Source organism: Haliotis rubra, unplaced genomic scaffold (assembly GCF_003918875.1).
Source record: "Haliotis rubra isolate DU_JTF1 unplaced genomic scaffold, ASM391887v1 Scf96, whole genome shotgun sequence".
Taxonomy (NCBI): Eukaryota; Metazoa; Mollusca; class Gastropoda; order Lepetellida; family Haliotidae; genus Haliotis; species Haliotis rubra.
In genome coordinates, this window is record NW_025767701.1 from 2167391 (window position 1) to 2239479 (window position 72089).

Here is a 72089-nt window from a genome sequence, read left to right on the forward strand (position 1 = left end):
ATCACGGCGGGGGGAAACCAGAAGTTGGGATAAGATGAGCATGACCGTGTCAACCAAGTGAGCGATATGTGTCAACCAAGTGAGCGAGCCTGACCACCCGATCCCGTTAGTCGCCTCTTACGACAAGCATGGATTGCTGATGACCAATTCTTACCCGGATCTTCACGGGTCAGTGCTGTGGGGTGTGGAATACCAGGAATAATGAAGCAAGTAAAAATGCAGAAATCATGGTAGGAAACATGATTTATATTCCCAACATTCAGCAACAAATGGAATTTTTGGTCAGAATACCATTCATTCTTCCACCTTCAGTATGACTTGATAAGATGGTCACATCCTATCACAGGAAGGGTCTCTCGCAGATGAAGCCGTAAGCGCTGGTGGCGGTGCCGGTGGCCCACATCCAGTCGGTGTAGGCTGCGTTACTGGCGGGGTTGACCATGCAGATGCGGTACTGGTAGGTGCTGCTGGTAGGCTCTTTCGGACCCCATCTCGTGTACTGGACACGCGCCATGTCCAGCCACGCCCACTCCTTCGTTGCCATGATGTAGTAGCCCCCCAGCCAGTAATAACTGGGATGAGTCGCCGCTGTCATAGTAACATACACGTCAGTACCTGATACGACAGGCTGTACAACATGGGCTGGTCAGTAGCTATACTTCATGGTACAGGGTTGTATCAACACAACAAGGCATAATACAGATATGTTCTACCTGTATTCCTTTGCACTCACTTAGTACAAGGTGTACCTCCTGTATTTCTTTAAACTCACCAGGTACAGAAGTGTACCAACTGTTTCCTGAAGCTCACCTGGCACAGGGGTGTATACGCGCTACCTGTGTGTCTTGGGACTTACGCTCTACATAGGTATATTACCTGTATATCTAGAAGCTCATCTGCTACAGAGGTCTAGCTGTATGTCATGACTCTCATCTGCTACAGAGGTTTAGCTGTATGTTTTGACGCTCAATTGCTACAGAGGTGTACTACCTGTATGTTGTGACGCTCATCTGAGATGGCGGTGTACTACCTGTATTCGTTGAATTTCACCCGTCACAGAGGTATTCGCCCAGTATTTGTTAAAGCCGATATAGTACAGTAGCTCTATGTCAACCTGGTAAAAGGGCGTACTCCACTGTATTCTTGAAGCTCACCTGCTACAGAGTTGAAGAGTCCCACAAGGAAGAAGTCCTCGGCCTGGTCGTCGACAGACGCGAGGTCAGCGCCACGTCGCTGGCAGTCCAGTCTGGCATTGTCCCAGGTCAGAGTCCAGTTGGCCATATAGAAACACGAGCGTGGTCCGACCACGAAAGTCGGGGGACACTCTTATAAATACAGAATAAAGAGGAACTGTTGTTAGAGACGCATAAGACCGTGATGGAAGATATCTATACAAGGATAATATTATTGGTATGTGACGTACACTGAAACTCACTACTTGTGGTGTGTGCTATATAGAGAATACCTCACGAAGTGTCATTACATACGAATTATACGAAACGAGTGTCCTGAGTTTCGTATAATTCGTATGTTATGAGACCGAGTGTGGTATTTTATTTATTACCCACTTACATGCTTTGAATTGACAAAATAGCGTATTTTTGGTATTGTTATGGTTTCAAACCGAAACCGGTTTCATAAAGAGGTTGTGGAAGAATGTTGTTCTGTAGTACACTTTTTGCATGACGTCACACTGTAATGACGTCACTACGCCTTGCTCGTCTGCCCTTTGGTAACCGACGTCACGATGCATGTCAGTTGTCATCGCCTCGTACAGCCTCCTACATTAAACTACTCCGTAGCACCCTGTTTTTTAGTTTGCAGTTGCTTCACTCGGCTAACATCACTGGTGGAATCTTTGCGTTTATGTTTTTCGACGCATATAATGTCTCAGTTCGACTCACAATTAAACAGCGACACGGCAACGTTCGCAATGTTTACATTCCCACAATGCATAAAAGTTGTAGAATGAATGAATTCACGTTTTTGTTATGAATGAAAAAGTAGTTCCGTCACAACGTGACCTCATTGAGAGGTCATCGGTTATCCAATCAAATCGTTAGAATCTCAGGTCAAGTCGTTACGACACAGGTCAACGCGATACGACAATCGTGTAACGTACGAGATTAGAATGCAACTACCCATACGTTGACCACGTGGGTAATAAACACTGATACTCACTGCCTGTGGTATGTGATATACACTGACACTCACTGCCTGTGGTATGTGATATACACTGATACTCACTGCCTGTGGTATGTGATATACACTGACACTCACTGCCTGTGGTATGTGATATACACTGATCTGGGTTGGAGTCACTAGACCAATCATGCTTGCATAATAACCAATGATACTCACTGCCTGTGGTATGTGATATACACTGACACACACTGCCTGTGGTATGTGATATACACTGACACTCACTGCCTGTGGTATGTGATATACACTGATACTCACTGCCTGTGGTATGTCATATACACCGATACTCACTGCCTGTGGTATATCCCACCGGGGTGACTGGCGTTGTTCAGGACAGAGACCCCAGGCACAGATGGGCGTTGCAGTCGTCGGCTCACAGCACTGTGGTATGTGATATACACTCACAAGGAATCAATTAGACGAGAAGTGATTCATGGAAGCTTGCGATGTTGTGGTACTCACTGCCTGTGGTATGTGATATACTGTTCACACACCAAGAGATGGTACTGACTGAGTGGGATTATATAGATGTCCCTACTACTCACTGCCTGTGGTATGTGATATAAAGGTGCGCAAACTAGTGGATTATATAGGTGTCCCAACTAGTGGATTATATAGGTGTCCCAACTAGTGGAGTATATAGGTGTCCCAACTAGTGGATTATATAGGTGTCCCAACTAGTGGAGTATATAGGTGTCCCAACTAGTGGATTATATAGGTGTCCCAACTACTAGTGGAGTATATAGGGATTATATAGGTGTCCCAACTAGTGGATTATATAGGTGTCCCAACTAGTGGATTATATAGGTGTCCCAACTAGTGGAGTATATAGGTGTCCCAACTAGTGGATTATATAGGTGTCCCAACCCATGAGATTATATAGGTGTTCCAACTAGAGGATTATAAAGGTGCGCCAACTAGTGAAGTATATAGGTGTCCCAACTATTGGATTATATTGGTCTCCCAACTAGTGGAGTATATAGGTGTCCCAACTAGTGGAGTATATAGGTGTCCCAACTAGTGAAGCATAAGGTTTTCCAACTAGTGGATCATATAGGTGTCCCAACCCATGAGATTATATAGATGTTCCAACTAGAGGATTATAAAGGTGCGCCAACTAGTGAAGTATATATGTGTCCCAACTAGTGGATTATAAAGGTGCGCCAACTAGTGGATTATATAGGTGCCCCAACCCATGGGATTATATAGGTGTCCCAACCCATGAGATGATATAGGTGTTCCAACTAGTGGATTATAAAGGTGCACCAACTAGTGGAGTATATATGTGTCCCAACCACTGGATTATATAGGTGTCCCAACTAGTGAAGAATATATGTGTCCCAACCCATGAGATTATATAGGTGCGCCAACTAGTGGATTATATAGGTGCCCCAACCCATGGGATTATATAGGTGTCCCAACTAGTGGATTATATAGGTGTCTCAACGCATGAGATTATATAGGTGTCCCAACAAGTGGATTATTTTGGTGTCCCAACTAGTGGATTATATTGGTGTCCAAAGCCATTGGATTATGTAGGTGTCCGAACTATTGGATTATATAGTAGTTCCAACCGATAAGATTATAAAGGTGTCCCAACTATTGGAGTATAAAGGGGACCCAACCACCTGCTTATATAGGTGTCCCAAATAGTGAAGTATATAGGTGTCCCAACTAGTGGATTATATAGGTGTCCCAACTAGTGGATTATATAGGTGTCCCAACTACTGGATTATATAGGTGTCCCAACTACTGGATTATATAGGTGTCCCAACCCATGAGATGATATAAGTGTTCCATCTAGTGGATTGTAAAGGTGTCTGAACCCATGGGACTGTATAGGTGTCCCAACTGATTATATTGGTGTCCCAACCCATTGGATAATGTATGTGTCCCAACTATTGGATTATATAGGTGTCCGAACTAGTTGATTATATAGGTGTCTCAACCCATGGGATTGTATAGGTGTCCCAACTACTGTATTATATAGGTGTTCCAAACCAATGGGTGATGTTGACGCCAAGAGGATGATATGATGTTACCGCCCAGATTATGGATGATACTGATGTTACCGCCCAGTGGATGATACTGATGTTACCGCCTGAGTGGGTGATACTGATGTTACTGCCCAGTATAGATGATGATACTGATGATTTACCGCCCCAATGGGTAATACTGATGTTACCGCCCAGTGGATGATACTGATGTTACCGCCCAGTGGGTGTCCCAACTGATGTTACCGCCCAGTGGGTGTTATGATGTTACCGCCCAGTGGGTGATACTGATGTTACCGCCCAATGGGTAATACTGATGTTACCGCCCAGTGGATGATACTGATGTTACCGCCCAGTGGGTGTTACTGATGTTACAACCATGATGTTACTAGTGGATTATATAGGTGTCTCAACCCATGGGAGTATATAGGTGTCCCAACTAGTGGATTATTTTGGTGTCCCAACTAGTGGATTATATAGGTGTCCCAACTACTGGATTATATAGGTGTCCCAACCCATGAGATGATATAAGTGTTCCAACTAGTGGATTGTAAAGGTGTCTGAACCCATGGGACTGTATAGGTGTCCCAACTGGTTGATTATATTGGTGTCCCAACCCATTGGATAATGTATGTGTCCCAACTATTGGATTATATAGGTGTCCCAACTAGTTGATTATATAGGTGTCTCAACCCATGGGATTGTATAGGTGTCCCAACTACTGTATTATATAGGTGTTCCAAACCAATGGGTAATACTGATGTTGACGCCAAGAGGATGATACTGATGTTACCGCCCAGTGGGTGATACTGATGTTACCGCCCAGTGGATGATACTGATGTTACCGCCCAGTGGGTGATACTGATGTTACTGCCCAGTAGATGATACTGATGTTACCGCCCAATGGGTAATACTGATGTAACCGCCCAGTGGATGATACTGATGTTACCGCCCAGTGGGTGATACTGCTGTTACCGCCCAGTGGGTGATACTGATGTTACCGCCCAGTGGGTGATACTGATGGTACCGTCCAGTGGGTGATACTGATGTTAGCGCCAAGTGGGTGATACTGATGTTACCGCCCAGTGGGTGATACTGATGTTACCGCCCGGAGGGTGTTACTGATGTTACCGCCAAATGGGTGATACTGATGTTACCGCCCAGTGGGTGATACTGATGGTACCGTCCAGTGGGTGATACTGATGTTAGCGCCAAGTGGGTGATACTGATGTTACCGCCCAGTGGGTGATACTGATGTTACCGCCCGGAGGGTGTTGCTGATGTTACCGTCATGATGTTACTAGTGGATTATATAGGTTTCTCAACTGTTGGATAATATAGTAGTTCCAACCGATAGGATTATATAGGTGTCCCAACTACTGGATTATATAGGTGTCCCAACCCATGAGATGATATAAGTGTTCCATCTAGTGGATTGTAAAGGTGTCTGAACCCATGGGACTGTATAGGTGTCCCAACTGATTATATTGGTGTCCCAACCCATTGGATAATGTATGTGTCCCAACTATTGGATTATATAGGTGTCCCAACTAGTTGATTATATAGGTGTCTCAACCCATGGGATTGTATAGGTGTCCCAACTACTGTATTATATAGGTGTTCCAAACCAATGGGTAATACTGATGTTGACGCCAAGAGGATGATACTGAGGTTACCGCCCAGTGGGTGATACTGATGTTACCGCCCAGTGGGTGATACTGATGTTACCGCCAAGTGGGTGATACTGATGTTACTGCCCAGTAGATGATACTGATGTTACCGCCCAATGGGTAATACCGATGTTACCGCCCAGTGGATGATACTGATGTTACCGCCCAGTGGGTGATACTGATGTTACCGCCCAGTGGGTGTTACTGATGTTACCGCCAAATGGGTGATTCTGATGTTACCGCCCAGTGGGTGATACTGATGGTACCGTCCAGTGGGTGATACTGATGTTAGCGCCAAGTGGGTGATACTGATGTTACCGCCCAGTGGGTGATACTGATGTTACCGCCCGGAGGGTGTTACTGATGTGACCACCATGATGTTACTAGTGGATTATATAGGTGTCTCAACCCATGGGAGTATATAGGTGTCCCAACAAGTGGATTATATAGGTGTCCCAACTAGTGGATTATATAGGTGTCCCAACTACTGGATTATATAGGTGTCCCAACTACTGTATTATATAGGTGTCCCAACCCATGAGATGATATAAGTGTTCCAACTAGTGGATTGTAAAGGTGTCTGAACCCATGGGACTGTATAGGTGTCCCAACTGATTATATTGGTGTCTCAACCCATTAGATAATGTATGTGTCCCAACTATTGGATTATATAGGTGTCCCAACTAGTTGATTATATAGGTGTCTCAACCCATGGGATTGTATAGGTGTCCCAACTACTGTATTATATAGGTGTTCCAAACCAATGGGTAATACTGATGTTGACGCAAAGAGGATGATACTGATGTTACCGCCCAGTGGGTGATACTGATGTTACCGCCCAGTGGATGATACTGATGTTACCGCCAAGTGGGTGATACTGATGTTACTGCCCAGTAGATGATACTGATGTTACCGCCCAATGGGTAATACTGATGTTACCGCCCAGTGGATGATACTGATGTTACCGCCCAGTGGGTGATACTGATGTTACCGCCCAGTGGGTGTTACTGATGTTACCGCCAAATGGGTGATACTGATGTTACCGCCCAGTGGGTGATACTGATGGTACCGTCCAGTGGGTGATACTGATGTTAGCGCCAAGTGGGTGATACTGATGTTACCGCCCAGTGGGTGATACTGATGTTACCGCCCGGAGGGTGTTACTGATGTTACCACCATGATGTTACTAGTGGATTATATAGGTTTCTCAACTATTGGATAATATAGTAGTTCCAACCGATAGGATTATATAAGTGTCCCAACTATTGGAGTATATCGGTGTCCCAACTACTGGATTATATAGGTGTCCCAACTACTGGATTATATAGGTGTCCCAACTACTGGATTATATAGATGTCCCAACCCATGAGATGATATAAGTGTTCCAACTAGTGGATTGTAAAGGTGTCTGAACCCATGGGACTGTATAGGTGTCCCAACTAGTTGATTATATTGGTGTCCCAACCCATTGGATTATGTATGTGTCCCAACTATTGGATTATATAGGTGTCCCAACTAGTGGATTGTAAAGGTGTCTGAACCCATGGGATTGTATAAGTGTCCCAACTAGTGGATTATATTGGTGTCCCAACCCATTGGATTATGTATGTGTCCCAACTATTGGATTATATAGGTGTCCCAACTAGTGCATTATATTGGTGTCCCAACCCACTTGATTATGTATGTGTCCCAACTAGTTGAGCATATAGGTGTCCCAACTAGTTGATTATATAGGTGTCTCAACCCATGGGATTGTATAGGTGTCCCAACTACTGTATTATATAGGTGTTCCAAACCAATGGGTAATACTGATGTTGAAGCAAAGAGGATGATACTGATGTTACCGCCCAGTGGGTGATACTGATGTTACCGCCCAGTGGATGATACTGATGTTACCGCCAAGTGGGTGATACTGATGTTACTGCCCAGTAGATGATACTGATGTTACCGCCCAAAGGGTAATACTGATGTTACCGCCCAGTGGGTGATACTGATGTTACCGCCCAGTGGGTGATACTGATGTTACCGCCCAGTGGGTGTTACTGATGTTACCGGCAAATGGGTGACACTGATGTTACCGCCCAGTGGGTGATACTGATGGTACCGCCCAGTGGATGATACTGATGTTACCGCCAAGTGGGTGATACTGATGTTACTGCCCAGTAGATGATACTGATGTTACCGCCCAATGGGTAATACTGATGTTACCGCCCAGTGGGTGATACTGATGTTACCGCCCAGTGGGTGATACTGATGTTACCGCCCAGTGGGTGTTACTGATGTTACCGGCAAATGGGTGACACTGATGTTACCGCCCAGTGGGTGATACTGATGGTACCGTCCAGTGGGTGATACTGATGTTAGCGCCAAGTGGGTGATACTGATGTTACCGCCCAGTGGGTGATACTGATGTTACCGCCCGGAGGGTGCTACTGATGTTACCGCCATGATGTTACTAGTGGATTATATAGGTGTCTCAACTATTGGATAATATAGTAGTTCCAACCGATAGGATTATATAGGTGTCCCAACTATTGGAGTATATCGGTGTCCCAACTACTGGATTATATAGGTGTCCCAACTACTGGATTATATAGGTGTCCCAACTACTGGATTATATAGATGTCCCAACCCATGAGATGATATAAGTGTTCCAACTAGTGGATTGTAAAGGTGTCTGAACCCATGGGACTGTATAGGTGTCCCAACTAGTTGATTATATTGGTGTCCCAACCCATTGGATTATGTATGTGTCCCAACTATTGGATTATATAGGTGTCCCAACTAGTGGATTGTAAAGGTGTCTGAACCCATGGGACTGTATAGGTGTCCCAACTAGTTGATTATATTGGTGTCCCAACCCATTGGATTATGTATGTGTCCCAACTATTGGATTATATAGGTGTCCCAACTAGTGGATTGTAAAGGTGTCTGAACCCATGGGACTGTATAGGTGTCCCAACTAGTTGATTATATTGGTGTCCCAACCCATTGGATTATGTATGTGTCCCAACTAGTGGATTATATTGGTGTCCCAACTAGTGCATTATATTGGTGTCCCAACCCACTTGATTATGTAGGTGACCTAACTATTGGATTATATAGGAGTACCAACTAGTGGAGTATATAGGTGTCCCAACTAGTGGAGTATATAGGTGTCCCAACTAGTGGAGTATATAGGTGTCCCAACTAGTGGATTATATAGGTGTCCCAACCCATGAGATTATATAGGTTTTCCAACTAGAGTATTATAAATGTTTGCCAACTAGTGAAGTATACAGGTGTCCCAACTATTGGATAATATAGGTGTCCCAACTGGGTGTTACTGATGTAAGTGGAAGAGATTGATAATCCCATATGCACTTTACGCTCCTACCTCACCGTTTCCACATTTGGCCAGTGTCAGACATTGGAACGGCGCGTCTGTCTCGTGGCATTCGAAGCATCGCCTGTCTGAAGAACAGGAATAATTCCAGCAATGACACATATCTCCATGGTTTCATTCAGTGCGCGTTTAATCACCTCGACCCGAGTCCAGGGTAAGTTGTGCGCCATCACGGTATTAACAGCGGAGAGTGATGGTATATTACAAGGCTGATAGGACAGAGATGAAATCTACCACAGGACAGAGATGAGATTCTTCACAGGGCTTACTGGACAGAGATGAGATCTATCACAGGACTGATAAAGCAGAGATGAAATCTATCACATGGTTGACAGGGCAGAGATGAGATCTATCACAGGGCTTCTTAAGGCAGAGATGAGATCACATCACAGGATAAAGCAGAGTTTACAGGGCAGACAGATCTGAGATCTATCACAGGACTTATCACAGGGATTTACATAGGGCAGACAGGTGAGATCTATCACAGGGTTTACAGGGAGACAGGTGAGATCTATCACAGGGTTTACAGGGGACACAGGTGAGATCTATCACAGGGTTTACAGGGACAGGTGAGATCTAGGCTTTACAGGGCAGACAGGTGAGATCTATCACAGGACAGGGCAGACAGGTGAGATCTATCACAGACAGGGAGTGAGATCTATCACAGGGACTTTACAGGGCAGACAGGTGAGATCTATCACAGGGTTTACAGGGCAGACAGGTGAGATCTATCACAGGGTTTACAGGGCAGACAGGTGAGATCTATCACAGGGCTTACAGGGCAGACAGGTGAGATCTATCACAGGGCTTTTAGGCAGAGATGAGATCTATCACAGGGACAGGATGAGATCTATCACAGGGACTTACAGGGCAGACAGGTGAGATCTATTACAGGTTTACAGGGCAGACAGACAGGTGAGATCTATCACAGGGTTTACAGGGCAGACAGGTGAGATCTATCACAGGGTTTACAGGGCAGACAGGTGAGATCTATCACAGGGTTTACAGGGCAGACAGGTGAGATCTATCACAGGGTTTACAGGGCAGACAGAGGTGAGATCTATCACAGGGTTTACAGGGCAGACAGGTGAGATCTATCACAGGACTTACACGGCAGACAGGTGAGATCTATCACAGGGTTTACAGGGCAGACAGGTGAGATCTATCACAGGGTTTACAGGGCAGACAGGTGAGATCTATCACAGGGTTTACAGGGCAGACAGGTGAGATCTATCACAGGGTTTACAGGGCAGACAGGTGAGATCTATCACAGGGTTTACAGGGCAGACAGGTGAGATCTATCACAGGGTTTACAGGGCAGACAGGTGAGATCTATCACAGGGTTTACAGGGCAGACAGGTGAGATCTATCACAGGGTTTACAGGGCAGACAGGTGAGATCTATCACAGGACTTACAGGGCAGACAGGTGAGATCTATCACAGGACTTACAGGGCAGACAGGTGAGATCTATCACAGGGTTTACAGGGCAGACAGGTGAGATCTATCACAGGGTTTACAGGGCAGACAGGTGAGATCTATCACAGGGTTTACAGGGCAGACAGGTGAGATCTATCACAGGAGATCTTACAGGGTTTACAGGGCAGACAGATGAGATCTATCACAGGGTTTACAGGGGAGACAGGTGAGATCTATCACAGGGTTTACAGGGCAGACAGGTGAGATCTATCACAGGGTTTACAGGGCAGACAGGTGAGATCTATCACAGGGTTTACAGGGCAGACAGGTGAGATCTATCACAGGGTTTACAGGGCAGACAGGTGAGATCTATCACAGGGTTTACAGGGCAGACAGGTGAGATCTATCACAGGGTTTACAGGGGAGACAGGTGAGATCTATCACAGGGTTTACAGGGCACACAGGTGAGATCTATCACAGGGGACAGGTGAGATCTATCTATCACAGGGTTTACAGGGCAGACAGGTGAGATCTATCACAGGGTTTACAGGGCAGACAGGTGAGATCTATCACAGGGTTTACAGGGCAGACAGGTGAGATCTATCACAGGGTTTACAGGGGAGACAGGTGAGATCTATCACAGGGTTTACAGGGCAGACAGGTGAGATCTATCACAGGGTTACAGGGCAGACAGGTGAGATCTATCACAGGGTTTACAGGGGAGACAGGTGAGATCTATCACAGGGTTTACAGGGCAGACAGGTGAGATCTATCACAGGGGTTTACAGGGCAGACAGGTGAGATCTATCACAGGGTTTACAGGGCAGACAGGTGAGATCTATCACACAGGGTTTACAGGGAGACAGGTGAGATCTATCACAGGGTTTACACAGGGAGACAGGTGAGATCTATCACAGGGTTTACAGGGCAGACAGGTGAGATCTATCACAGGGTTTACAGGGCAGACAGGGATCTATCACAGGGTTTACAGGGCAGGAGACAGGGCAGACAGGTGAGATCTATCATCACAGGGGTTATACAGGGTTTACAGGGCAGACAGGTGAGATCTATCACAGGGTTTACAGGGCAGACAGGTTTACAGGGCAGACAGGTGAGATCTATACACAGGATCTATTACAGGGCAGACAGGTGAGATCTATCACAGGGTTTACAGGGGAGACAGGTGAGATCTATCACAGGGTTTACAGGGCAGACAGGTGAGATCTATCACAGGGTTTACAGGGCAGACAGGTGAGATCTATCACAGGGTTTACAGGGGAGACAGGTGAGATCTATCACAGGGTGAGATCTTTTTACAGGGCAGACAGGTGAGATCTATCACAGGGTTTACAGGGCAGACAGGTGAGATCTATCACAGGGTTTACAGGGCAGACAGGTGAGAGATCTATCACATCACAGGGTTTCACAGGGCAGACAGGTGAGATCTATCACAGGGTTTACAGGGCAGACAGGTGAAGATCTATCACAGGGTTTACAGGGCAGACAGGTGAGATCTATCACAGGGTTTACAGGGCAGACAGGTGAGATCTATCACAGGGTTTTACAGGGGATCTAGACAGGGGTGAGATCTATATCACAGGGTTTACAGGGCAGACAGGTGAGAGATCTATCACAGGGTTTACAGGGCAGACAGGTGAGATCTATCACAGGGACTTACAGGACTTACAGAGACAGGTGAGATCTATCACAGGGTTTACAGGCAGACAGATGAGATCTATCACAGGGACTTACAGGGCAGACAGATGAGATCTATCACAGGGGTTCTACACAGGGTTTACAGGGCAGACAGGTGAGATCTATCACAGGGTTTACAGGGCAGACAGGTGAGATCTATCACAGGGTTTACAGGGCAGACAGGTGAGATCTATCACAGGAGTTTTGACAGGGGAGACAGGTGAGATCTATCACAGGGTTTACAGGGCAGACAGGTGACATCTATCACAGGGTTTACAGGGCAGACAGGTGAGATCTATCACAGGGTTTACAGGGCAGACAGGTGAGATCTATCACAGGGGGCAGACAGGGAGATCTATCACAGGGTTTACAGGGGAGATCTATCACAGGGTTTACAGGGCAGACAGGTGAGATCTATCACAGGGTTTACAGGGCAGACAGGTGAGATCTATCACAGGGTTTACAGGGCAGACAGGTGAGATCTATCACAGGGTTTACAGGGCAGACAGGTGAGATCTATCACAGGGTTTACAGGGGAGACAGGTGAGATCTATCACAGGGTTTACAGGGCAGACAGGTGACAGGTGAGATCTATCACAGGGTTTACAGGGCAGACAGGTGAGATCTATCACAGGGTTTACAGGGCAGACAGGTGAGATCTATCACAGGACTTACAGGGCAGACAGGTGAGATCTATCACAGGGACTTACAGGGCAGACAGGTGAGATGAGATCTATCACACAGGTGAGATCTATCACAGGGCAGACAGGGAGATCTATCACAGGGTTTACAGGGCAGACAGGTGAGATCTATCACAGGGTTTACAGGGCAGACAGGTGAGATCTATCACATCACAGACAGGTGAGATCTATCACAGGGTTTAGAGACAGGTGAGATCTATGAGATCTATCACAGGACTTACAGGGCAGACAGGTGAGATCTATCACAGGGTTTACAGGGGAGACAGGTGAGATCTATCACAGGGTTTACAGGGCAGACAGGTGAGATCTATCACAGGGTTTACAGGGCAGACAGGTGAGATCTATCACAGGGTTTACAGGGCAGACAGGTGAGATCTATCACAGGGTTTACAGGGCAGACAGGTGAGATCTATCACAGGGTTTACAGGGGAGACAGGTGAGATCTATCACAGGGTTTACAGGGGAGACAGGTGAGATCTATCACAGGGTTTACAGGGCAGACAGGTGAGATCTATCACAGGGTTTACAGGGCAGACAGGTGAGATCTATCACAGGGTTTACAGGGCAGACAGGTGAGATCTATCACAGGGTTTACAGGGCAGACAGGTGAGATCTATCACAGGAGTTTTTACAGGGCAGACAGGTGAGATCTATCACAGGGTTTACAGGGCAGGGTGAGATCTATCAGACAGGGTTTGAGGGCAGACAGGTGAGATCTATCACAGGGTTTACAGGGCAGACAGGTGAGATCTATCACAGGGTTTACAGGGCAGACAGGTGAGATCTATCACAGGGTTTACAGGGCAGACAGGTGAGATCTATCACAGGGTTTACAGGGGAGACAGGTGAGATCTATCACAGGGTTTACAGGGCAGACAGGTGAGATCTATCACAGGGTTTACAGGGGCAGACAGGTGAGATCTATCACAGGGTTTACAGGGCAGACAGGTAGATCTATCACAGGGTTTACAGGGCAGACAGGTGAGATCTATCACAGGGTTTACAGGGCAGACAGGTGAGATCTATCACAGGGTTTACAGGGCAGACAGGTGAGATCTATCACAGGGTTTACAGGGCAGACAGTCTGTAAGGGACATAATCATTCATAAATAGACATTGAAACGCCTCATTATAATCGATTTAAAGAACATTCATATGTTAATTAGATGTCGATCAGTGTTTTGTACTTATGACGTTCTGGCGTTTAGACAAGTCCTCTTCATCTGTGCCGCTGATGACGTCACACGCCAGCAAGAGGGTCATCATCTAAATGTCAAAGTGACACAGCCAATCACTGAACAACCAATCGGTGGCCTGGATAACAGTATCTAACATATATTGGATACCAGAAATCTCTGTTTTTCAATCAAAATATCAGATGGATTTACTGCATGTTTGGATCAACTTCCAAAACAATCGACTCTTGTTCGTTTACGCTAAAGGAAAGGTAGAGTTTAAGGTAAGTGATCTTCAACAGTGACAGATTCTCGCGGAACAACTCACCAACAGCTTTAAGTCCGCCATGTTGGTTCGCATCGGGCTGGCACACACCGTTTGAAGGTCGAACTCTTATCGCCCTAAGTCAATGTACGACAAATAGATAGCAGGCTATGGCCACGACTGATAAGAACTGGAATAGCTACTAATACGTTACACCGTTAGTTCTTATCATGGTCAGGTGGAATGCTATGCAAGGGAGCGACTCTCTGCTTCTCAGATGGAGAAATACAGAGAAATGTTCCGAGACTGAAATGTGAGATATGAACGATGATATATGATTTAGGATACGTGCACAACGGTTTAAAGCGAGAAACAATCGCTTTTGTATATTGTGAAATATGTGCGTTTCCGTAAAACGTAAGACTCCTCTCCAGTCTAACGTGAGATACGATCACTCGTGTATAATATCCGACACATGCACTCCAGTATAATGTGAGATAGGGCACTCCAGTATAATGTGAGATAGGGCACTCCAGTATAATGTGAGATAGGACACTACAGTATAATGTGAGATAGGGGCACTCTAGTATAATGTGAGATTGGGCACTCTAGTATGTGACGATAGGACACTACAGTATAATGTGAGATAGGGGCACTCCAATATAATGTGAGATAGGGGCACTCTAGTATAATGTGAGATAGGACACTACAGTATAATGTGAGATTGGGCACTCCAGTATAATGTGAGATAGGACACTACACTATAATGTGAGATAGGGGCACTCTAGTATAATGTGAGATTGGGCACTCTAGTATAATGTGAGATAGGACACTACAGTATAATGTGAGATAGGGGCACTCTAGCATAATGTGAGATTGGGCCCTCCAGTATAATGCGAGATAGGGCCCTCCAGTATAATGTGAGATGGGCACTCCAGTATTATGTGAGATAGGGCACTCCAGTATAATGTGAGATAGGGTACTACAGTATAATGTGAGATAGGGCACTCCAGTAAAATGTGAGATAGGGCACGACAGTATAATGGTGAGGTGAAATTGGGTTTAACGTCGTGCTTGAGAATATTTCGCTGATGTGACGACGTGCATGCGTGTGTATGTGTATGTGCGGCTGCTTGTACTAACCCAGACTGAAGCTGGTTTTATAGTGCTAGCCCACTGAGATACCATGCCACAGTGAAGCATGACTCAGACACATTATACTGACTCCGAGCCGACCAGTCCTTGTTGTACCTGTTAATACCGAGCGCCAGGCAGGAACCAACAAGAACCATATTTTAACGTCTTTTGGTATGATGCGGTCGGGGATTGAACCCGCGACCTTCAGTTCTCCGGGCGGACGCTGTAACCACTACACCACGGAGGCGGTCACAACCGCGATTTGAAATATATTTATATGATTGAGGAATAGATCCTGGTTAGACTTCATCTTTAGCAACCCATTCTTGCCGTAAGAGGCGACTCTTACGCTGACTTGGTTGATGCATGACGTCGTTTCCCGGTTCGTAGATCGACGCTCACAATGTCCTGGATTGTCTGGTCCCGACTCGACTATTTACAGACAGAAGCCATCATATAGCTTGAATATTGCTGAGTGTGGCACCGAACAGCACAGAGACAAGCAAACACAGTCACGAGGTCTCCAATAATACCAACATTATTTCATAGTCATGTTTTATTGCCATCATCTCAGACTAGTGGGCCCTCGCCTCACAGATGTAGTTGTATCCCCGTTGGCGCCATAGGACGCCCAGGCCCAGTTAGTGAAGCCAGAGTTCTGCTGGGGATTCAACATGGCGATGGTGTAGCTGTAGGACTTGTAGCGGGGCTGAGAGGGACCCCAGTTGGTGAACGTGACGGGCCGGTAGTCGGGCCAGGTCCAGGAGGAGGTGGCAGTCACATAGTACCCACCGATCCAGTAGACTGATACCTTCGTCTCTGGGAACAAACAGTACAGTAGGTTATAAGATGTGATGGTGGTGTTCGAAGATCAGATCAGAGATGTGTCAGATACATGTACTTGTGTTTGTAGATCAAACGTGATCAGTGTGCTTAGATCAGAAGCGTGTCAGTGTTCTTAGATCAGACATGTGTCAGTGTGCTTAGATCAGACGCGTGTCAGTGTACTTAGATCAGACACCTGTCAGTGTGCTCAGATCAGACGCGTGTCAGTGTTCTTAGATCAGACGCGTGTCAGTGTTCTTAGATCAGACACCTGTCAGTGTGCTTAGATCAGACACGTGTCAGTGTGCTTAGATCAGACGCGTGTCAGTGTACCTTAGATCAGACACCTGTCAGTGTGCTTACATCAGACGCGTGTCAGTGTTCTTAGATCAGACACCTGTCAGTGTGCTTAGATCAGACGTGATCAGTGTGCTTAGATCAGACGCGTGTCAGTGTACCTAGATCAGACACCTGTCAGTGTGCTCACATCAGACGCGTGTCAGTGTTCTTAAATCAGACGCGAGTCAGTGTTCTTAGATCAGACACCTGTCAGTGTGCTTAGATCAGACGCATGTCAGTGTGCTTAGATCAGACGCGTGTCAGTGTGCTTAGATCAGACGCGCGTCAGTGTTCTCAGATCAGACGCGCGTCAGTGTGCTTAGATCAGAAGCGTGTCTGTGTTCTTATATCAGACGCGTGTCAGTGTTCATAAATCAGACGCGTGTCAGTGTGCTTAGATCAGACGCGTGTCAGTGTGCTTAGATCAGACGCGTGTCAGTGTTCTTAGATCAGACGCGTGTCAGTGTTCTTAGATCAGATCAGTGTTCTTAGATCAGACGCGTGTCAGTGTTCTTCAGTGTTCTTAGATCAGACGCGTGTCAGTGTTCTTAGATCAGACGCGTGTCAGTGTTCTTAGATCAGAAACGTGTCCAGTGTTCTTAGATCAGAAACGTGTCAGTGTTCTTAGATCAGAAACGTGCCAGTGTTCTTAGCTTAGATCAGAGAAACGTGTCAGTGTTGCTTAGATCAGAAACGTGTCAGTGTTCTTAGATCAGAAACGTGTCAGTGTTCTTAGATCAGAAGCGTGTCAGTGTTCTTAGATCAGAAACGTGTTCTTAGATCAGTGTTCTTAGATCAGAAACGTGTCAGTGTTCTTAGATCCGAAACGCGTGTCAGTGTTCTTAAGACGTGTCAGTGTTCTTAGATCAGAAACGTGTCCAGTGTTCTTAGATCAGACGCGTGTCAGTGTTCTTAGATCAGAAACGTGTCAGTGTTCTTAGATCAGACACAGTGTGTCAGTGTTCTTAGAGTCAGATTGCTTCGTCAGACTTGTCCAGTGTCAGATCAGACACGTGTCAGTGTTTAGATCAGACGCGTGTCAGTGTGTTCTTAGATCAGACACGTGTCAGTGTGCTTAGATCAGACGTGTCAGTGTAGATCAGACGTGTGTCAGTGTGCTTAGATAGATCAGACGCATGTCAGTGTTCTTAGATCAGACAGATATGTCAGTGTTCTTAGATCAGACGCATGTCAGTGTGCTTAGATCAGACACGTGTCAGTGTGCTTAGATCAGACGCGTGTCAGTGTGCTTAGATCAGACTGTCAGACATGTGTCAGTGTGCTTAGATCAGACACGTGTCAGTGTTCTTAGATCAGAGATATGTCAGTGTTCTTAGATCAGACGCGTGTCAGTGTTCTTAGATGTCAGTTAGATCAGACGCGTGTCAGTGTGCTTAGATCAGACATGTCAGTGTGTAGAGTGTCTTGTTCTCAGATCAGACGTGTCAGTGTGCTTAGATCAGACACGTGTCAAGTGTGTTTAGATAGATCAGACACGTGTCAGTGTGCTTAGAGACGCCTGTCAGTGTGTCAGACATGTCCAGTGTTGCTTAGATCAGACACGTGTCGAGTGTTCTTAAATCAGAGATGTGTCAGTGTTCTTAGATCAGAAACGTGTCAGTGTTCTTAGATCAGAGATGTGTCAGTGTTCTTAGATCAGAAACGTGTCAGTGTTCTTAGATCAGAGATGTGTCAGTGTTCTTAGATCAGAATACGTGTCAGTGTTCTTAGATCAGACGCGTGTCAGTGTGCTTAGATCAGACGCGTGTCAGTGTTCTTAGATCAGACATGTGTCAGTGTGCTTAGATCAGAGATGTGTCAGTGTGCTTAGATCTGACATGTGTCAGTGTGCTTAGATCAGACATGCGTCAGTGTGCTTAGATCAGAAACGTGTCAGTGTTCTTAGATCAGACACGTGTCAGTGTTCCTAGATCAGACACGTGTCAGTGTGCTTAGATCAGACACCTGTCAGTGCTTAGATCAGACACGTGTCAGTGTTCTTAGATCAGACGCGTGTCAGTGTGCTTAGATCAGAGATGTGTCAGTGTTCTTAGATCAGACACCTGTCAGTGTTCTTAGATCAGATGTGTCAGTGTGCTTAGATCAGACACGTGTCAGTGTGCTTAGATCAGACGCGTGTCAGTGTGCTTAGATCAGATGTGTCAGTGTGCTTAGATCAGAAACGTGTCAGTGTTCTTAGATCAGACGCTGTCAGTGTGCTTAGATCAGACATGTGTCAGTGTTCTTAGATCAGACATGTGTCAGTGTGCTTAGATCAGACACGTGTCTGTGTTCTTAGATCTGATACGTGTCAGTGTTCTTAGATCAGAAACGTGTCAGTGTTCTTAGATCAGAAACGTGTCAGTGTTCTTAGATCAGAAACGTGTCAGTGTTCTTAGATCAGAAACGTGTCAGTGTTCTTAGATCAGGAACGTGTCAGTGTTTTAGATCAGAAACGTGTCAGTGTTCTTAGGTCAGAAACGTGTTAGTGTTCTTATATCCGAAACGTGTCAGTGTTCTTAGATCTGACATGTGTCAGTGTTCTTAGATCAGACATGTGTCAGTGTTCTTAGATCAGACATGTGTCAGTGTGCTTAGATCAGACATGTGTCAGTGTTCTTAGATCAGAGATGTGTCAGTGTGCTTAGATCAGACATGTGTCAGTGTGCTTAGATCAGACATGTGTCAGTGTGCTTAGATCAGACATTTGTTAGTGTGCTTAGATCAGAAACGTGTCAGTGTTCTTAGATCAGACATGTGTCAGTGTGCTTACATCAGACATGTGTCAATGTGCTTAGATCAGACATGTGTCAGTGTGCTTAGATCAGACGTGTATCAGGGTGCTTAGATCAGACATGTGTCATTGTTCCGATCGAATAAGTGTTGTGTTAACAATGTCCCCAGAACAGATCTAACAGTTCTCTTTGTTCAATCACGTCTTGTGTTTAACATTATTCCTGGATGAGATATGCATTATGTTATCCAAATTCCATCAAAACGGCAATCAAAGCATATATATACTCACTTAAGGTGGAAATAAGCAGTTTACTTAGGACGTCATGTTCTGCCTGTGTTTCCACGGAAACAAGGTCCGCCCCTAATCCTCTACACTCTGTCAATGCAGAATTCCAGGCTTTGGTGTCGTTGGAGAAGTAATAGCAAGAGTCACCTCCCTCATAGAAGTTCTGCGGACATCCTGCCAAAAACAGAAAATTCTTCAACGCATGAACACAAGCGCAGAGGCGCTGTTGTCAGAGAAGATTATGCCTATGACGCGGTTGTGTGTTGTACTAGTTGCTCTATATGCGTCACTTTTGTTTGTTTCTTTGTTGTTTTACGCCGCAATGAGCTATATTCCAGCTATATGGCGGCGGTGTGTAAATAATTTGGTCTGGACCAAAAAATCCAGTGATCAACAGCATGAGCATCGATCTCGCAAACGGGATGCGATGACATGCATCAACCAAGTCAGCGTGCATGACCACCCGATCCCCTTAGTTGCCTCTTACGGCAAACATGAGTTTGAAGCTGAAGACCAATTCTTACCCGGGTCTTCACGGGTTTAACCAGAAGTAAATCGCCAGTTGCTGCATGTTTGAATTACTCACCTTCTAACATTGCAAGCATTCATATGACACAAACGTGTTTGAAGTATTTACCGAGGTATATATCAACTTGTTTTTTAGAAGTACTCAGTATGGCAAGATACTGCCTGTCCATCCTCGATCGTCCAGTGTTTATCTGGTTGACGCCCATTAGTCATACGCCCATTTCTCATACGGTCACTAGTCGAACGGACCGGAATAATTCAAACAACAAGCGTCCTGCTCCCTACGATACAACAGAATCGTCCGCTTTTCAAACAGAATTCAATTATATCTACTCGGTATACCGATTGTTTTGGATATGTTCTTAGAAAAGCGTGGTAGGAATATGATTCCATTTCCGATTCGAATTAATTTATTATGCAGATTTAAGGAAATGTTTATTTACACTTTGAGTTTTACTCATGTTGTAGATTGTTCGAGAATAACTACACACATGTATATAATGACCTAAGATGGGAGAAGCGTCACTTATTCGTCATTATGGCAGGTTTACTTGAAGTAGGGTATGGCGAGGCACACGACAGGTTTTGTTTCAAGGTCATCTTCACAACAAAAACTCAAGAAAGGAATACTGTATTCACTGGCTGCAGTGGCAGAGTGACAACCAATGGCAACTACGTCAGCAACAGCACTGCACACAACCACGGACCTTAGGATCAAGACGCAGTGAAGTACATCAGTTCATCCATTAAGCGAGCTTGAGGGGAGAGTACCCAAGTTCGACGACGCCATGTTCCCATCGTCCTTCCCCATCGCCCTGTGGAATCACCCCCGCAATCTTGGACCCCGAGCAAACAACAATCTGGAGGAGTTCCATTACCGAATGAACAAGACCCTGCCTCACAACCACCCCAACATCTTCAGGTTCATGGAGCTGATCTCCATCCATGATTATCTGCCTTGATTCCTGATAAATACTTCGGATTCATTCGGAATTCCTCACTATATCGTCTTTCAGAAAGTGACGTCATCATCACCATCTCTCTCATGAGAGACCTCGCACAAAAGAACTTCCCTTCGTGAGTGTAAATTGAATTGACATATCTTTCCAGTCTCGCAATATGAACACATTGTTTAGTACTTGTGAGTTCACAATCAAAACACTTTTCAATAAATTTACGTGGGTTCTGTTTTTTAAATGATCCCCAAACTCCAGTATATACTTTCTTTCCTACGTCAGTTTAGTTCGGTCCAGGGTAAATAGGAACGTAGATGTATTACCCCGAATGATCGAAGATGCACTCTGCCTACTCACCTGTTCCAGCTGTTGGCGGGATAGATGAGGCTGATCCGATTTGATTAATGGCGGAGAGGCACAACTGATTGTTACAGCCATTCGTCTCACAGCAGTCCATACACGCCTGGGGGTCGGGCTCTGTCTGGTTGCTGGGTAGCACGCACGCCTGAAGGCAGATGGAACATGGCATAAATCCGGGTTCGACTCTGTCTTTGTTGAAGGTGGACATACGGCAATTGGCAGGTGATACATGGATGTGTGGGTGACTCTGTTTTTACGACGCTGTTAGCAATATTCCAGCAAGGGCTGTGCAATATTACCGGTAAACCGGTATATACCGGCACAGTATCTCGCGATACGATTATCGCAATATGGTTCAGATTCTGCAAATATATTGGGTCATCCAGAGTTAGCTCCCTTTGAATTATCTGCCCTTGCCATCCAGGGCAACAAACTGTGCTCTAAAAGTGCCAAAATATACTTTTATTTCAGTTGGTTTCATACAACATTTCACAAGTGGAAGTGTCTTTATAAAATGCTCCAAAAGTGCCAAATATTCTATCAAATGCTTTAAGTTTTTTGGGTTTGAATGATTTAATATGTGACGTTTTGGAGGAATTAAATGACCTCAAATGCACCAATCTTTTGAGAGAAGCACGAGTTATGAATGGCAACTTTTTGTTGTGAAGGTTCAAGCATACACTCCGAAACGTCGTGTTATTCACAATAAAGAAGTTGACATCCATAAATCTTGATTTTGTTAAGCGTTCCACTTCTAAATGCCAAATTGACAAATCTTTTATTTGGACCTATTAGTAGAGCCTCTGGCTCTGAGAGACCATTTCACATTATTTTGTTAGTTTTGTTTGTTTCATAATGGGACGTATGTCATCAGGCCAAAGTCATACATTTTGTAGGACTGTATAATGACATTCTAGTCAAGGATCTTAGTTACTGGAGGTCACATGAGATTTAAAGCTCAGGTAGTTCACCTTTGTTTATAGTTCATATTAACGCATGTTTGTGTTCGAGTTGAATCTGAATTAATTACTGACATACCGTAACAATAATTACATGCTGCATTGGAGTGCACACTCACCAAGAAAATCATGTTATACTATTACCTTTATCATTATGTTCGCAAAACGTTGCAATACAATGTCGCAATAAGACATTAACCGTAACCGTGATGAGCGAGGCTGATCATCGTCTGGCTCGAACAAATAAGGCCTAGCGACACTAAGCGATTTCGACAGAAGCGTCTATGAAAACAAGTTGTAACTCGGAAACTAGGCAAAGCAGGAGACAAAATGAAATGACAGTAGATTGTTCGAACATATAGCTTTCATTTTTCATTTTCACCTTACTGCCCCATAAATGGACAGATGTGGTGGTGATTGGTGTACTGGGGTTTGGTGCTACTGATTGGTCTGCTGGTCCGGGTGTGCTAGAGGCCTGTCTAGCAGCATAGGGAGGTCGGAGAATGGAATGTCTCGGGATGAGGGTATTAATTGTGGGTGTTTGGTAACGTGAGAAGTTCCTTACCTGCTGAAACTCACAGCCAAGATTGAACTTCACCTGCCCTGTGGAGTCAACGAACGACCGCGTGAAGCATACCTGGAACAAGATAACTCACAGTGAACACCAGTTACACCGGTAACACCGGTAACATAATCACATCTGTAACACAGGTGCAAGCTGTGACCACCTCACACATCACACCTAAAACATAATTGCATCAGTAACACAGGTAAAAACCTTGATCACTTCACACATCATAACTGTCAACATCCTTTACACCTGTGACAAATTCACACCTGTAACTCAGGTAAAACCTGTGATCTCTTGCACACAGCACACCTGTGTCATAATCACTTATGCATCACAGGTAAAGGAAAACAAAGTTCTATGGATACATTTCTTTATTGCAATGAGTGCGACGTTTTGGTGTAGGTACTAACACCGTTATCAAGCAAGTGTGTTATAACGGTGTTAGTACCTACACCGAAACACTTCCTTGATAAGGGTGTTAGTACCTACACCGAAACACTTCCTTGATAAGGGTGTTAGTACCTACACCGAAACGTAGCACACATTGCAATAAAGAAGTTGACTATCCATAGAACCTGTTTTTCCTTCATCGTTACAAGTTCTAAATGTCTCTCAAAGAAACAAGTAAACGCTGTGATCTACTAAATATCTGTCATCTCACTCACCTCATCCTGTCCACACATTGACCAATGGTCGCACAGTCGGGGGTCGCCTACAGCATGACAGTCAAGGCAGCGGAGATCTGCAGTTACAAAACACGACTGGCTTAGTCACTTCATTGTACACTAACTGTTGTTTATGTCGGCGTCACTACCTGTCCACTAATTAACTGCTGCTTTTGGTTGGCTTCACTTAACACGTGTTTTGTTGGCATCACTCAATGTGTAATAACTGTTGTTGGTCAGATTCACCACCTGTTTACTAACCGTTGTTCAGCTTCACTACCTGTCTACTAACTGTTGTTCAGCTTCACTACCTGTCTACTAACTGTTGTTATTCAGCTTCACTACCTGTCTACTAACTGTTATTGGTCAGCTTCACCACTTGCCTACTTACTGTTGTTCAGCTTCACTACCTGTCTACTAACTGTTGTTGTTCAGCTTCACCACCTGTCTAATAACTGTTGTTGTTCAGCTTCACTACATGTCTACTAACTGTTGTTGTTCAGCTTCACCAGCTGTCTACTAACTGTTGTTGTTCAGCTTCACTTCCTGTCTACTAACTGTTGTTGGTCAGCTTCTTCACCTGTCTACTAACTGTTCTTGGTCAGCTTCACTGTCTGTCTACTAACTGTTGTTGTTCAGCTTCACCACCTGTCTACTAACTGTTGTTGTTCAGCTTCACCACCTGCCTATTAAATGTTGTTGTTCAGCTTCACTACCTGTCTACTAACTGTTGTTGGTCAGCTTCACGACTTGTCTACTAACTGTTGTTGGTCAGCTTCACTACCTGTCTACTAACTGTTATTGGTCAGCTTCACCACCTGTCTACTAACTGTTGTTGGTCAGCTTCACTACCTGTCTACTAACTAGTGTTGGCCAGCTTCACTGCCTGTCTACTAACTGTTATTGGTCAGGTTCACTACATGTCTACTAACTGTTGTTGTTCAGCTTCACTACCTGTCTACTAACTGTTGTTGTTCAGCTTCACCACCTGTCTACTAACTGTTGTTGGTCAGCTTCACCAATGTCTACTAACTGTTGATGTTCAGCTTCACCACTTGTCTACTAACTGTTGTTGGCCAGCTTCACTACCTGTCTACTAACTCTTGTTGGTCAGCTTCACCACCTGTCTACTAACTGATGTTGTTCAGCTTCACCACCTGTCTACTAACTGTTGTTGGCCAGCTTCACTGCCTGTCTACTAACTGTTGTTGTTCAGCTTCACCACCTGTCTACTAACTGTTGTTGGTCAGCTTCACTACCTGTCTACTAACTGTTGTTGTTCAGCTTCACCACTGTCTTCTAACTGCTGTTGGCCAACTTCACTGCCTGTCTACTAACTGTTGTTGGTCAGCTTCACCACCTGTCTACTAACTGTTGTTCAGCTTCACTACCTGTCTACTAACTGTTGTTGTTCAGCTTCACTACCTGTCTACTAACTGTTGTTGTTCAGCTTCACTACCTGTCCTTTTCGATTCCTCATATGGGTACAATGCGTGAAGCCCACATCTGCTGTGATATTGCTGGAATATTCGTAAAAGTGGCGTAAAACTATCCTCACTCACTCACTTACCGTGATTGTTTGTTACCGCCGGCGCTGTCACTGCACCGCAGAGGGCGCTGTTGCAGTCGTCGGTGTTGCAGCACTCGAAGCAGGTATGCGTGTCCCTCTTTCCCAAAAGCGCAGCGATGCGCCTGTATATGTCACACCTCTGGGGACAGAATCGGAGACATGGTTTATGTCTGAATCCAGGAAATATGAGGAAAGCAACAACAGTTATGTAAAAACCATTTCCATTGAAGGAGAACCCACAAGGATCAGGGTTAGAACTGCCTTCATCAAACCATTCTTGTCGTTAAGAGCGATTGACGGGATCGGGTGGTCAGGTCCGCTGACTAGGTTGACACATGTCATCGTATCCAAACTGTGAAGATCGATGCTCATGATGTTGATCACTGAATTGTCTGGTCCAGACTCAATTATTTACAGACCGCCGCCATATAACTGGAATATTGCTGAGTGCGGCGTTAAACAACAAACCAAACATCTATTGAAAGAGACCCAAGTCGCTGGAAGAGCCTGTGGGTAGACGCAGAGAATGTCCCACTCACAGACTTGAGCTCGCAACCCATGTGGTAGCCCCGGATCATGTTTCTGTTGTAGTACTCCCTGGTATAGCACTCCTAGAACACAGATAGAACACACATGGTATAACGCTCCTAGAACACAGATAGAACAAACATGGTATAGCACTCCTAGAACACAGATAGAACAAACATGGTATAGCACTCCTAGAACACAGATAGAACAAACATGGTATAGCACTCCTAGAACACAGATAGAACAAACATGGTATAGCACTCCTAGAACACAGATAGAACAAACATGGTATAGCACTCCTATGGAACACAGATAGAACAAACACATGGTATAGCACTCCTAGAACACAGATAGAACACAAACATGGTATAGCACTCCTAGAACACAGATAGTATAGCACACATGGTATAGAACACAGATAGAACAAACAGAACACTAGATAGAACAAACATGGTATAGCACTCCTAGAACACAGATAGAACACACATGGTATAGCACTCCTAGAACACAGATATGGAACAACACATGGTATAGCACTCCTAGAACACAGATAGAACATGGTATACATAGAACACACATGGTATAGCACTCCTAGAACACAGATAGAACACACATGGTATAGCACTCCTAGAACACAGATAGAACACACATGGTATAGCACTCCTAGAACACAGATAGCACATGGTATTCTAGAACACAGATAGAACACAGATAGAACAAACATGGTATAGCACTCCTAGAACACAGATAGAACAAACATGGTATAGCACTCCTAGAACACAGATAGAACACACATGGTATAGCACTCCTAGAACACAGATAGAACAAACATGGTATAGCACTCCTAGAACACAGATAGAACACACATGGTATAGCACTCCTAGAACACAGATAGAACAAACATGGTATAGCACTCCTAGAACACATATAGAACTAACATGGTATAGCACTCCTAGAACACAGATAGAACATACATGGTACAGCACTCCTAGAACACAGATAGAACACACATGGTAAAGCACTCCTAGAACACCGATAGAACACACATGTATCAAATTGTGAACACAGAATGATAGAACAAACATGGATCAAATGTTGAACAAAGATAGATCACAGGTAGATGATGACCAAACGTAGAATGTAGGTGGAATGTACAACACAAGTGAACTACATGTACAACACAAGTGGAATACAAGTACACCACAGGTACATCACAGTTGGAACACAGATAGGACCAAGGTAGAACAAAGATATACCGCATGACGGTTTCAACTAAAGATATAATATTCTCTATAGATCACAGGTAGAAAGCCGGCAATTAACAGGTAGATTAGAGCTATAAACACGTAGAAAATAAAATAAAGGCAGAAAACATATAGAACAAATGTAGACAAAAGGTAATGTGCAGGTAAAACACAGGTATTTTGCGTCATAAGAATTACTAAATTTAGTGATGTAGTTGTTTTATACCATGTGATTACTAATCTCTCGTGACACTTTAGACAGACGTTACTGTGGCAATTCATTCAAATTATATTGATTCTTTAGTAATAGTAAGTCTTTTATTTTAATAAACTTACTTCTTCCTCTCCGCAAGAAACCCACATGCTGCATTCAGAGGGCGAGGCCACTTCATGGCACTCGAGGCATCGTATACCGTTATACTCCGGCGCTAGGTGAGATATATGTATATACATGGCTGCGTACAGTTATATTCCGGCTCTAGGCGAGATACATGTATATGCATGAATGACATGACATGTAAAGACGTCGGAGGGGCTGAAGACCAATATTTAATTCTTATCCGGACCATCACAGTTCCTTTGCTATACATGAGATGCCGCTTTTGGACAGATTTTAGGAATCAATGTGAAGATAAGAGGTAATCACGCTCATGACGTTTGGGATGGTACATGTCCAGAATTATCAACAAACACACTCGCATGATAACTCTACATAACCTATAGTCTGTTATGCTACGGTTAACACTGGATTTTATTCACTTACTGGTGGTGGCATTACTGTGTACGTCGATGACTCCCTGGACAAACAGCAGCAGCTACAATAAGCATCATACATCTTCTCATCTGCTTCAAATACAATAGGGGCGGTGGGGTAGCCTAGTGGTTAAGGCGTTCGCTCGTCACGCCGAAGACCCGGGTTCGATTCCCCACATGGGTACAATGTGTTAAGCCCATTTCTGGTGTCCCCCGCCGTGATATTGCTGGATTATTGCTAAAAGCGGCGTAAAACCAAACTCACTCACTCACTCACTCAAATACAATACTCCAAATACAACCATTGACACCAAACAAGGTTGAAGTTATTCACAGGGTAAGAGTCATTCTCAAACTTCGTGCATATTTCATGTAGACAAAAATTGTAAATTTTGTTTTTCTTGTTTTACCTTGAAATGTTGTTGATTACGTTCACAGTATTCTGAATATACAAAACATAATTTATGCAAGCTTAACGACATTTCATTTTCATTTTAATCTACATATATATTACAACATCTAGTTTTACAATATAACATGGCTAATGAGTTTTGAAATTTTATATCTATTGCTTAAAAGGGACCAACAAGCCAAACAATTCCATTCATTTCTGATTAACAAATATATACGTAATATGTAGCAAAACAAACAAAATGAGAATATGATTTATATTATGCTTACTTGAAACTCAACAACCTAACATACTTGCACTACAAATTCCAGACATAAACAGATAAATCAATTTTAATTAAATAAGGGAAATGATAATGTTATGGCATGGACATTGGCATTCATTGTTACGGTAGTGACAATTCTAATAATAGCCAGTTTTATATGTTCACTTTAAAAGATAATTTAATGAAGTTTGTCAGTCAGATATTTCAGAATGTCAGAAGAAAATGTCATAAGCAAAATATGTCCCTGTCATGTAAAAAACAGGTAAAGACTGCAAGTTACGGCAGTGACATTGTGTCGGTATATAATGTCACTACCGTAACGGCCCTATCACAGCCGTGTTCATCTTTGTCACAGCCGTTACACTATCCTGTCCTTACCGTAACAGAAGTCATACTTATGTGCTTATTGATTATATTCATTTGATACAAGTTTTTATGTTAAATATGATTCCAAAACATTTGATATATTTAAATTGAAAATTTAGACACAAACAACATTAAACTAGCTATAGAAAAATGCCACTGTCGTCACAAAATCTGTCCTTACTGTAAGAAAACCCATGATAACGACAGTGACCGTAACGGTAGTGACAGCCACTAACAATATCAGTTTAAAAACAATAACTGGTCCCCAAAGTTCACTGAGCACATGGTTCTAAATGATTCCCCTACTGTCCTAGGTACTTGGCGTTGTCTGGCTTCACAAAATTTATTTGTTTCAGAGGTAGCCACAGTAACGGTTATGACATGCAAAAATCTCAGATATCATTTTGTACACACCTTTTTTTGCGACAAAATTCAGAAAATGATTTTTTTGTGTCAGTGTTTGACAGCCATGTTTCCTCACTGCCATTGCTTGAAAACATGAAGTAGAATAATATTAGAAGACAGTAAAGGGAGCAATCATTATTGCAATTTTTTGGGAATGTTACGGTAGTGACATAAAACTTAGTGACAAAGTTTGACCTTTTCTTACAAAATGTTTTTCCATACAAAAAAGGCCACACCACGCCAAGCATGTACCTGTAACATCATTAGTTATGACATGTTAAACATTTCTTTTGAAAAATATGAAAACAAAAATCAAATTGCACATCGGCCACTAGAGTTGTGACACATGAAAATTGAGTAAAATTGTGTGGTTTGGAGGTTTAAAATAAATATAAAAATATTTGTTTTCCCAATTTTGTTACTGTAAAGTGTAAAATAAACATAGATAAATTGGTTACCAATTTGTTTTATTGATTTTGACTCAAGTTTGTCGGGTTACAACATAAATATGCACGAATTTTGAGAATGACTCATAACATTGACAAACTAAATACAACTAAAGTTGCTTCAAATACAACAACTGACAACCACATACAATTGAAGGTACCCAAATACAACCATTGGCAACCAAATATAAATGAAGGTACCAAATACAACCATGCATTGGCAACCAAATATAACTGAAGGTACCAAAATTCAAGGAGCGAGTGAATTAAAACTTAGCGTCACATCGGCAATATTTCAGCCATATCGTGACGAGAACAATTTCATTTATGTATGTTTTGAAAGAAATAAAAAATCTAGAACGTAAACACCTGTCATCGAAGGGCAGTAAAAATACTAGAGTATCACAGCTCTTAATTTAAAACTAGCATGTGAAACTAAAACATTTTAATCCAAGAAGACAATACAATATAAAACTCGGGCTATAGATCGCCAACAACTGAAGGTAGATCATACTAGGAACCATGCATGCATGAGGACTTACAGTGCCTTTGCTACCTGCATGGACCCTAGTTGGATTTACACCATCCCCTCAGCCGATGGCGATTGTAGGAAAACAACAAAAATACTACGTTTGAAAATTTGGTAAGCTTAAATTTAACTTTAAATGTTTTGGGACTTACATATCCTCTCAGGAGGACAAAAAATTTCCAGTACTGCAACTCGCTTTGAGGATACAGCCACTAACAATCTCAGTTACTAATCTAAACTACTTCTAATAAAATATGTATCTATTTGCAAACCATGTATCAAAATTTATCTTGTAATTCTATTTCTTTTAAAAACTAAATAATTAAATGATAGTTAACATTAGAAAGATCCTTCACTGTTTTGACATTGAAATATTTATCCCTTGTGATGTACCAAAATACAACCATTGACACCCAAATACAATTGAAGATACCCAAATACAACCATTGACAACCAAATTGCCCATGACAACGTTTGAAAACACCTTTACGGTCGAGGGAATGATCAGTCTGTATCAGTTCTGATCCGAGTATGTTTGTGCGCCAACCAGAAGTTTCACTATGACACACGGAAATCATGACTTCGGCAGCATTCATTTTGTCGTTGATTATAAGGCTTCCTGTTTACAGTACTGTAACCTAATTACTTTAAACCCTACCAGACTAATTCGGAACATTTATTAAATACAAATAACAAGTTAATCTGCAGATACATATGATGAAAGAAGTGTTTCTATTGATTTAATATTCATTTACGGTAATCCGGGATTAGCGAAATGATGGTCAGTTCAATACGGGCGGAACAATACAATTGTAGGATTAGAAAATGTGTCACGATCGAATCTTATTTTCATGTTCATTGTTCGACACATTATCCGATAGGGAAATAAAAGCGGTGACCAAGCATATATTTAATTCTAATGACGCAATAGCATTTTACCACTTTCAACCTGAAATATCGGGTTGAGTTAATCAATACATCTCTGTGAGGTTTCGTGTCAGTATTTCCAATTTTCAATGATACAGTTAGATACAACTGTCATTAAATGTTTGAACTTACCACGACAGTGAGTGTTGTATACATGCCGCCACCTATCACAGACTTGTCAACAGTATAATCTAGGCCAGAACTACAACAAACGTTTCACTTCCCAATATATATAGGTGTCCCCACCCAACACGCTGTAGTAGATGGGACCAGAATACTTACATACAAACTCATTTAGCCTCCGTAGGTGTGAATGCGTTTAGTGTTACGCCGCACTCAGCAATATTCCAGCCATCGAGTCTTGACCAGACAATCCAGTGATCAACAGCATGAACATCGATCTACATAATTGTGATACGATGACATGTGCCAAACAAGTCAGCGAGCCTGACCACCCGATCCCGTCAGTCGCCTTTTACGACAAGCATGGTTTAGTGAAGATCAATATTCTAAGCCGGATCTTCACGGGTGCCTCCGTATAATATGGAGTCAGCATTCGCATTCATTCATATTCATACGTATTCAGTACGACCCTGTATTATCTTGAGCCAGTATATGTCTATACGTTTTCATTATGAATCCGTATTATCTTGAGCCAGTATATGTCTATACGTTTTCATTATGAATCCGTATTATCTTGAGCCAGTATATGTCTATACGTTTTCATTATGAATCCGTATTATCTTGAGCCAGTATATGTCTATACGTATTCATTTGACCCGGCATTGTATGTCTATATGTATAGCTGGCGTATGTACATACGTATTGATTATGTCTCTATACGATATGACAAGCAAAGGTACATACATATTCATTAGAAGTGTCACAATAATATTTTCATGCGTACATGGTACCGTGATATGTCACTCCGAGATCTTGAATATATTTCCCTCTCTCTGGACGAGAACCAAACTATTATTTAGCGTTCTGTATAAGTCAGTATCTTATCTCCAGGGTGAGGTTACACGGGACAGCCCTGTGTGCCGGACACACAGATAGACTTCCACCAGTCATTATCCCACAACCTTCCTTGACGAGGTCAGACAATGTATTCGTAAGGCGCGGCAATTCGCAATACAGAGTAGCGTCCCTTGGACACTGTAAATAGCTTAAGTTGTTGCTTCTAATTAAATAATTATAGGTTTGTCAACGCCAAACCTGCAGCGCACTGGGCTTTCTTCCAACATTACACTTATACTTCAAAAATGAGCGGGATACATCTGAAAACAAAAAAAGGATCCAATATTGTAAGAAATAAGTAGTACTTGTAAGATAATGAACGCCGGGGGCACACTTATACCGGTAGTGAAGTATAATAGTAGATCTTATGACTCCCAAAAGATGTTGAAGGACATAGGGGTCAGACGGGAAATTGAGTTTACTGTGCATCAGTATTTCGTAACACCGCCACGACCAGTCAAAAATTCATTCAATAGACAAAGCATACTGTGTGTGGATGTCTTTATGGCAAATTACGGACTGCATTTCACTCCTCTTGTAGCGCCCTGCCAAGTTCAAATCAAATGAAAATTTATTCCTTAGTCAACAAACAATATGCATTTAATACTAGTACAGACTAGATAATTTATCTTCACGAGTGTTCTTTCGGTATCGAAACAGACAAGTTGTAATATTCTCTTGTACAATTCTGAATCATTTATTTTCAAGTGAAGAGCAAAAGAAACTAATTTTATAATATAAAAACATGAACTATATTGGCGCCCTTAAAGAATACGTTGTTCTAACATATGTTATAATTTGATTTTAATAAACAAATACAATCCATAGCACACAGCGGCGTTTCTTAGACATAGTGTCTTTGAAATTCTGTAAATGTGCTTTCTGGGGCACAATTTTACCTGTTAACATGGGCGTGGTCACAGGGATGAATAGTCATTGTTCAATCAAGTCTTCATTAAACTTTGACTCAGTATATTAAAACTCAATTACCCAGCCACGGATTCCGGTTTACTTAACCCGTGAAGATCCGGGTTAGAATTGGTCCTCAGTAATCCATGCTCGTCGTGAAAGGCGACTAGCGGGATCGGGTGGTCACTCTCGCTGACTTAGTTGACACATGTCATCGTATCCCTACTGCGTAGAAAGATTTTCATGATGTTGATCACTGGATTGTCTTCAGACACGATTTATACCGACCGCCGCCTTATAGCTTGAATATTGCTCAGTGTGGCATAACACAACAAACAAACAAACAAACAAACAAAACGATCAAAGGTCAACTTGAATTCGGAGTTGGTGTGAGAGGCGAAATACCATTATGACGTCACAGTTAGACCACGCAAAATATTCAATGACGTCACAGCTATAAATGACGACATCGCTATGCACGTAATATGGCACAGTTTCACAAAGCTATCGTAGCGCTACGACTGTCGTAAGTCTCTAACTATTACAGTATAGGAGGTACGACAGTCGAAGCGCTACGATAGTTTTGTGAAACAGGACCCAGATATCCCTGATATTGGGCTCTTCCTGTCAGGCAGAACCACCACCAGGTGTCGCTGTGATCTCTTCCTCCGTATCCTCCTTCTCCCTGTTGCCATGTTTCAGCATCTTGGTGAACTCGGTGTAGTTGAACTTGCCGTCGGTGATGGGTGCATCCGAGAACAGCTCATCCACCATCTCATCCGTCCATCTTTCCCCCATCGTTGTCAAGTCGCTGCGCAGTTCATCTTCGAGGATAAAACCTAGGGTAGATAACAACCATTGGATATTACATGTATTAGAAAACAGCACTGTTAAATTGTAGCGGCATTACAAACATTAACAACAACACCACCAATAACAACAATATCATCATCATCTTCATGAACAACAACCACTACTACTACTACCACTACTACTACTACTACTACCACTGCTACTACTACTACTACTACTACTACTACTACTGCTACACGATACATTCATGAAAATTTGTTAAAAGGAGACCATCCTCCGTTCCATTGTCCTCCTGGGATGCGAAAGTCTCAAAATATTCAAAGTAAATTTAAGCTTACTAGACTTTTTAAATGCAGTATATTTGTGATTTTAACTGCAATCGCCAACAGCTGAAGGGGTGATGTAAATCCAGCTAGGGTCCATACAGGTAGCAAAAGTACTGTAAGTCCACATGGTCAATAGTTGTCTACTTTCACTTGCTGGCGATCTATAGCCCAGTTTTACAATATGTTGCTGTTTATTAATTCATTCTCTTAAATTCTATGCTACCAACTATACGTTTAACATATACATACATGTGTATGAACAAGCCAGCAAATGTTAAGAGCGGTTATCTAACAATGCTTTATACCTACCAAAATTAGACAAATTATCATGTATGTATTTTGGGCGGTGGGCGTATTACTGAAATTAATATGTCTGTCTGTTACATTTCTTGTCACGTCTACGTCTGCCATCAAGGCTACTACTATTGCAATGACTCCGTATACGTCTAGTAAGAACAGAGTGCATATGGTACTTATATAACTACGCTGTTTGCTAATACCACTACCAGTTTTACTACTACTTACACCAACCACCACCACTACTACTACTACTACTACTACTACTACTACTACTACTACTACTACTGACCCGTGAAGATCCGGGGTAGAATAGGTCTTCAGCAACCCATGTGCTTGCCATAAAAGGCGACTATGCTTGTCGTAAGAGGCGACTAACGGGATCGGGTAGTCAGTTTCGCTGACTTGGTTGACACATGTCATCAGTTCCCCATTGCGCAGATAGATGCTCATGCTGTTGATCACTTGATTGTCTGGTCCAGACTCGATTATTTACAGACCGCCGCCATATAGCTGGGATATTGCTGAGTGCGGCGTAAAACTAACCTCACTCACTCACTACTACTACTACTACTACTACTACTATTACTACTACTACTACTACTACTACTACTACTACTACTACTGCTGCTGCTGCTACTACCACCACCACCACCACTACTACTGCTACTACTACTAGTATAACTTCTAATAAATGGCGGTGGGCTGGCCTAGTGGTTAAAGCGTTCGGTTTCGATTTTCCACATGGGTACACTCACTCACTCACTCACTCACTCACTCACTCACTCACTCACTCACTCACTCACTCACTCACTCACTCACTCACTCACTCACTCACTCACTCACTCACTCACTCACTCACTCACTCACTCACTCACTCACTCACTCACTCACTCACTCACTCACTCACTCACTCACTCACTCACTCACCACCACTCACTCACTCACTCACTCACTCACGCACTCACTCACTCACCACTCACTTCACTCACTCACTCACTCACTCACTCACTCACTCACTCACCACCACTACTCACCACTCACTTCACTCCTCACCACCACCACTCACTCACTCACTCACCACTCACTCCGTCACTCACTCACTCCCTCACTCACCTACTCACTCTTGCACTCACCACTCACTCACTCTTCACCACTCACTCACTCACTCACTCACCACCACTCACTCACTTCACTCACTCACTCACTCATCACTCACTCACTCACTCACCACGCACTCACTCACTCACTCACTCACTCTACTCACTCACTCACTCACGCACTCACTCACTCACTCACTCACTCACTCACTCCCACTCACCTCACTCACTCACTCACTCACTCACTCACTCACTCACCACTCACCACTCACTCACTCACCACCACTCACTTCACTCACTCACTCACACTCACTCACTCACTCACTCACTCACTCACTCACCACTCACGCACCACTCACTCACCACTCACGCACTCACTCACTCACTCACTCACCACTCACTCACTCACTCACTCACTCTGCCTCCACTCACTCACTCACTCTCACGCACTCCTCACTCACTCACTCACTCACTCACTCACTCACTCACTCACTCACTCACTCACTCACTCACGCACTCACTCACTCACTCACTCACTCACTCACTCACTCACTCACTCACTCACTCACTCACTCACTCACTCACTCACTCACTCACTCACTCACTCACTCACTCACTCACTCACTAATACATGTCTAAAAAAACCCCGCAACTGTAAATATCATTGTTGTAATCTGTGTTCACCTCTTCGTCTGTCATCAATGCAGCGGAAGGCGTTCACGATGACGTCTTCAGGATCAGTACCCTCCAGCTTCTGTCCAAACATTGAGAGGAACATGGTGAAGTTGATGGGTCCCGTCGCCTGCTTCATCATGGCGTCCAGATCGGAGTCGGTTGTCTGCTTCCCGAGGGACGTCAGCATCTGCCGCAGGTCGTCCTTGTCGATAAACCCGTCGCCGTTCTGGTCGATCATGGTGAACGCCTCCTGTTATAACCGATGGTTCTTCTAGATTAAGATTGTCGTAATTAACGATTGTCGACTGTAATATTGTCGTACTTACCGTATATTGATCGCTGATCTCATTCTCCTGTATCCACCAAGTGTGGTGGTGTGCATAGAGCTCAGGTCACAAATCAGGTGAAGTTCTGCAACGTTGGGCGCGGAGAGTCTTTGAATGGGTGACCGTGTTTGGCAGCTTGACTTCTGAGAGTTTCTAGGACTTCAGTCATTGCCCCACAACGAAGCACGTGTGATAGACGTGGTCTCACGTCAGGCAAGTGAGTTTGTTAAAAAATGTCCCTGTTCACCCAGTAGAAAATGGGTACCCGGTGGAAGTCATGGGATAATAACCCTCTACATGCAGCTAGGGTTATTAGTGGTAATAATAATCAGATTGTTTGGGGGCGTATCGAGCATACATTGTTCATGGATAAATGCGCATGATAAATGGACTATTATTATCAATCAAGTGCGGGACGCTCTCTCCCCACCCCCTCACCCCCCCACATACACACACACACCCTTCTCCCAAATCCTGGATCCGCCCTTACTATTATTATTATTATCATTATGTATCCGAGCTACAAGGCTCGGCACGGCACTTAGTGACTTTATCTTCTATTTTGATCAGGTGTCGCTCAAACATGGACATGACAATTTAATTACTTGACATTCCCGATTTGACCTGGGTCAAACAAGGTCAAGGTCATATGTACACCAATGTACGTGGTCATTCCGGATCTAAATTGGGTAATTAATGGACCTAAGTCTAAGTACATTTTACCATATTATAATGAACCTAGATTTTCCCTGTAAATAATGAACCTAGATTTAATCACTGTTTACCGTATATTCCCGATAAATAATGAACCTAGATTTAATCACTGTTTACCGTATATTCCCGATAAATAATGAACCTAGATTTAATCACTGTTTACCGTATATTCCCGATAAATAATGAACCTAGATTTAATCACTGTTTACCGTATATTCCCGATAAATAATGAACCTAGATTTAATCACTGTTTACCGTATATTCCCACTAATTATTTTACCTTGTATTCCCGGATAACGGTGGGGTCAAACATGGACAACACATTGGACAGTTTCCGGGAGCGGCGACGGGTATGGATGCGCATCTGTGCCATCGTCGTGTACAACTGGAAATGGACAACACACTTCGTGTACGCCAATGCTAAAGGAATTCATTGCTTTGTATTTTGTTGAACGATCAAATAGAGCCACAGTTCTACGTTGTGTTGAGGGAACGTAATGAAGTTGTACGTTAAGTAATAGACACTATATCAAGTGGTTCGTTCAGTAATATACACTGTATGGAGTTGTACGTTAAGTAATAGACATTGTATGGAGTTGTACGTTCAGTAATATACACTGTATGAAGTTGTACGTTAAGTAATAGACACTGTATGAAGTGGTTCGTTCAGTAATAGACACTGTATGAAGTGGTACGTTCAGTAATATACACTGTATGGAGTGGTACGTTCAGTAATATACACTGTATGGAGTTGTACGTTCAGTAATATACACTGTATCTAGCTGTACGTTCAGTAATATACACTGTATCAGGAGTAGCTGTACGTTCAGTAGTAATGACACTGTATCTAGCTGTACGTTCAGTAATATACACTGTATGAAGTACGTACGTTCAGTAATAGACACTGTATGGAGTTGTACGTTCAGTAATATACACTGTATGAAGTGGTACGTTCAGTAATATACACTGTATGAAGTTGTACGTTCAGTAATATACACTGTATGGAGCTGTACGTTCAGTAATATACACTGTATGGAGCTGTACGTTCAGTAATAGACACTGTATGGAGTGGTACGTTCAGTAATATACACTGTATGGAGTGGTACGTTCAGTAATATACACTGTATGGAGCTGTTCAGTAATATACGTTCAGTAATATACACTGTATGGAGCTGTACGTTAAGTAATATACATACATACACTGTATGATGTTGTATGTTCAGTAATAGACACTGTATGAAGTGGTACGTTAAGTAATAGACACTGTATGAAGTGGTACGTTCAGTAATATACACTGTATGGAGTTGTACGTTCAGTAATAGACACTGTATGAAGTTGTACGTTCAGTAATAGACACTGTATGAAGTGGTACGTTCAGTAATATACACTGTATGGAGTTGTACGTTCAGTAATATACACTGTATGGAGTGGTACGTTAAGTAATATACACTGTATGGAGTTGTACGTTAAGTAATATACACTGTATGGAGTTGTACGTTAAGTAATATACACTGTATGATGTTGTACGTTTAGTAATAGACACTGTATGAAGTGGTACGTTCAGTAATAGACACTGTATGGAGTTGTACGTTCAGTAATAGACACTGTATGGAGTTGTACGTTAAGTAATATACACTGTATGGAGTTGTACGTTAATATACAAGTAATATACACTGTATGAAGTGGTACGTTCAGTAATAGACACTGTATGGAGTTGTACGTTCAGTAATAGACACTGTATGGAGTTGTACGTTCAGTAATATACACTGTATGAAGTGGTACGTTCAGTAATATACACTGTATGGAGTTGTACGTTCAGTAATATACACTGTATGAAGTGGTACGTTCAGTAATATACACTGTATGAAGTGGTACGTTAAGTAATATACACTGTATGAAGTGGTACGTTCAGTAATACACACTGTATGGAGTTGTACGTTCAGTAATATACACTGTATGGAGTTGTACGTTCAGTAATATACACTGTATGGAGTTGTACGTTAAGTAATATACACTGTATGATGTTGTACGTTTAGTAATATACACTGTATGGAGTTGTACGTTCAGTAATAGACACTGTATGAAGTTGTACGTTCAGTAATAGACACTGTATGGAGTGGTACGTTAAGTAATAGACACTGTATGGAGTTGTACGTTCAGTAATAGACACTGTATGGAGTTGTACGTTAAGTAATATACACTTAATGATGTTGTACGTTAAGTAATATACACTGTATGGAGTTGTACGTTAAGTAATAGACACTGTATGAAGTGGTACGTTCAGTAATAGACACTGTATGGAGTTGTACGTTAAGTAATAGACACTGTATGAAGTGGTACGTTCAGTAATAGACACTGTATGGAGTTGCACGTTCAGTAATAGACACTGTATGGAGTTGTACGTTAAGTAATAGACACTGTATGGAGTTGTACGTTAAGTAATAGACACTGTATGAAGTGGTACGTTCAGTAATAGACACTGTATGAAGTGGTACGTTCAGTAATAGACACTGTATGAAGTGGTACGTTCAGTAATATACACTGTATGGAGTGGTACGTTCAGTAATATACACTGTATGAAGTGGTACGTTCAGTAATAGACACTGTATGAAGTGGTACGTTCAGTAATAGACACTGTATGAAGTGGTACGTTCAGTAATAGACACTGTATGAAGTGGTACGTTCAGTAATAGACACTGTATGAAGTGGTACGTTCAGTAATAGACACTGTATGAAGTGGTACGTTCAGTAATTCACACTGTATGAAGTGGTACCACTCAGTAGTGTCTACTATATACACAGTGTCTATATAGCTGTACGTTCAGTAATATACACTGTATCTAGCTGTACGTTCAGTAATATACACTGTATCTAGCTGTACGTTCAGTAATATACACTGTATCTAGCTGTACGTTCAGTAATATACACTGTATCTAGCTGTACGTTCAGTAATATACACTGTATCTAGCTGTACGTTCAGTAATATACACTGTATCTAGCTGTACGTTCAGTAATATACACTGTATCTAGCTGTACGTTCAGTAATATACACTGTATCTAGCTGTACGTTCAGTAATATACACTGTATCTAGCTGTACGTTCAGTAATATACACTGTATCTAGCTGTACGTTCAGTAATATACACTGTATCTAGCTGTACGTTCAGTAATATACATATACACTATCTAGCTGTACGTTCAGTAATATACACTGTATCTAGCTGTACGTTCAGTAATATACACTGTATCTAGCTGTACGTTCAGTAATATACACTGTATCTAGCTGTACGTTCAGTAATATACACTGTATCTAGCTGTACGTTCAGTAATATACATTGTATCTAGCTGTACGTTCAGTAATATACACTGTATCTAGCTGTACGTTCAGTAATATACACTGTATCTAGCTGTACGTTCAGTAATATACACTGTATCTAGCTGTACGTTCAGTACAATATACACTGTATCAGTAATGTACGTACAGTAATAATATACACTGTATCTAGCTGTACGTTCAGTAATATACACTAGCTGTACGTTCAGTAATATACACTGTATAGCTGTACGTTCAGTAATATACACTGTATCTAGCTGTACGTTCAGTAATATACACTGTATCTATCTACGTTCAGTAATGACACGTATCAGCTGTAATTCAGTAATATACACTGTATCTAGCTGTACGTTCAGTAATATACACTGTATCTAGCTGTACGTTCAGTAATATACACTGTATATACTAGCTGTACGTTCAGTAATATACACTGTATCTAGCTGTACGTTCAGTAATATACACTGTATGAAGTATGTATATGACACATGACTGGACACAACATGTAATTGTTCGTTGAGTAATATACACTGTATCTAGCTGTACGTTCAGTAATATACAATAATTTCTAGCTGTAGTTGGGATAGATAAAGTTCGTCCACTCACCTTGGGTAGAGGGGTGACAGAGCTGTGGTGCAGTATCCGTATATCCAGCCAGTCAGTCGTCACATTGTCTAATCTGCCACACGCCTCGACAGAGGTACATGTTTAATACGTGTTTCAACGTGGCGTAAACATTTTCAATACTCTTCTGTAATCCTTTGTATGGTGTTCGTTCATACAATAGACGGGACGTCGTTATAGTTGACGGAGAGAAGGTGTGGGTTTTCGGGGGTTTCCGGGGAGAATAATATGTGTGTGTGGGGGGGGAGGGTTGTCGCCTTACCTCATTGTGTAGAGCTGCCTAGTTGACGCTTTTCGGGTTCCCATGTGAGTGAGGTCAAATTCTACACTAGCCACAGTTATAATGCTTGGTTTGATGATACCCGAATGTGATAGACGGTCTGAACCAGCGGGGTATCCCTTATACAACTAGCAGTCAGGTCATTAATTAATGGGAGTCCTTGTCAAACCAGCATTTAACCCAACATACTCACTCACTCACTCCATTAATGATCCACGTATGGAGAAACCCCACATCCACAATCAAGCTCGCTCGACTCACTCACTCACTCACTCCACTCACTCACTCACTCCACTCCTCACTCACTCCGCTTCGCTCAACTCCACTCCACTCGACCTCATTAACTCACCCACTCACTCCACTCCACATCACTCGCTCACTCACTCACTCAATCGCCCGGCGTCTGCCTCCCTCCCTCCTTTTCTCCCCGCTGTATGTTTTTGCATGATAAACAAAGATCAGATCGATTTTCTTAAATATGTAGATTTTATTTAGCAAGTCTCGAATGAGTCTTGATTATTAACATGATAACTTGCAATACTTTGGCTTCTTGGATATAATCAAAATGATGTAAATTAATGTAAAGTTAAACAAAACCTAGAGCCTGTCACTTTATAGAGCATGATCGGGAAAACATTCCCGAGGCAACACGTGCATCAAAAGGTGCTCGATTACTGGAGATCAGGGCCTAGATTTTCGATGCTCTCTTAGGGCTAAGATAGTCGTAAGTGACATACATTAACATTAACTTACGACTATCTTAGCGCTAAGAGAGCTTCGAAAATCTAGGTGTAGTACATGATAAAATATTGCAAAACGTCATGTCGGAGAAGTGTATTCGTACCTTGATGTATTGGTCATTGAGAATAATTGAGCCAATTAAATTGATAAGAGCTATTGCGGTAGGCCTAGATGTGACTTACTTCACTGTCACACATGTGGCAAAAACGCAACAACCAGCCTCGTGTTACGTCAGTCTGACCAACAGAACTGGGGCCCGTTTCACAAGGTGATCGTAGCGCTACGACTGGTCGTAAGTCTATGTTAAAGTATGGGAGTTACGATCACCTTAGGGCCACGATTGCTTTGTGAAACGGGGCCTTGAACCTCGTGAAAACACTCATACCAGTCTATCAATGTCATTGCACTGCAGACCCGTGAAGATCCGGGGTAGAATAGGTCTTCAGCAACCCATGTGCTTGCCATAAAAAGGCGACTATCTTGTCGTAAGAGGCGACTAACGGGATCGGGTGGTCAGTTTCGCTGACTTGGTTGACACATGTCATCAGTTCCCAATTGCGCAGATCGATGCTCATGCTGTTGATCACTGGATTGTCTGGTCCAGACTCGATTATTTACAGACCGCTGCCATATAGCTGGAATATTGCTGAGTGCGGCGTAAAACTAAACTCACTCACTCACTCACTCATTGCACTGCATTGCATGAACACTTGTACAGCCTTTGTGTTTTGGGTGTTGGAATATCTTACTAGCTGAATGAATGACAAGACTGTTGGGTGTCGTCACAGCGTCAGATAATCCCTTCCTTGAACATTACTGGGACATACTGGGACAGAAAGAGAAAGCGTGTCATTGGTTTATAGTTACTGTTGGCGATTCAAATAACTGGATTTTTTTCTATTATTTACAGAGAGTCAACAGACAAACAAAATCACGTTCTTGCGAGACTATATTGTAAATAAAGTGCTTATATGGTAGCTTCCCTGTATTGATACTGATGTTGACTGGACCCGTGAAGACCCGGGTTAGAATCGGTCTTGAGTAACCCATGCTTGTCGTAAGCGGCGACTAACGGGATCGGGTGGTCAGGCTTTCTCATGACTTGGTTGACACACGTCATCGTATCCCATGCAGTCGATCACTGGATTGTCTGGTCCAGGCGCGATTATTTTCAGACCGCCGCCATATAGCTGGAATATTGCTGAGTGCGGCGTAAAACTAAACTCACTCACTCACTACTCCTTTGTCCTTTCATCTCGTGAAATACCCGGATTTACTAGACAATAAATAAAGTCGGATTTTATGACTGCTTCACAAACAATATGTACTTCATTGATCACCCGTGATGGATTTCGGATGTTATTTTAATCGGATATTTCTATTTATCCGGCCTTGACCTCTGTCACACATTTGTTGGATGTAGAGGTAGATGAAATCATCAAAGTTACAGGAATAAATTAGAAGATAAATAGTTTGGTTTGTTCAGTTTCCGGGATTCACTGGAATTCAACATAGGCAAATTTAGTTTAAAACCGACGGCGTTGGTTGACACACGTCGTATCCCATGCAGTCGATCACTGGATTGTGTAAACCAAGCGATATTGTAAACCAATTTGTAGTGAGAAGCCTTTTTCCAAGGAGTTCTTTCAATGTAGCGCGATCGTGTGTCGCCCATCACGGATACAATTGAAGAACGTTGCAAGTGTGAAAAGGGCCAAGATGATGAAACAGGGGCAACGGCACGAGAATCGACGCGTTGGCGATCAGACCCCTGCAAAATGGCCGAGTACGACCTCTTCCGTACACTGCTGGATTCGGTGCAGTATGATTTTAAACTTTCAACTCGATTCCGGCATGGGATAGCAGAATGACGGCTGTTGCGCGAAGGCAGTGATTTGTGTATGTGTGTGGCAACTTGGCATTCTTGGAGATGTTTTTCATCATTTGTGACAGTGAATTTTTCCAACGCATCGTGACTGAAGTGAGGTGTACCCAACGGAATCGCGGATATCGACGACAGATTTCGGATGTTGAAAGAACGATTCATTATTGGGATTCATGTGGGATTTGTACAACATGAAGGATGAAACCGGACACAAAAGGTAAGATTTCAACATTTTTAATTGTTTTGATATGCTTGGGCTTGTGTCGGTGGGATTTTTCTAGACTGCATTCTAGTAATATGTAGTCAAGTTACAGTCAGTAACCAGGTTAAAGTCAATATGTAACCAAGTTACAGTCAGTCAGTAGCCAAGTTACAGTCAGTATGTAACCAAGTTGAAGTTAGTAGACATCCCGGATGTTGACAAGTTGGAAGAGTCCATATTGCATTCAATAATGACTGGAATAAGTTAGGCCTACGGTGTTTGTTCCTGTTCGATGGAATATTTGCCGTGTGTGCGGAATTTTTATTCGTGTCATCAATTCTCAATTTCACGGCATTTATTCCGAACCGGGACATTTACTACTCGGAACTAAATCATGTTTACATGTTTACAAAATGTTAAACGTTGCACACCTCTGAAGAAAATTGTATTTCTCTCAGTTGCTTTCGATAATGACCCATCAATTATTTCCCTCAGGCCATTCTCATCAACCTTAGCAAAGCGGGACTGTGGAGGGACGCTCGGTGTACAAGATGGAGCCGGTTCAGCGTTAGCGCTGGATTTTCGAAGTGGAAACGTCCGGAGTGCTGGGATTGGTGTATTTTGGAAGATCATTATCTAGAAACAAGTATAATTAACTTATTCTTTGGTTGAATAATAATCTTTAAACTTGGAATATTGTACCAAATTAAATACTCGAATGCTTGAAATTTGCGGAGCAGTTCATTTGTGAATAAACATCATTGAAGGATATTATTTTATGGCTCTTCAATCACTTTACTGTTATCTGATCACATATGATTATGTGCCATGTGATTGTATACACCCTCACCTTTGAATAATTCTTCCAAGAATTTGTCGTCTTCAAAGATTGTATCAAAATCCCAGACAAAGAATTTGAGGTGGTAATGTTCCTCAATTATGCAAATTCATGCAGCGAAAGTAGTACGGTATTAGTGCCAACGTATTAATGTGCGGTTATTAGGCCATCATTTGCAGGTATGTCGAACAATATTAGACAAGGGTAATTAACCAATCAGATTGCGGAAAGCACTCACTATTGGTTTACAATATCAGTTACAAATGAGTTAAGCTACAGATTCGCCCACCGGTCCAAATGTAACTGGACATAATCGTTTCCTCTGCAGGTTCTAAATTGATTACACCGGCTGCATTCACTACAATATTCTTAGTCTTGCAGAAAATAAAAGCCTTCGCCCCCGCAACGATCAACAAAAAAATATATCAGGTCGAGTCATTCTGTGTTGTGCAAGCAAGGGAGTTGTTGCCTGGCAGCCAAATAATTAAACTGATTTCGTATTTTTGTGGGTTTATTTTTCACGATGTCACTTATTGACAACTTATTAGAATGAGGAAACAGTTGTTGGTTTTCCCTTGACGAAGAATTTTCAGGTTATAATGTTTGGAAAAATTAACCGACAAACCTGACTTCCCTTTCACAGACTGGTCCAGTTAGCTGCTGGTTCCATGTCGGGTCTGATACGCAGGAACTCGATTTAAATTAGGTCAGAGTAGAATGGCAATAAAGTTACTGCGTTTGAAAAATATATTAACGTCAGGCCGAATTGGCAGTTTCTGAAACCTAGAGACAATGGTTTAGGTTTCAAATGAAAAATATCCATTATCGTGCCACCTTAACACTAATAACTTTCCATGTTTTATTAATTTTCTATTTATAAGTAGGTGTATCTCATACATGCACGAGACCCGTGAAGATCCGGGGTAGAATAAATGTTCAGCAACCCATGTGCTTGCCATAAAAAAGGCGACTATCTTGTCGTAAGAGGCGACTAACGGGATCGGGTGGTCAGTTTCGCTGACTTGGTTGACACATGTCATCGGTTCCCAATTGCGCAGATCGATGCTCATGCTGTTGATCACTGGATTGTCTGGTCCAGACTCGATTATTTACCGACAGCCGCCATATAGCTGGAATATTGCTGAGTGCGGCGTAAAACTAAACTCACTCACTCACTCACTCATACATGCACGAGAAGTGCGCCCCACGAGTGTCTCTCAATCAGATCCGTACCACTGGGTACATCTCAACCACAATACCAGGGGTACCACTAAACCGCAATTCTGTATAGCACAATTTTACGTAGCACAGTAGGTGAGTGAGTTACTGAGTATAGATTTACAGCGTTTTTAAAAATATTCCAGCAATATCACAGTGGGGAACACTGGAAATAGGCATCACACATTGTACCCATGTGAGGAATCGAACCGAGGTTGGTTGGTGTATTGTTTAAAGACGCTGTATCACACCAAACTAAAACTAGATAATGTATATCTCTCAATAATACTAGCTATCAGCCAAAATATTGTCGAAAATGTGTGACATTGTGTCTTTATCGCCGCACTCAGCAATATTTCAGCCATATAGCGGATCGCTCGTTCAGAGGTAAACGAAGAAGGAGAAACCAGTCTCCTTGTTCCATGTTATGAATGACACTAATCGAGAATCTTGTCAAGAGACAAAATCATATGTCAAAACTGTAAGCTATAAACTCGAGATCTGAATACATGCCAAAGCTCATATTGTTCCTATATTCGTTTTGTCGACACATATCCTGAAGGCATGTTGATGATGGCCAATGGCTGGATGGCATTTTTTAAATGAGAGAATTTGTGTTATATTTTAAGGATGAGGTGGAAGATGAGTGCTATGTTTTACTGAAAAGTCAATTGTACAATGTATTGTATTTTAGATATATATTGCCGAATGTAGTAGTTTAATAGTTCTAATGATAATCAAAAGTTATATTATATCTTATCCAGGTCTAGCGTGTGTTTTATTGCTGTCCAAATCTACCATTTTGTTATTTCCAAGCGTAAGTCTTATGTGTATACATAAGCGTATGTATATAATACCTAATTCAGCTCTATTTTTAATTGCTTATATTGACGTGCTTCCATTTCAGCTGCCAACCGACAACACGTCGTTACCCTAGTAAAGCTCCGATTTGAATGAAATTTGCATGACGTCACAGTTTGACGTTAGGATTTCACAATGCGCATGCGCTAAATACGATGGTTCACATGTTCTCGACACCAAGATCCAAATCGCTTGGTGTCTCAAACCCGTGAATCCTCTACTACATGTCCAGCAATATCCTTACAGCTTAAGCCTTTGGTGTTTACTTTTGAGAGACCTATCAAACATGGTATTTTTACCAAGATTTCAAAAAAGAGTCATACCACTCATGCTCAGAAGTCGTTCGAGCAAGGTTACAACATTAAAGGCCTCGGTAAAGTTTTCTAAAAGTTTGATGGTGGACATTGTGGAGGAAATTTCTAAATTTGATGCATCAATGACAAAAATGATGTCCGTAGAACTTCACTATTTTGACTTGTACCATACGTTCCCGAATTATTTCAGGTGAACAAATGACTAGACTTGGCATTTGTTTATGCCGGATGTTACCGGTGGAACAGGATATACGCACCTTTTCATGAACACCTGGTGTCACAATTCATAAACACATGCTCTGTCATCGTAACGCATGGTGACAATGTCTGGTCCAGCCTCGATTGTTTACAAACAACATTGTACAGCTGTAATACTGCTGACACCTACACGTACTTATGTTATATTCAGAATACAGGTTTTGTAGCTTCTACTTGAAAAAAACGACCATTGTGTCATTCGGGCACTGCCGAGGTCCAGCTGACGTCAGTGTTGTATTTGCATTTAAGGGTTTAAGCCTGTGACAACGAAGCACCCTGTTGTGCTAAGAGAAACCAACAAAATCGGCCGATCTTTTTCATAATTTATTGACATGAAATCAGCAAACAAAAACAATCTACTTGAGCTGGACATTCAGGGAGTACACTTACGGAAGTAATAAAATATTACCTCTGTACAGTTCAGGATTACCAAAGAATACAGACACAATCACAATCAGTTCTGCTTGACAATGGTACAAGCAAGCGTCACGATGAATACGAATGAATGTATGTTAACCCTTCTTTTTTTCCGTTTAACAACGGTACAAGATTCTGTGTCGAAACGCCACCGTCACGAAATATAGAAACTCCTATCCAGAAAAAAATGTCTACATTGTACTTACAAACAACTAAACTGCCATCCAAGAAAAAAACCCATCACCCTCAGCTAACAACAGAAGTTAAATTACAACGGGACATCAGACATGTGCTTGTTCTCCCTGGTTGATAAGGAAGACACGCGTTACAGAAATCCCCATGGAACTAAACATCTGATTCCAACTATCCCCTGTGTATATAGGCGTCACAAGCCTATATGCACAGGGGATAGGCGTCACAAGCTATAAGCTAGATGCTGACAACACAAATAACAAAATGGTAAATATTACAAAATGGTACACGAGGTATGTGCTTTTGCTTCCCGGTTAATAAGGATGAAACGTTTTACAGCCATCTCCATAGGGATGAACATCCAATACTGAATATCCGCAGTGTGTATAGGTGTCAAAAACATCAGGGGATGGGGTACATAACAGTCTTTCCCGACCCAGGACACTGTGGTGTTTCCACATACCGACTTGAACCATTGAGTTCCACAACATGAAACCCACCTCTCCGCCTACAGGAACAATATAACTTTCCAGCATCATACACGATTGATGAAAGCTTTTCATTAAGATTAGATATTTTAGTTGGCTGCCATTTCCCAGGGGTTACCTTGTAGAGGTCTGCATTCATAAAATAATACAGTTCATTCCGTAGGGGATCGATAGCTAATCCTGACAGTGAGAACCATGGGTCAAAGTTGGAGCCAATGGTCTTTCCCCAATAATCAAATGAAACTATTTGTTTCCAAGTGTTAACATAGACTATTCCCCGTGAGTGATCAATGCACAACACATATTTCCTTGTCATTGTTTTCTTTTTGAAAGTTCTGATATTTGTTATATTCTCTCCGTTTGTTTTCATCCGTATAATGTGATATTTATTTTCGTTTGACAACGTCCCTCTACAAGCAGCAAACAGTATGTTTTTGTAGTCATCTACAACCATGCTGTTACACACAACATACTTCAGGAAGCAGTTCATGCCACCACCAGGCCGGGAAAATGACACGACATCCTTATCAGAAGCAATCAAGATCGTTTTGGTCTTTGGGCTGTAGGCCAGCGCCCTGATGTAAAGCTCATCATCAAATGGATAGCGTTCAAGCGAGTTGTTACTGAAGAAGAACTGACAAAACAACTCTTTTCCTCTATGTGATCGTGGTGCAAACAGGAGTCTTGTTCTGTTGAAACTCAACCTTCCATCTTCATCTGGGTGAATCAAACCTCCTGGAGGATGTTTGACACCTGTAAGGTCTGTTGGGCGAAGGGCATGTTGTCCACCTTGAAATTGATCAGGAACAACACTTAGAAAAAATGATGTTACTCAGTAGAAATCCGTAGTTTTTCCTTTTTAAAATGACATCAATCGACAAGTAAAGCTCCATCTTCATTTGTTAAACTTTAAGATCCTTACCATATATATTTAGACATCGAACTTCGCCATCTCTGGTGTAGATAATCCTTGAGGACCTCATACAAGACGAGCTGTTCAGTGCATTCATCTCCTGAAGATGATAAAGCAAGAGACTGATTTGTTGAACCCAGTCCAGTACTACCCTTGAATGTTTATAGAGGACATCAGTACCTATACTCCTTCAAAGTGCATCGTCAATAGGAAGTGTAAACTAACACCATTAATCATATCACGACACTGTACAGCTACCTATTATCACATCTACATCAATATAGCAATATCACCAGTACATCAGTATTCTAAGCAAATGTGATTAATGTTATATGTGGCATCAGCATCTATACCCCTTCAATGTTATATGTGGAATCAGCATCTATACCCCTTCAATGTTATATGTGACATCAGTACCTATACCCCTTCAATGTTATATGTGACATCAGCACCTATACCCCTTCAATGTTATATGTGGCATCAGCACCTAAACCCCTTCAATGTTATATGTGACATCAGCACCTATACCCCTTCAATGCTATATGTGACATCAGTACCTATACCCCTTCAATGTTATATGTGACATCAGCACCTATACCCCTTCAATGTTATATGTGGCATCAGCACCTAAACCCCTTCAATGTTATATGTGACATCAGCACCTATACCCCTTCAATGCTATATGTGACATCAGTACCTATACCCCTTCAATGTTATATGTGACATCAGCACCTATACCCCTTCAATGTTATATGTGGCATCAGCACCTATACCCCTTCAATGTTATATGTGACATCAGCACCTATACCCCTTCAATGTTATATGTGACATCAGCACCTATACCCCTTCAATGTTATATGTGACATCAGCACCTATACCCCTTCAATGTTATATGTGGCATCAGCACCTATACCCCTTCAATGTTATATGTGACATCAGCACCTAAACCCCTTCAATGTTATATGTGACATCAGCACCTATACCCCTTCAATGCTATATGTGACATCAGTACCTATACCCCTTCAATGATATATTTGGCATCAGCACCTATACCCCTTCAATGTTATATGTGGCATCAGCATCTATACCCCTTCAATGTTATATGTGGAATCAGCATCTATGCCCCTTCAATGTTATATGTGACATCAGTACCTATACCCCTTCAATGATATATTTGGCATCAGCACCTATACCCGTTCAATGCTATATGTGACATCAGTACCTATACCCCTTCAATGATATATTTGGCATCAGCACCTATACCCCTTCAATGTTATATGTGGCATCAGCACCTATACCCCTTCAATGTTATATGTGACATCAGCATCTATGCCCCTTCAATGTTATATGTGGAATCAGCATCTATACCCCTTCAATGTTATATGTGGCATCAGCACCTATACCCCTTCAATGTTATATGTGACATCAGCATCTATACCCCTTCAATGTTATATGTGACATCAGTACCTAAACCCCTTCAATGTTATATGTGACATCAGTACCTATACCCCTTCAATGTTATATGTGGCATCAGCACCTAAACCCCTTCAATGCTATATGTGACATCAGTACCTAAACCCCTTCAATGCTATATGTGACATCAGTACCTATACCCCTTCAATGTTATATGTGGCATCAGCATCTATACCCCTTCAATGTGCAACGTCTAATCACACGCCATTAATCATGTCACCAGACAACTGGTACAAATTATAACATCGCTGCTTTATCGCTGCACTGATCCATATTCGGGAATATCACACGTTGTAAGTTGATATATATATATATGTGTGTGTGTGGGTGCGTGCGTCAGACTGTGCGTGCGTGCGTGTATGTGTGAATGTTTCTGTTGATGTATGCCTGCGAAAATGTTGCCACTGACATCGACCAGCAAAGGCATGCTGATGGAATGCTCAATAAGTTAGGACAAATATGGGATGCTAGGCACAAAGAAAACGATCGTGGGAAGTAAAACAGACACAGATAAATGGGCTTAGATAAATAGCGTCATTGTATAGTCTTGGTTTCTGTACATGCTCACCTCGCCTCTTTTGGCCAACAAAATGGTTACATTCTTCTGTAAGATATTCTCAGGAATATGGCACTTTAGGTTCTCTGGTGAGTAAATGGGATAGGAGCACCCCACTGTGTTCTGGCAAAGAATATGACACATCCGAACACCAATAGGTTGCCTCATATAGCCAAAGGCGCACCTCCTTCTTAGGACCAACATCAGGAGGTTCACCCAAACATGGATTTTATCGATTTGTACCATAGTGGTGTCTGCAATAAAAACATACACCTTTTAATTCTGACAGTGACATGTTAAGGTATGTACTAATGATCTTTGAAATGATTAGTGGTGATCTTTAAACAGATAACTACTGATTTGGAATTATAATTGTTGATCTGTGAACGAGTTACTGGATTTCTTTGAAATTATTTGTAGTCTTGTTAGATTCGTTAGAGTATAGTTTTGTAATATATTGTAAAGATAATTTGGTACGGCGTTGTGCACGAGATGGCCCGTCTGCCTCGATGTAAAGACTGTCAACAGGAGAAGTTCTAAAAGATCCAAGACAAAGTCTTAGACCTTGGTGATGGATAGAATCTAACAGTAAGGTTGCTGTTACAGGCTCCACTACAATGGAGCCATAATCAAGTTTGGAGCGGATGAGTGATCTGTATAAGTGAAGTAGGGTAGTTTGATCCTCTCCCCATTTTGAATTGCAAACAACTTTTAAGGTCGTGTGCCGTCAGGTGTAACTGTTTCATCAGATTTTAATAATGTATGTTCACTTATGTTTGCTGATGATGTCTCGGCACTGTCTGATACATGCAACCAATTACAGAAAAAGATTAATGTTCTTGAGAAATTTTGTAAACTCACTGGTATGTCAGTAAATCTTAAAAAGACTAAGATTCTTGTTTTTAGAAATGGTGGCCCTCTAAGAGATTATGAAAAATGGTATTACAATTGTAAACAAATTGAATGTGTATCCTTTTATAAATATTTAGGACTTGTATTTACACCAAAACATGTATGGAGTAAAGCACAGACATGTCTTGTTTCTCAGGCCAATAAGGCATTATTTTCTGTAAATAACTTCCAAAGAAAAATGGGTGGTGTCAATTGTAAAGATTTGTTTAAAATATTTGATTGTATGATCTCACCTATATTATGTTATGGAGCTGAAGTTTGGGGCACCAGTTATTGTAAACTCATAGAGTCTGTACAAATTAAATTTTGTAAGTATTTCTTAAAAGTTGGTAAATCAACTTGTAATAATGTGGTACTTGGAGAATGTGGTAGACTCCCTTTACAAATTGTATATATGACTAAGGTTATCAAATATTGGTGTCATTTATTGTACTTACCCCCAAACAGACTCCCAAAACACTGTTACAAAATGCTGAAATCATTAGATGATGTTGGACGTGTAACTTGGGTAACTAATGTTAAACATATTTTATTTACCTATGGTTTTGGCTATGCATGGGTCAGTCAGGATATTGGTAATGTCAAGTATTTTATGTTTCTTTTTAAACAAAGACTGACCGATAATTTAAAGCAATCCTGGTATTCTTCCATTGAAAATTCACATAAAACTGTTTATTATTGTCAGTATAAGACTCTGTTAGATGTAGAAAAATACTTAAATTGTAATATTTATTTAAATTTGAGATCTGCCCTTTCAAAATTTAGATGCGGAAACTTTAATCTAGCAATAGAGACTGGGAGATATGAAAATATTGCTTCAAATGAAAGATTTTGTTTATTTTGTAAATCCAAAGGTATTAATGTTGTTGAAGATGAGTGGCATATTTTGTATATTTGTGAATGTTTTTCTGATATTCGAGGGAAATATATTGGGAAATATTTAAGTAAGCCGCCCACGATAATCAACTTTATCCATATTATGCAATCTGCAAATGTCGATATGATTAAGAATGTTTCTTTATTCTTATATAATGTACAAATTAGAATGAGGAGCAGAACATTTTTATAAATCATTGTGTACCATTCATGTGATGTGTGATCACGCATTTGACTGTATTATGGGCCAGTGGCCTTTTACTGAATAAAACTGTCTGTCTGTCTGTCAAATGTCATCACAAATGTTTAAGATGGGGGGGCCGTGGGGTAGCCTAATGGTTAAAGCGGTGGCTCGTCACGCCGAAGACCCGGCTTCGAATCCCCACATGGGTACAATGTGTGAAGCCCATTTCTGGTTTCCCCTGCCGTGATATTGCTGGAATATTGCTTAAAGCGGCGTAAAACCAAACTCAGTCAGTCAGTCAGTTTAAGATGGTCTCTAAACATGATTATCTGGATTGAAATTAATAGTTTTCTTTTCCTGTTGTGTTTTATATTTTTGGAATTGAGGTACATAATTCGACGAGGATGAATGTTTGGCCAAAGTTTCTCCAAGTTTATTTGCTGTGTCAGATTTATTAGTTAATATTTCGTCTCCGTCTTTGAGATGCTTAATGCTAGATTTAGAACCCTTACCTTTTATTTTCTGGATCATGTTCCATACCTTTGATATCGGCGTTCGTGAATTTATGTTTGACACATAATTCCGCCAGGATTGACGTTTACTTTGCTTGCAAAAGAATGAAATAACTCGCTGCTACCAAGACGAGGATTTTGCTTGACGTTTACTTTGCTTGAAGGCATTTAAATTTTTTAATGTATCCAAATTATGGACCATAGGATGGCGACGGAAATAAAAAACCTTCTTCCGTGCCTTCCCAGCCTGTTTGCACTCATTGTTAAACCATGGTTTTCAGATGTGTGGAATTGCAGAGGATTTTGGGATACAGTCATCAGCTATATTATTGAGTTCTGCAGAAGAATCCATTATGGCATCAGGAACACCTATAAAAAGTTCAGGTATAAGTCTGTTACAGCACAGAGTATGATATAAATGCCAGTTAGCTTTCTTTAAATTCCATCTTGAGGATGGGGCAATATCAGATGGGTTCACAGGCTGCAATATTGTTGGAAAATAGTCACTTCCGCAGAGGTCATTGTGGACTGACCAATCAAATTCGTTCAGTAGGTGTGGGTTTGTAAGTGATAAATCAAGAGCTGAATAAGTTCCTGTGCCTGGATGTAAATATGTATTGGAGCTGTCATTATATATGCATAAATCATTGTCTGAATAGAACTCTTCCAATTGTTTACCATTAGCATTAGTAGTTGCACCACCCCAGAGTGGGTTGTGGCCATTTAAATTCACCATAATAATACAAGGTTTCGGGTGTTGGTCGTATAGATTTTGACGTTCAGTCCTCTGAAGAGTTGAAGACGGTGAGATATACATAGAACATAATGTGAACGCAACATGTAAAGTGAGTCGAGCGCCAACAGCCTGGAGATTAGTATTAAGTAAAACGGGGCTAAGGATAAATGTTTGTTTGATAAGGTTCGAAGATCTTCCAGTAGCCCCATCACCAGGGGGTTAAAAATAATGATATGCATTGAAATGACGTACTTCAAAAGTGTCCGTCTGTTATAAGTATGTCTCCTGCAGACAGATTGCTGAGGGAATATAATATTAGACTAAGAGCTGCAAGTCATTGAAATTAGTACTAGTCATCTGCAATTCCACTGCATGATGTTATTCTGATAACCTATCTTTGGGGTGGATTTTTGTGAGGATCTACCCCGCACATTTTTGTTGGGCGACAAGCTGTGTGCCCTAGAACGGACGTTTTCTGACACGTCCATGTCTTCAAGTGGTCCATATCTGATGAACAATTGAAGTTTATTTTCTGACCCTTTGGGGCTCTGCAACTTAGCTTTTTAGAGGAATCTGGCTTTTACTTTTGGTTTCATTGAGTTTAGACCTTGTTGACGACTGAGAAGATAGTTCACCATCAGGGGATGTCTCCGATTGAATTCGAGATGGACCAGAAAGTGATTCTGCTGTTTGTGTAGATATGGCAGATAAGAAAGATTGAGGGGAATCCGTTTTCACCCAAGTCAAGTTTGTCCGACAGCTTGCAGGTAATTTCGTTATTGTAGATGTTGCTTCTGGATTTGATCTGGCAATGGGAGCATAGCTGTCTGTTTATACTGAACTGTAGGCAATATTTTTAGCATCTGCAAAACTGATGTTTTGGGTAAACTTGATTCGATTGATAGCTATTTGCTGTTTCCAGACAGGACATTCTTTAGACAGAGATGGACAGTTGGTACACTTTTGGACATTACTGTCACAAGTTTCTGTTGTGTGTGTCTTTTCACTACAGTGAGCACACACAACAGACAATGTGCAAGTATTTACACCATGGCTGAACTTTTGGCATTTGAAACATCGAAGGGGATTCGGTATGTACGTGTCCACACTGATATTACAGTACCCTGCCTTAAGTGATTTTGGAGCAGTAGGTGAAGTGAAGGAAAACAGATAGGTATTAGTTTTAATGCTTGTGTTGTTTTAGGGGTTGAGAAACGTTTGACATATAGTACGCCCTGATCTCTCATCTCAGAAACGATATCAAGTTCGGATATGTCTGCAAGCAAGCGATCGCGGTCTCGCACGATTCCCTTGCTCGTGTTAAGTGTTTTATGGGCCATTATGGTAACCGGAATACTCAACGGATACTGTTTCAAAGATCACAGTCAATCAACCTTTTGAACACCGACACTTTTGTCACAAAAAGTGTATGTAGTGGAGATCTTTGATACAGTAAATGGTGATCGGTGATCGGTGAAAATATTCCTAGATATTTAGAAATAGTTATGGGGTGATTTGTAAAGTATTTACTGGAGCTCTTTCAAATAGTAATGTCAAGGTCTATGACCAGCCGGGCTTAAAATCGGCAAACTTGAGAGATACCCGACAAGGATATATAGGAACATCAGTGCCCATCGGTTATGTTTTTTTTACCTCGTTGACACATCGTGGACAAATCGGAAGAAATAACTCAGAGCTATTTTCCTACAGCGACCGGTGGGTAGTGGATCTGTGGCACATCTTCCGGCAACCCACCAGTGACCCTACCAGCACCTGCCACACCTCCAGGCAATCGGACGATTTTTTCAGTGCGCTGGTATGGTATGGTCAGAACAAAAAAGATAACAGAAAGATTGTCTGCCGGGAAATCGATCAATATTCGGACTGTCCCCGTTCGTAGACAGTACGATTAACTAAGTCTGAAGGTGACCAACCATAGTCTGGGCAAGCGTTGAGCAGGCGCCTTATTCAGACACCGGGAATCTTGACGTGCCTGGTCCAGTGTATAAATAATGGTCTGAATGGGTTGAGCAGCATAGATCATCAGGATGCTCGACCAACCACACTTGCTGAAAATGGTCCGGCTCCGTATTGAGTATGCAAGAGCCCGACACCGTCAGAATGTCATTCCAGGAGCGTTGTTGCAGGAAGAAGAGAGGGAGGCAAGACTAGAGCGGCGACGTAATTTGTCTTCCCCCTTTTTCTCGAATTCGCAACAGCACTTCTACCTCTCTTTATGTCTACTGAAATGTGGAGCGGGAGACATAACTTGCAGCTTTGAAAACCAGCTTTGATTGAGCGGGCACTGAGCGGGCTCCTTTTCTAGCAAGCGGGAACTGACCAATTTGATTTACATCGGAAGGATACCGCCCGGGTACCAGGAGATGACCGACCGAATCCTGTTAGATGTCCCGTCAGTCACATGACGATCGCTTTCCATTTTGCCAATATACTTCAGATGCCCTGCCAGACACCTGTTAGTGACTGGAAGGGTATCTTCCGACCATTCTTGGTTTTGTGAGAACCGATGTGACACAGATGTGGGCAAAAATTTGTCGCACGCGTAACATTGATGAAACCCAAGGATGCCGGCCACCCCCACCCCCACACACACACACACACACACACACTGGCGACCTTTGAAAAATTAGGCATATGTGACCTAGGCATTAGTAGGAATCTGTGAAGTATTTACAGGTGAAATAATTACTCCTGATCTGTGATTTGTTTCTGGTTGTCTATCATATTATCAACTAACAGTGAAGTATTCAATTGAGATTGTTTAAATGTGACTTGGTGGTCTGTATGGTATTTCCTCAAAGTCTTTGAAATAACTATTGCTAATCTGTTAAAGGTGAAGTATTTACTGGAAAGATTTGTGCTAACCTGTGGGCTTTTTACTGGGGATATTTAGAAATAGTAGCCGGTGACCACGGTAATACTCACTGAAGATTTGTGAAATAGCAGCAGGTGAACTGTGAAGCATTTATTAACGATCTTTGGAGTAATTACATGTGATCCACGATGCGTTAAGGTGACATACGATTCACCTCAACAATGGGAATACAGTAAACTATTGTTATAAAGAACTAAAACAGGACGACGACTTTTAACTCATTGGTACTGGAACTACGACAGACATGCAAAAGAGTACAAAGACACAATAATACTTACCTGAGACGAGAGTTTCTCTGTCTTGTTGTAGATCAAGGTGGAATTAATCGTATGTGACTCTGTCTAGCACGAGTTAAAAGGATTCATGCCAGGCTTGAAAGATCACTTAGTTGCGGTATTATTTATTGAAACACAAATTATGTTGTAATCCTAGAGCAGATGTTAGTGGCAAACATATACGCAGATACACTCGTGAATATCAGGAGTTGAATTTGTGGAATGCCATTAACATTACACGTCATTATATCGCCACCAATGTCCATCCAACGCCTCCGTGGTGTAGTGGTTAGAGCGTCCGCCCGGAGCGGAAGGTCGCGGGTTCGATCCCCGGCCGCGTCATACCAAAAGACGTTAAAATATGGTTCTTGTTGGTCCCTGTCTGGCGCTCGGCATTAATGGGTACAACAAGGACTGGTCGGCTCGGAGTCAGTATAATGTGTCTGAGTTGGGTATTCATGCTTCACTGCGGCATGGTATCTCAGTGGGCTAGCACTATAAAACCAGCTTAAGTCTGGGCTAGTACAAGCAGGCGCACATACACATACACACACATGCACGTCGTCATATGAGCGAAATATTCTCAAGCACGACGTTAAACCCAATTTCACCTCACCTCACCAATGTCCACCAGTCAACAGGTGCAATGAAACTATGCTAAAGAATCAACCTATAATCGGCGTAAGTCAGACAACAGTACAATATAAACACAGGCTATAGATCATCAGCACCTGAAGGTTGATCACCATACTAAGGACCATGGGGACTTTCATTACTTTTGCTACCTGCACGGACCCTAGCTGGATTTATATCTTCAGCAGCTGGCGATTGTAGTTAAATTTAGCCAAAATTTAAATGACAAAAATACTACATTTAAAACATCTGGTAAATTTCAACTTCCTTGATGTTTATAGTAAAGCTATAATTGGTAATTCTATGTCTAAAAGTTGTAAAATCTTCGTTTTCGTTTTAAATATATACCACTGAATGTTTTACAAATAGTATCTTAACAGTATGGAAAAAAAACACTCGAGGCCATTGAAACGTCATTATTACGATCTTTAACGTCCGATACACATTTGTTATTCAAATTGTCAATAAAGAAATCCACCTGTCACTTAATGTCAATGATGTGCACCTGCAAGTCGCACTATCCATGGAAAGTGGAGGATAATACACATGGATTGATGTGTTTTCACTGTCATTCACTGTTCACCTACCTGTTTGAAATATCAGCTGAAAATGAGACGTTTTTGACACTAGCTGACAGGGGGTCAGGCTATAGGCCTTTTGGAATCTGGTCAAACTCACCGGCAGGTAGTCCCAGAGTCACAACAGTCCGAGATGATAGGTGCATGATTAACACTGCGTTACGTAACAGATTCCTTAACCCAGCAGATCTTCAGACAGAACACTTCAATGTTAACAATGTAAGGATATCCAGGAGCACCGTTCGTCAACGTTTAAGGGCACCCTGACTCCGCTGCAGGTTACTTACAGTTCGTCCACCACTAACACCACGTCACAGGCAGGCGCGTTTGAGATGGAGTAAACATCATGGCCGCTGGAATCAACGTCAATGGTCTCGTGTGCTCTTCGCAGATGAAAGCAGATTCAATTTGTCCTTCCATGGTCGGCGGAGGATTTATCGTCACAATGGATAACTGTGGACACATAGCCGATTTGGCTGGGGCCGGTCATGGTTTGGGCAGATAACTATTAATGGACGGTCGTCGGACAGCGTTAGCGGGATGAAATGATGGCTTCTATAACAAACTATGCATGGCTTTTATGGTCGACCCTCTTTAGGGCAAGACGACAATGCTACATGTAGGTCTCATAGTAAAATGCCTAACCCATGCATTTGTGATATCTAGACTACTGCAACAGTCTACTCTATGGAATACAGCAGAAGTACATGGACAAGTTACAGCGTGTTCAAAACACAGCTGCCATGCTCACAACACGCACACATATGCATGTGCTCATAACACCAGTCCTGAAGGACTTACACTGGCTCCCTGTAAAAGACAGAGCTGTATTCAAACTTCTTATGTTTGTTTACAAGTCCATTAACGGGCTTGCTCCATTCTATCTCCAGGAACTAGTCAACCTTCACAAGCCTGGAAGGTCACTCAGATCAGCTAGTCAGCAAAGCTTAGATGTTCCATTTGTCCGAACCACAACATACGGGGACAGAACATTTCGCAGAGGGGGGGTGCTGTACTCTGGAATGGATTACCTGAAAGTGTCAGAAAATCGGAAAATATCAACATCTTCCGATTTTGTCTCAAAACCATCCTCTTAACGAACATTCGACTAAGCGCACATGAGCAGGACTCTGGATATGTAGCGCTATACAAGTGTTTAATTTGATTTTGATTTGATTTGGTTGGTTTGGGAAGTAATTTCTGCTAATGTTTGATTGTATTGCGGTTGTTAAAGTACGTACTGGAGTATAAGTGATGAATATGACCTAGGTTCGGTTCCCACGTAGAGGCTATGTGTGAAGCCAATTTTGGTTTCTGTCTTCGTGATATTGCTAGAATAGTGCTGAAAAAGTAGTTACACAATACTGATGCTTTGGACTGACTGACTGACTGAGTTTGGTTTTATGCCGCTTTTAGCAATATTCCAGCAACATCACGGAGGGGGACACCAGAAATGGGCTTCATACATTGTACCCATGTGGGGATTCGAACCCGGGTCTTCGGCGTGACGAGCCAACGCTTTAACCATTAGGCTACCCCACCGCCCCTTATGCTTTGGAAGAGTTTCCGTTGTGTTTTCATATAGTATAGTGACATGCCAATATTTCTGGGGCGATGGGGTGAGTGAGTGAGTTAAAACTTATCGTCACATCGGCAATATTTCAGCCCACTCGTTCTGGGTAGTCACTAGTAATTTAATCTAAAACAGGATGACCGGGGTAAAGATCTTTGAAATGTATAGTGGTAATCTTTAGACAGGTAGCTATTGATATAAAATTTAGAGTGTTGATCTGTGAAGTAATTACTGGATTTCGTCATAAACTCCACACATAGGTACAACGTTTGAAATTAATGTTGGTGTAACACACCGGGATGCTGCAAAAAACAAACAAAACAACACCGGAGAAAAACAATACTGACATTTCCAATGAGCTTATCTTCTGTTTTGATATTATGTAATGTGACACCAATGAGGTGAGGTGAGGTGAGGTGAAATTGGGTTTAACGTCGTGCTTGAGAATATTTCGCTCATATGACGACGTGCATGCGTGTGTACGTGTATGTGCGGCTGCTTTTACTAGCCCAGACTTAAACTGGTGTTTATAGTGCTAGCCCACTGAGATACCATGCCGCAGTGAAGCATGAATACCCCACTCAGACACATTATATTGACTCCGGTTGTACCCATTAACGCCGAGCGCCAGCCAAGGACCAACAAGTACCATATTTTAACGTATTTTGGTTTGACGCGGTCGGGGATCGAACCCTCGACCTTTCGCTCCCCGGGCGGACGTTCAAACCACTACACCACGGTGGCGGTCTTGACACCAATGAGATCCAAGTAATGTTGTTTATGCTGATGTCGGGCCTCAGAAACAGGTGCACCTTGGGATATATGAGATAGTTCTGAAAGGGACAGCTGCTATGGCTTTGCTCGGGATATTGTAGATCAACATCACGTTGAGCTGATTCTGAATAACAGTTTCATTGTGTCCATTGACTTGGTGTGCGTGATGGTACTATAAGGATATATAAGCCCTGATGCCATGTCAATACATTTAATTTATACCGTTCCGTGTATTTGTGTATACATTTGCCACTTTCCTGTTCTCTAGGATTACAATAGAATTTGTATTTGAATAAATCATAAGGCAACTAAGTGGTCTTTGAAAGTTAACATGAATGTTTTAAGTTCAGGATAGACACAGTACGATGAGTTCCATTTCCATATCAGATAGGGATACATTGGTCTACAACAAGACAGACAAATCCTCGTGGCAACAGCGGTCTTCTCAGCAAGGTTTAAGGTGAGTATTGTAGTGTTTTTGTACTCTGTTGCATGTCTGTCATCACAGGAAAAAGTATGGCATTCAAACTTTAAAACCCTGTTAAATGATGTGTTTTGAGCAAAGCTTTCTGACAACTTTCCCCAGTCTGTAGAAAACGGACAAACTCAGAAATCTTATGATTATTCTGGTATTGCAGTAATCTACGTTTATAACAGGCATTGAACTGGGTTTGCTTGTACCTAACATATGCTGAATATTGTCACCTAAATGCGTATATATAAGGTCTGGTTACAAGGAACTATAATTAGTAGACCTTGTGAGTTCTTTGTGACTGTAGTCTACTGAGTGAGTTAATACTTAGCGTCAATTACTTAGTACTTAGTTAATTTATATCAATATTAAAATAACAAAAAAATAAAACATAAAAACCTGTCATCGAAGGACAATAAAAAGTAGCATCACAGATATAAATTTAAAACTAGTACACTGTCAAAAAATTAAATTAGTATAGACAGTACAAAATAAAAACGGGCTATAGATCACCAACAACTGAATGAGATCGCCATACTAGGGTCCATGGGGACTTACATTACTTTTACTACCTGCATGGATCCTAGTTGGATTTACACCATCCCTTCCGCCGCTGGCGATTGTAGGAAGATTTAGCCGAAATTTAAAATAACAAAAATACTACGATTAAAAGCATAGTTGAGGCAAATTGGGTTGGAAAGTAGTTGTTTGTTTGGGGGTTTTTTTGTTTGTTTTTTGTTGTTGTTTTTGTTTTTTTGTTTTTTGTTTGTTTGTTGTTGGGGTTTGTTTTTTTTGGGGGGGGATACTAAGGTCCATGAGGACTTACAGTACTTTTGCTACCTGCATCGGCCCTAGCTTGATTCACACCCTCCCTTCAGCTGCTGGACATTATGCTGAGTTTTAGCGATTATCAAAAATAACAAATATACTACGATTAAAAGTTTGGTAGAGCAAAGCTTTATGACAACGTTCCCCAGTCTGTAGAAAACGGACAAACTCAGAAATCTAATGATTATTCTGGTATTGCAGGGGGACACTAATTTTACGATACTTTAACCCCATTTGAGGATACAGCCACTACTGTAGTCTACTGCCATTCCATTGTCGAAAAAGATCTTACATAACAGGTTAAATCATCGCATATGACTAGTTATTACTCCAAAGATCAGTACATGATTCACAGATAACCAATTATTATTTCACAAATATTTAGTGAATCTTTCAATTTTACCTGCTGCTATCTGAACATCTCCAGTAAATAAATACTATGCTGCTGAACAGTGATTCTTCTAAATATCAACAGTCAATGCTTCACCGATGTGATTACATCATAGATCATCAGTAAATATTTCACAGATCTGCAATAGTTCTTTAAGAATCCCGAGAGGACATCTCTACTTAAAGAACCGCCAGTAGTTCAAAGATCGCTCTCACCTCTGGCGAAAAGCCTTATATCACTGCACAGGAACTGTATGCCAACCTTACAAAGGAGCAGGCAGATTACTGTGTGGCCCGCATGAAGCCTTACGTCGACAAGACGGGCAGAACAATACCCGATACTTACGTCCAAGCCGATTTCACTCGTCAATTATTCGTCAACTAAATGCCTCACAGATCACCAATAATTATTTCTAAATATCAAGTAAATATTTCACAGATCACCAGCTTCAATTTAGTAGATCTTCTTTAAATACTTCAAACTTCCCCAGATACTCTTTCAAATAGTTCCTGTTATTCTTCAAAAATCACCAGTAGCTTTTTCCAAGACTGCTACTACTACTTCTAATTTCAAAGCTGTCTTCACAATTTGAATGTGGACATCAACAATAATCTATTTACAAATCACCACTATCTATTTTAAAGATCAATAGTAACTACATAGCAATTTTCACTGTCAGAATTAAAAGGTGTATGTTTTTATTGCAGACACCACTATGGTACGAATCGACAAGATCCATGTTTGGGCGAACCTCCTGATGTGGGTCCTTAGAAGCAGGTGCGCCTTGGGCTATATGCGGCAACCCATTGGTGTTCGGATGTGTCAGATTCTTTGCCAGAACACAGTGGGGTGCTCCTATCCCATTTACTCACCAGAGAACCTGCAGTGCCATATTCCTGAGAATATCGTTCAGAAGAAGGTAACTAGATTATGCAAAAGCCTATCTCTTTTAATCTCTCAGTCGTGCGTGGAATGTTGCCCAGTGAGTTAGTGAGTTAAGATTTACCGTCACCTCGGCAATATTTCAGTCGTATAGTGCCGAGAAATGTTACGGATACACAATAAATACAAGTAGGTAAATAACCAGTCCTCGACGGACTGTAAAATATCTAGAGTATCACAGATATGGATGTAAAACTAGCATGGAAAACTAAAACATTTTAATTAAAGCAGACAATACAATATAAAACACGGGCTATAGGTCGCCAACAACTGAAGGTAGATCACCATATGGGGACTTACATTACTTTTGCTACCTGCATGAACCCTAGTTGGATTTACACCATCCCTTCCGCCGCTGGCGACTGTAGGAAGATTTAGCCGAAATTTAAAATATCAAAAATACTACGATTATAGTTGAGCGAAATTGACTTGGAAAGTTTTGGAGGGAATGTTGCCCAGAATCCAATAGGTGTCCTGACTGAGCCCTACTGGTGTTCCAACATCATTTCTTTCCTGGTGGATGTCAGTGGCAAACTTTATCCATCACTTGGGATCACCACAACCCGCCACACGCAACCCGCCACGCACGCACATGCAGCAAACACCATGTGAAATACTCGAACACATATCCGAGTGCAGCTGATAAACCCAGCTCCATTAGATCCAATAGTCCAGCAATATCACTGCGGGGGACACCCACAATGGGTTTCACACACTGCACCAACGTTGAAAATTGAACCCGGACCTTCGGCATGACGACGCTTTAACCACTAGGCCATCCCACCGCGCCCAGCTCCATTAATCACATTTGCTTAGAATATTGATGTACTGGTGATATTGCTATATTGATGTAGATGTGATAATAGGTAGCTGTACAGTGTCGTGATATGATTAATGGTGTTGGTTTACACTTCCTACTGACGATGCACTTTGAAGGAGTATAGGTACTGATGTCCTCTATAAACATTCAAGAGTAGTACTGAACTGTGTTCGACAAATCAGTCTGTTGCTTTATCATCTTCAGGAGATGAATTCACTGAACAGCTCGTCTTGTATGAGGTCCTCAAGGATTATCTACACCAGGAATGGCGACGTTCGATGTCTAAATACTTATGGTAAGGATCTGAAAGTTTTTACAAAATGGAAATGGAGCTTTACTTGTCGATTGATGTCATTCTAAAAAGGAAACTCTACGGATTTCTACTGAGTACAACCATTTTTTTTCTAGGTGTTGGTGCTGATCAATTTCAAGGTGGACAACGTGCCCTTCGCCCAACAGAGCTTCAAGGTGTCAAACATCCTCTAGGTGTTTTGATTCACCCAGATGAAGATGGAAGGTCGACCTTCAACAAGACAAGACTCCTGTTTGCACCTCGATCATACAAAGGAGAGGAGTCGTTTTGTCAATTCTTCTTCAGTAACAATTCGGTTGAACGCTATCCGTTAAATAATGATCTTTACATCAGGGCGCTGGCCTACATCTCACAGACCCAAACGATCTTAGTTGCTTCTGATAAGGATGTCGTATCATTTTCTCGATCCGGCGGTGACATAAACTACATTCTGAAGAACGTAGCGTGTAGCAGCATGCACGTTGATGACGGCAAGTACCTCCTGTTTGCTGCATGTAGAGGGAAGCTGACTGAGACCGCCAAACACACATATTACATTCTGCGGATGAAAACAAACGGACAGAATACAACATGTATTAAAACCTTCAAAGAGAAATCCATGAGAAGGAAATATGTGTTGTGCATTGATCACTCACGGGGAATAGTCTATGTTAACACTCGGAAACAAATAGTTTCATTTGATTATTGGGGAAATACCATTGGCTCGAACTTTGACCCATGGTTCTTTCTGTCAGGATTAGCTATCGATCCCCGACGGAATGAACTGTATTATTTTATGAATGCAGACCTCTACAAGGTAACCCCTGTAAAATGGCAGCCAACTAAAATATCTAATCTTAATGAAAAGCTTTCATCAATCGTGTATGATGCTGGAAAGGTATATTGTTCCTGTAGGCGGAGAGGTGGGTTTCATGTTGTGGAACTCAATGGTTCAAGTCGGTATGTGGAAACACCACAGTGTCTTGGGTTAGGAAAGAATGTTATGTATCCCATACCCTGAGGTGACGAAATTGTATGTATACAGTACAACCAGAAATTATTGAGAATTTAAAGATTCTAATTTTCTAAAATCAACTTCCTCTTCTCTAAATCATCCATACTGAGGATCACTGAAAATGTCGTCTGCTAGCAAATAAACAAGGGGGGGGGATAACTCTTCACAAACTAATGAAATAGGATTAACGGAGTTGTCTCTCTTGAATGAAACCAAACACTTGATAGCTGGTCAAGGTTGTTTATACTAGAAATCCAATTAAACATATTCCTAAAATTCTCAATAATTTCTGCTCATACTATACACCTATACACAATGGGCCTGATGTACCACGTGATGTTTTGTAATTTGTGTTTTCAGCTTAAGGTGAATATGTCAAGTTTGTAGCACCAATTGGACTTCTTTCGTAATTTGAACTGTAAAGGGGTGTTCCTTATAATTGCTTCCTGGGTGTACAGCACAGCTATCATGGTTTTCATTTGCTGATTTCTTCATCTGAATATAAAGAGAAACGTTTTGCCGATATTGTAGGGTTTTTTTTATAATCACAACAGGATGCTTCCTTGTAATGGGTTTATAAACTTCAAATACAGCAGCCGAACCTCCACGTGTTGAGGAGATTGTGTTCAATGTACCCTGTCGCCATGGCAGCTGGTCTTCCTGTTACCATAGTTACCTTCCAGGAACTTCTCTCGAAATGTCATTGGATGATTTACTGTTGCTTTTGCAACATTCCTGGTAGAACCCTTACCTTGGAAACAACACATAACAGATTTTGTCATTGGGTCAGCTTTATGTATTTTTCAAATGTACTTCGTTTGAAAGCGCTTCACTTCATAAGGCTAGAAGCCAAACAACTGCTGTAGATCTAGGGAGTGAATCAAATAGTACCCTCGAACTCATTGTGGATCACTGCTTTGGGATATGTTTGCATATTTCCAAAAAGGTTATAGTCATGTGAAAAGGAATATAAATTTGAGCTATTCATATAATGTTGTTAATGCTGTATAAGCCGAGACAGTTGTCTCCTGTGATGCTCAAACATGTTCCTGCATGTACATGTACCACTTATAAGTGTACACACACACACATTATTTATTGTCAGATGCCGTCCACTTTTCTTACTTGTTTCTAGCATAGCCCACAAAAAAAACCTTTTTCAGACTTATATCAAGGATTATTTAATTGATATTTGTTATGAAACATTATATATATATACCACCAGTAAAAATGTTAGCTCGGCCTTTCAGTTGTGGAGCGTCATACAGAGGTTATTTTCCACTTCAGACATTTACATTCAGTGTTTTTCATTATATTATATTTTTGAAAAGTCTATGCATTCGTTGATTTATGATGAAACAATATACGTGAGTGAGTGAATTTAGTTTTACGCCGAACTCAGCAATAATCCAGCTATATGGCGGGACCAACAAGTACCATATTTTAACGTCTTTTGGTATGACGCGGTCGGGGATCGAACCCGCGACCTTCCGCCCTCCGGGCGGACGCTCTAACCACTACACCACTGAGGCGGTCCTCCACACCTTTGACATAGGCGTGCGTGACTTTATTGTTTCGCCAAGACTAATGCTTATTTTGTTTAAAGGGGGCGGTGGGGTAGTCTAGTGGTTAAAGCAATTGGTCATCACGTTAAAAACCCGGGTTCGATTCTCCACATGGGTACAATCTGTGAAGCCCATTTCCGGTGTCACCCGCCGTGATATTACTGGAATATTGCCAAAAGCGGCGTAAAACTAAACTCACTCACTCATTATTTTATAAAGCAGGCCAAGTCTTGACATTTAACATATTTACTTTGTCTAGATCATGCACGTTAGAATTTCGGCAAAAAAATACTTTTCAGCTTTCTTCCTACACTTTCTGGCCTGTTTGCATTCATTGTTGAACCATGGCTTACGGATGAGTGGAATTGCAGATTTGGACTTTGGTATAGTTTGGTCAGCGATGTTGTTGAGTATATCTGAAAATAGCTGTATTGGATCTTCGCTGTTTAACAAGGACACTGTCAAATAGCAGCGGATATCCTAGATGCTGACACCAGGGATACACGGATGTTATACTCCAGTGAGTATGACACAAATTGTATAGGTATACCAAATTAAATGCCAAGGTGGTTCTGCCAACGAGAAGAAATTGAACACATACTGAATTTGGAGGTCAACATCACCAGATTGGCTCCAGAGCCATCACCTGCTGATATAGGACTCTAGGCCATTTAAAGGTATCAATAATTGAAACATTACAAACCAAACTTTCCAAGATCCAATCATAATATATTGTGCAAATATAATCAACATGCACAGAGCCTGGCGTGACCAGCCGATTGATAGAATCGGGCCGATTCTACCACCAGTCTAGGTGAAGTAAGGGGCAAAGAAGTAAGGGGCAAAGTGGTGTGTTGGGCAAAAGGAACACGGTTCCAGGCTGCCAATGCCCTCAACCACCAGACTCCCGTCCTCCACCGACACACGGGCGCAACCCACGGCAAACAGGTTGCCCAATTCGGTCGCTCTTTGCGACCAGCAGTGGGATGCTGTGTCCCTATTTGACCCCGGGTCCACACAGGAGAAGAGCTCTTAGCGTTACCCAGCACCCACCACGAGGAGGTGGCTCTTTACGGGTGCCAATTTCTGTCAAACCGCAAGTGGTTAGATTGACATAATATTAGTTGTGTCCAATGAATCACCTGGTGCATGTTAGTATTTAACATTGTACGACTTACTTGTTCCATTTTGCATCAAGTTATTCGTAGATATACAGAGAAAGAAACGCAAAAGTAGAAAAGTTGAAAATATCTGACGATGTTTTGCTGATTTCAAACGGAATGACTAACAACTATTCATTAGCAGATAAATCTTTTGTGATATGGAATTATAATTATCTAATTATAAAACCTAGCGAAATTTGAAACGATCAATCGGAAATGCCTGATAAATTGAAAAATGTATCGAATAATTCATAAAGGCTTGCTTCACATTTGGAAACGAGGCTGTAGACCCATACCCACCCGAATAATGGCAGTGACGTCAAGGCCTTGACCTATTCATGGAAGCAATTGGTAAACGTGACGTTGCAATTGGAAATCTGAAAAAGATGGGGGAGGAGAGCTCCTGACAGTTTTGGTAAGTTTGACCTGGGTGTGTGACTGAGACAAGAGTCATGGAGTCTGATTATAGACGCTTTGCTAAATGGAACAGCAGAGGCACTGTTGATGTGGTGAGAAGTGCCAGTTGAACGAATTTAGAGACTGCTCATTTCTGTGCCTTGTCATCTTTACGATTTCAAGTGTCACTCTAGTGGCTTTTTCTCAGTGAGTAGTGTACTTTGTGTTCAAATTCGATTCTAAGGATATATTGTCCTCATTTTGGAAAATGAGTTGTGACCTAGTGGCCCCATTGTGACCCCATTGATCTGGATTCGCTGGCATGCTTGCGAGGCTGCTCAAAAGAGCTGACTTCTGGAGATGTAATTTTGAATAATATTTTCGGAAGATGGCAACAGGACATAAAGGGGAAGATAACTGAAGCTGTGCTGAAGATATACTTGTGACTCTACAGACTGACATTCCCTGATCTGGGACATACCCACCTGAGACATGGGTTCGTCATGGGATATGTTGTCAAGACCTGGTTGTTTAATTTTCTCAACATGGCCAGAAACACATTGTTGGCTTTATGAAAGACTTGGTCTTGCAAAATATTGATGTTCTGCTCTCTAGCCAGTGTCACAGTGGTCTTAAACCTTGCTTGACTTGCGGAAAGCTGAGAATCATCGCACTGTAGGCAGTTTCTATCAATTTATGTAGGGGAGTTATGTAGGGGAGAATTCTAAACTCGCTTCCGTGAAATCCCATTTTTACTGAACTCGTGAAACATTTAGCATCAAACTCGCTTCCGCTCGTTTGATACCAAATCATCAACTCGTATAATAACATGGTATTACTCGGAAGGTCGTTTAGTATCCACTGTATTAAGGGCTGATGGGATTCCATCTCTAGTGCTACAGATACGTTTTTATGTTCATGTAGGGCTGGAAAATAAAATAAATACAATGAACATGCAGACTTGCTGAATTGTTTTTATCCATTAAACGACATCGACGGCATCTGGAACCTCCCGAGTCAAATCTTCAGAAATGGTAAATGCAAGCATTGTGCTCCATATTGTCATATTATCATCATTACAAAATTCATCGTCTTAGATACACAGTTTACCAATTGAAAATAGCATCCTTGGAGCCAGGAAGCATTTCTATAAAATGTTGTTCAAAAGACATTAGACAAAAGCATTGTTCTTGTATCTCTGCTTCTTCATTTCGATGATTAATTTCGAGCCTGTGATAGCATCAGTATTACATACCGTTGAAACTATCAGCTGGATTGTGTGACGTCAAGTATGATGCAGGATGATTTGAACATACCAAAGATATAGAAATTGGAAACGGTAATGTGGTAACTGCGTCAGTCATTTCATTGCTTTATGTATCATTACATACATGTTGCACTAAAGACTACCATGTATCTTTAGTTCTTCAGGGGCGGTGGGGTAGCCTAGTGGTTAAGGCGTTCGCTCGTCACGCCGAAGATCCGGGTTCGATTCCCCACATGGGCACGTTGTGTGAAGCCCATTTCTGGTGTCCCCCGCTGTGATATTGCTGGAATATTGCTAAAATCGGCGTCAAACTAAACTCACTCACTCACTCACTCTAGTTCTTCATTTCGATCTTGACAGCATCAATATCACATAACGTAACGTCGTTTCATTGCTTTATGTATCATGACATACAGCGTTACTATTCTTGCCGTCTCCATTCTAATGTCTTGGCATTCTGTCAAGAACAACTACGTCATACATACATTCTGATGCCAGTCTGATAAAACCTACCTGTATTCTTGCCAAGTGTGATCCTCTTAACAGATACTCCAAAAGCTCCAGCACTTTTTTACATATCACGGCTATTCAGGTACGGTCTTATATGCTCTTTGCACCACGATTGCAACGAGCGCCATGCCAGTGCTGCTCAGAAGTTGTTCTTAACTGCTCGAACATTAAAGCCCCCAGTAACACATTTAGAAAGTTGTATATATTGTAGACCAGTGGAAAACATGGCAAAATCTGACGTATCAGTAAAGATGCAATCTCCTCTTTTGACTTTTGAGGAAAGGCCTTTGTTGCTTTTATTGAAGACCCTTACTGGTCTGGAACTGAATTATACAAACAATGTTTGCGTCCCCAGTTGTGTTTTTTGCATAGATCAATATTCATGGAACTTTTGATAT

General features: G+C 41.8%; 3 protein-coding genes and 1 long non-coding RNA gene across 4 annotated transcripts; all 4 read right to left on the reverse strand.

Moving 5' to 3' along the window:
- Positions 1 to 254: 254 nt before the first annotated feature.
- On the reverse strand, positions 255 to 2506 carry LOC124265110 (type-2 ice-structuring protein-like). The gene is made up of 3 exons (XM_046699900.1): positions 2494 to 2506; positions 1155 to 1325; positions 255 to 588 (listed from the first exon to the last, which is right to left on the reverse strand). The coding sequence occupies exons 2-3, from the start codon at positions 1279 to 1281 to the stop codon at positions 341 to 343; spliced, it is 375 nt and encodes a 124-aa protein (XP_046555856.1). The 5' UTR covers positions 1282 to 1325; positions 2494 to 2506; the 3' UTR covers positions 255 to 340.
- Positions 2507 to 9232: 6726 nt separating this feature from the next.
- On the reverse strand, positions 9233 to 14694 carry LOC124265052. Its single transcript, XR_006895326.1, has 3 exons — positions 14568 to 14694; positions 14252 to 14330; positions 9233 to 9319 (listed from the first exon to the last, which is right to left on the reverse strand). It is a non-coding gene; the product is annotated as an uncharacterized LOC124265052 (long non-coding RNA).
- A 1506-nt stretch (positions 14695 to 16200) lies between these two features.
- Positions 16201 to 31501, reverse strand: LOC124265077. Its single transcript, XM_046699870.1, has 10 exons — positions 31444 to 31501; positions 27972 to 28023; positions 27545 to 27636; positions 25976 to 26047; positions 25437 to 25575; positions 23867 to 23943; positions 23196 to 23267; positions 21669 to 21816; positions 19831 to 20001; positions 16201 to 16460 (listed from the first exon to the last, which is right to left on the reverse strand). The coding sequence occupies exons 1-10, from the start codon at positions 31465 to 31467 to the stop codon at positions 16207 to 16209; spliced, it is 1101 nt and encodes a 366-aa protein (XP_046555826.1). The 5' UTR covers positions 31468 to 31501; the 3' UTR covers positions 16201 to 16206.
- A 2019-nt stretch (positions 31502 to 33520) lies between these two features.
- On the reverse strand, positions 33521 to 37864 carry LOC124265097 (myosin regulatory light chain 2, smooth muscle minor isoform-like). Its single transcript, XM_046699889.1, has 3 exons — positions 37772 to 37864; positions 36461 to 36701; positions 33521 to 34079 (listed from the first exon to the last, which is right to left on the reverse strand). The coding sequence occupies exons 1-3, from the start codon at positions 37862 to 37864 to the stop codon at positions 33868 to 33870; spliced, it is 546 nt and encodes a 181-aa protein (XP_046555845.1). The 3' UTR covers positions 33521 to 33867.
- Positions 37865 to 72089: the final 34225 nt, after the last annotated feature.

Excerpts from the sequence above, each read along its gene's own strand:
- LOC124265077 (XM_046699870.1), bottom strand. The coding sequence starts at position 31,467 with ATGTATACAACACTCACTGTCGTG. Across the intron at positions 23,944-25,436 it reads GGCGGTAACAAACAATCACG|ATCTCCGCTGCCTTGACTGT; the intron begins GTAAGTGAGTGA and ends TTGTAACTGCAG. Across the intron at positions 16,461-19,830 it reads ACTGCTTATTTCCACCTTAA|AGACGAAGGTATCAGTCTAC; the intron begins GTGAGTATATAT and ends GTTTGTTCCCAG.
- LOC124265097 (XM_046699889.1), bottom strand. The coding sequence starts at position 37,864 with ATGGCACAGATGCGCATCCATACCCGTCGCCGCTCCCGGAAACTGTCC. Across the intron at positions 36,702-37,771 it reads CCGTTATCCGGGAATACAAG|GAGGCGTTCACCATGATCGA; the intron begins GTAAAATAATTA and ends CGGTTATAACAG. Across the intron at positions 34,080-36,460 it reads CATTGATGACAGACGAAGAG|GTTTTATCCTCGAAGATGAA; the intron begins GTGAACACAGAT and ends TATCTACCCTAG.
- LOC124265110 (XM_046699900.1), bottom strand. The coding sequence starts at position 1,281 with ATGGCCAACTGGACTCTGACCTGGGACAATGCCAGACTGGACTGCCAG. Across the intron at positions 589-1,154 it reads ACTCTTCAACTCTGTAGCAG|CGGCGACTCATCCCAGTTAT; the intron begins GTGAGCTTCAAG and ends TTACTATGACAG.